We start from the raw sequence: 72,089 nt of genomic DNA on the forward strand, positions 1-72,089 counted from the left end.
CCCCCACACACACACCCTCCAAAACACACCTTTGGGCTGGATCTCAGGATGCTTCCTCTCCTCTACCCAAGACATGTCCTCTGGTCAAGTGGCCAGGGACCCACGTTATAAGCTTTAATAAAACACTGGAGTCTATGCAGGACATATATTCACATTCAAATTACCACAACCATTACTTGCAGAAGATCGGCCTTTTCCAGGATCTGAATTATATGTTCATTTCTGAATAACTGTGGACACTTTTAAACAAAAGTAGACATAATAGATTGAGTTTATTGATTGATTTGCAAGCAGAGAGAGAGAGAGAGAGAGGAGGGGGGGGTGGGGAACAGGCACCTCAGGGCCTCCCAGCTGATGTAAACAAACTGCAGATGCATGCGCTACTTGGCGTATCTGGCTTTCCCTGGATACTGGAGAACTGAATCCCGGTTGTCAGGCTTTCCAGGCAAGCGTCTTAACCGCTGAGCCATCTCTCCAGCTGATGTTTCTTTGTGGTCACCGACTGTTAAATTTTCCAGGCCAACTCGAATCTGGAACCTTCAGCGTGTTAAGGAATCTGTTTTCTTTGTAGCTTGATACTGAAACGCACAGTTCCCTTTTTCTCCTGGCAAACTATTCCCTCCCTTGAAAGGTCTTTGGAAAATCTGCTAAGGGTTTCATACAGCTGCAAGTCCCAGAAAGCCTGCACCAGAGACGAACGCTTGAGGTTTATCTCCCCTGACAGGAAGTCAGGACTGGGCAGAGGGCCTCAGCAAGTAAGGGATGTGGTGAAACTGTCAGGGAATCAGCACTTTTGATTTCTCCTTTGTCATCATTAGCATATAACTCTCCTCGTGATCACAAGATCGTTTATGCATCTCTCACACTTTGGGCAAGAGGAAGGAAGAAGCATGCCATTCAATAATGCAAAGGGCAAGGACTCGAGTGTGCCCTACATTGCATAGGAGCTGAATATGGGTATCACGTTTCAGAATGAATACCCTCACTTGAGAATGTCACCGAGGGGTGGAGAGATCGCTCAGTGGTTAAGGTGCTTGCCTGCAAAGCCTAAGGACTGGAGTTCTATTCTCCAGTTCCCACATAAAGCTGCATGCACATGATGGCACATGTGTCTTGTTTGTTTGCAGTGGCTAGAGGCTCCGGTGCACCCATTCTCTCTCTCTCCTTTTCTCTCTGTCTCAAATAAATAAATAAAAATTAAAAACATTAAAAATAAGAAAATCAATTGCCAAAGATTAAGTAAGGAAAACCAATGTTGATTTGATTGCATTTTAATCAACACATTTCAGGTGAAGACTTTCTGGAGGTGGCCTTCAATCCTAATTAACAAATAAACAAAATTTCAAAGCAGAACTCCATTCTACCTTACAGGGTCAAAGTAAGATAACAGCCACACATATTTAACCACTTTTCTGTGCTTAAAACTTTTAAGTGATTTTTTAAAAATCTTTGTGGCACAACCATGTCTACTTCTAATTTTTAAAAAAATCTACTATATCTCATTCTTTAAAGTTCACCTGTTTTTAAATATCCGTAGTGGATAAATGTCTGGCACATTCTCACAGTCCAGGAACAACCGTTGAAGAAGCACGTCCACCTCTGTGTTGACCAGTGAAACAGACAGTCTGCAGTCCTCTGACTTGCAACTTCAACGCGTCCGGTTTTGCTTTCATTTTCAAAGTCGCGTTCTAACTCTGAAACTTTTCTTGCACACACACACACACACACACACACACACACCAAATACAAGTGCTGCACACACCGAGGCGGGCGTGGGGGGAGAGGTGAGTCCTGTCTCTATTGGGCAAAGCCCTTAAACCCTTGCTCCAGAGCAGTGAGATGTTCAGGCCCCGGGCCCGGGCAGGAGGAGGCTGCTGGCCAAGGCTGGGGCTCCTCCCAGAGTCGCGCCCCTGGCACTGAGTCACCTGCGGGAAGCCTCGCGGACTCGCCGCGTCCACAAAGCTGGAAGAGCACCCGCTGGGGGACATCTTCCAGGTTCGGGGCTGGGTGCGGGATGGGGGGGGGGTCTCCCGACCCTCCGGTGGCCGGGACAGGTGCTGTTGTTTTGGAAGGGGCTAGGATCCGGGGGAAGGCCCAGGGCGGGGCCCCTATGGAGGAAAGGGGCTGAGGGACCGGAGGGAGGCGCGAGGGGACCCAGGGCCATCCCGGCAACTTCCCCTCCCGAGCCCCCGCCCGGGCCCGGAGCTTCCGCGGTGGGAGGTTCGAGTCTCCTCCTTCCGCGCTGACGCCCGCCCGGGGCCGCGGGGCTCGGGAGGGGCTTCGGGGTGCGGGTGGCCGAGGCCGTGGGGGCAGGGGCAGGGCGCGACGTGGGGCGAGCGCAGCCAAGGGTGGCTAAGGGCGCCGGGGCCAGTGGCAGCGTCCTGCCGGGCCCCAGCTGCTCACGGTGGAAAAAACCTGCAGCCCTGGCTGTACAGTTTTTTGCGCGCTTGCTTCTCTCTCTCCTTCCGTCCTTCCCTCTCCTCCTCCCTCCCTCCCTCTCTCCCCTCCTCCTTCCTTCCCTCCTTCCTTCCTTCCTTCCTTCCTTCCTTTCCTTCCTCCCTCCCTTCCTTCTTTCTTCCCTCCCTCCCTTCTTTCCTTCCCTCCCTCCCTTCATCTTTCTCTTCCTCCATCCCGTCTTTTCCTTCCCTCTCCTCCCTTCCCTTTCCCTTCTTCCTCCCTCCCTCCCCCTTTTCCCTCCCCCTCTTTCCCTCCCCCTCTCTTCCTCCCTCCTTCCTCTCCCTTCCATCTCCTCTCTTCCCTCTCTCCCTCGGGCCCCCTTCCTTCCTTCTTTATCTCTGAGGGATCCCATTCGACTTGAAAGGAAAGCTCCTTCCCCACCTCCCACTTGGTTCTGTGGGTACGTCGGTGCTTGCCTTCTCAGCTGGCCTCCAGCCCTCCAGCGCTGGTCCAACTCAGGGCTCCTCGGTCCGCCCCCCCCCCCCCCCCAGCAGGGCTTCCTGGCTGTGCAGAGCCGCTCTGCTGCGCTCTAGCCGGTGGGCCCGGATGCTCCCTTTCTTGGACCCAGCAGACACGCCCTCCCAGGACGCCTAGCAGGTCTCTGATGGTCAAGGCTGCCTATTCCTTTCCTCTTGCTATCTTCCATTTGGACAATTCTCTAGAATTAGTTGTGTCCCCGCCCCCCCCCCACCCCCGACCTGCCTCCACTATGTGAGTAACCTGCTCAATTTCATACAATCGCGTGGACTGTCCTGGAATCCAGATGCTAAGGACACCTCACCTCTTGCTCATGTCTGCTCATCTTTGGCCCTGCCTATATTTCCAAACTGCCTTCACAGAGGCTCAGTTGGCCTGGTATGCTCCACACATCCCAAGTAGAAGGCACTGCCTTCCTCATTCCTAATTGGCTCCTCATAGAAGCTTCCAGTGGTTCATGAGTATGGGTTTAGCTGGAACCTGGGATTGGCCCTTGTCTCCAGCTCCTTCCTCCTTTTGTGCTGGCCATCCTGCTTGGAGATTCCACCTCCTTCTCTCCAGTGCAAGGGGTTCACAATCAACAGCATCCTCATCCCTTTCACACCTAATAGGGAGTCATGCCATTTTTCCAAGACCTGAAATCCTTACGTAACACCTTTGTTTATTAACTATGTAAGGATTTCTAGCCCCTCTCTCATGTTGAGACGTCTAAACCAGGAACAAGAGGCCCATCTTGTCTCAGCCAGGTGTGGAGCAGGCCAGTCAAGGCCCCTCGCCCCTCACAAACCTGCTCTTCATGCCGCGTGTTCCACACCTGCCCACCCTTCAGCCTGAAGTCCCCTTTTTGAAGCACCTTCAGAATTCTTGCCCAAATGTTCAGAGATTGCTTCTTTGTAAAAAGCTTTCTGGGATTCTATAGGAAACATGTTCCCATGTTTTGGTGGGGTTCCTTGGTACTTTGACATTATCCGTTACAAAGCACCTGAGTGGCTTAAAGCCATGTATGTATTTCTACTAGGATATAAGCTCTTGGTTAGGAATTATGCCATTTGTCTTTTATGTCCCCCCCTCCCCAAGTATGAGAAGAAAATGTGACACAATGCTCTTTGATTACATGTACTCTTGGATGCGTGTAAGGGGAGGGGAATTGAAGTATCCAGGTCATAGGTATTGGAGGTTCCTAGCAGGAAAATGATGTCACAAACTCAGACGTGAAAGGCATGCTTCTGAAAGATGGTTAGTTTTTCTGTGAATTGGATATACAGTGTTTAATTTGCTTCTTACTTATTTCTTGTAATAGGAAACTGAGAATGCTAATTCAGCTTATTGCCTGGAAATGTTTTGGGATTGTGTGTGTGTGTGTGTGTGTGTTGACAGTGTGATTGTGAAAAGGCACCTAAAATTATTTATTTTTTTTTCTCAAAACCTTTAATGTACAAATGGGACTGGAATACCAGGGAAAAGAGGAAGGAGTCCTTTGGTCGCCTGAGCTCTGCCTCTCCCTCACCGGCACCAGGAGCCGCAGAGTACCCTGGTGCGCTCATGATATGCAGAGCACACACTGAGCGACTGACCTCCGCCAGGGTGTTCGAAAAGATTGGCTATGAGGAAGGGCGATGGAGGAAATAGAAGCATGAAAGAAAACATAAACAGGAGTTTGCAATTAAGAGCAATTAACATGTAAAGGTGAGATTGATGAGTTCACTCCCCAGGCCTGTTCAGACAGGACGAGGACACACTCACACACACACCAGCCCCAGTGCCTGCCTGCCTCACCCTGAGATCAAAGTGCTTATCCTCAGGTAGGAGCTCATCCAAATTTAGCTGGGCTTCTGCTATTCTCTCCTCGATGTTCTCCTTCTTTGGCTTTCTTTGGTGTCACCTTCTTGAGGATTCAGTTTTATGAAGTGTGGAGTTGATGAGGCTTATTTTTGCATACTGACTGTTATTTTCTAAGATGTCTTCAAGATGAGGCTATGTAGGGCCAGAGGTGACCTGGAGGGAGGATGAACCCATAGCACCAAACGTGACCTTTCAACACCCGGAATTCAAGTTCTGGAGGGGGGGGGATAGGGAAAAGCTACATTTTGTTCTATAAGAAGACATCTATTAGCTGTGGGGTACTGCTGCTCATTTGTTTCCTTAGTTGACACGTTAGCACATCCATGTCAACTTTTCAACAGTGTGCTCCAGTTTCCGCTGTTGTTTTATAAGCAGAGTGTTTCCTTTCCAGTGTATAAACTATAACCGCGCTTAAAAATAAGAGGCATCGCTTCTCGGCCTGGTGGTTAAGATCAAGTGTGAAAATAAGAGATGTTCCCTCTTACAATTTTCTTTGGAGGCAGCTTAAACCAAACCTTCAACCCTTAAATAGCTAAGCTGCTTTACTCCTCGCAGCCCCCCCAACCCCCAGGCCCACCCATTCAGCTCCCCTCTTCTCTGGTGCCTCTAAGGGACCTAGAAGACCCCCTGGTAACTCTCCTGATAGTACAGGATTTCCAAACTGAAATGTGAGGGACTTTGTAGTCCATGAGGGAAATGGAAGAGGAGACAGCATCCCATGGCAACCTGTCTGTGCTTAGAAATGCACAAGGAGGGCTGGAGAGATGGCTTAGCGGTTAAGCGCTTGCCTGTGAAGCCTAAGGACCCCGGTTCCAGGCTCGGTTCCCCAGGTCCCATGTTAGCCAGATGCACAAGGGGGCGCACGCATCTGGAGTTCGTTTGCAGAGGCTGGAAGCCCTGGTGCGCCCATTCTCTCTCTCTCCCTCTATCTGTCTTTCTCTCTATGTGTGTCGCTCTCAAATAAATAAATAAATAAATTAATTAATTAATTAATTAAAAAAAAGAGAAATGCGCAAGGACACGATGATCCTCAGCTCCAGGAAGATGTTCTTGTACTTTTGTTTCACTTATTTGTTATTTTCCAAATTGGTACATTTTAATTTTCTTCTTGGACATAACGCTTTTAGTTAAAAATACACAAAGATACACACACACACACACACACACACACACACATATATATATATGTATCTTTGTGTATTTATACACACACACACACACATACATATGTGTAAAGGATAACATACTAAAACTAGTAGCTTGTGGGGTCATAGGATCGTAGGTAACAATTTGTCCTTTTATTTTCCAGAATGTCCTTCATTGTAAGAATAAAGAGGCCTAGGGACAATAAGGAGATATTTTAACATATTAAGCACCTGTGGTTTCTACAAAATTTAATAGAAATAGGTAATTACTGGAAAGTAAAAACTTGCTAAAATTAAAACAGCTAATAATAGCCTGCAATAACTTCTCATCACTTAGAACATTTTTCCTGTCTAAATTTTCCCTCCTTGCCTTCTTCCCCCTCTTCCTTCTCTTTCATCTTCTCCTCCTCTGTCTTCTCTTTCTCTCTCTCTTGATGGGAAGGAATAGTGTGCCGTCGCAAGAGCCAAGCCCTCTTCGGACTCCTTATTTTCAGACAGGGTCTCGTCTCACTAAATTGCCCAGGCTAGTCTCGAATGGCCTAGAATTTGTGATTTTTTCTGCCTCAATCTCCTGAGTAGCTGGAATTACTGACCTCTGCCTGGAGGCCTGGTCTAAATTCCCCTCTGCCTTTCTCACAAGTAGGTTAATGAGGCTCTCCTAGGATGGCTACATTTCAAAGGCTCGCCTCCACGGGCTCTTGGAGATGTAAATGCGGCAAGAGGGTTCTTAACAAGATTTACATCTCAAGGGGGTAAAGAAGCAGGACTAACAATGAAAAATTTCTAAATGTGGCAGCTTTAAAACCAACAAACAAACAAACAAAAATACAAACAACAACAACAGAAAACCCAAAAAGCCTTAGGCTGTGAGATATCCATTCCCTTTGTTTAGTCAATTTTAGGTTTGATTACTCTTTAGTGAAGTTGAGAGACTGTTAAGGTCATCCTGACCAAGTGAGATTCCAAATGGGAGAGCCTGTATTGTCTGGCTTGATGGTTTGAGATTTGTGTTTTACAGGAAATACACACACACACACACACACACACACACACACAGATAGAGATAGAGATAGAGATAGAGAGAGAGAGAGAGAGAGAGAGAGAGAGAGAGATAGAGAGAGAGAGAGAGAAGAAGGGAGAGGAAGGGAGAGGAAAGGAGCTAATGTATATTTACATGGGGTTTCTTCTTAGTTCCCTTTATCTAGTTTCAGCAACTCATGGGAAATATCACATTCTTTTTTTTTTTTTTTTGTAGTCAATCTGATGCAAAGTAAGGTTCTTCCGTTTCTGGGTCCACATTCTAGGTCAGACTATGGAAACACATCCTCCAAATTTGGTATCATGTATCTGCCCGTTTCCATGTGACATGACAGAAATGCAATTTGTGGTTACAGTAAATTATTATTCTTAGAGCCCTCTTTAAGAGAGACATCAAATGATGAGGAAAGAGCAAAAGTGGGGATTTTGGGGCAGTGGTTTAGGAATAATGAATTGGGGCTGTGGAAGCAAAGTGGGAGTTCTAGTGGGGAGCCTCCTGAGACATCCGCAAGGGGCCGGTGCCCTTGCTCAGAGAAGGGTGTTGTAGACGGGGGTGGAGCTCCCGTTTCACAGAAGTCTGGCAGTCATGGGATAGCATTTGGTGACTTTGGGGGTGTGCGGTTGGGGGTAGTGTTTTGGCCCCCTGTGCGTGCTGTGCTCATCCCCCCACATTGAGCGGCTGTATTGATTGTCTTACTATCTTGCAGGAAAAGACTCACAGTGTTATGGTGGGGTTCCATTTCCTCCCACTCCTGCCAAAGCTCTGGGATGGGGAGGGAGGGGTGGTGGTTAAATCACGCTTCTAGCTTCTAGAGGAGGCCACATTCCTTGGCCACTTGCCAGACATCACTTTCCCTTTCTTCCTCCTCTTGTAGGAATCCCGTGTGTCCATTACACTGACCTGAATACACCAGATTGCTGTTCCCATCCGAAAATCCTTAATTCAATCACATTTGTAACTTCTCTGTGCTAGGTAAGATAAAATGCATGGGGTGGGAATGGGTGTCTTTGGTGGGACAATCATTGGCATCTGCACATCTGGTGTCTGCTGATGGGGACGCTGACAGTTAGGTGGGTAAAGGAAGGTTTCATTGATGTGTCTCTGTCCTGTTCTGTCCGTCCAGATCTTTCATATGGACGATCTCTCTGAGGCCAACGGCGCTTTCGCCATCAGCTTACTAAAACTAGTAGGTGAAGGAGACGCATCTCGCAACCTGTGTTTCTGTCCTCTGAGCATCTCCTCTGCCCTGGCCATGGTCTTCCTGGGAGCGAAAGGAAACACAGCCGCCCAGATGTCCCAGGTACGCCTGCTGGCCCTGTGCGGTCAGTCCTGTGATCGGTCAGCGTGGCCGTGGGTGTGAGGAGGTGCTGACAAGGGCAGATGTGAGGAGGAAGATGAACTATTCAGGGGGAGTCATTCCCTGTAATGTGGAAGGGGAGCACTGAGTGCTTATGTGAGTGTGTCTAGATTTAAAAAATCAAACATTCAGGTGAACTTTCGTATTTGATAAAGAAGGTAACTTGTCATTCTCCCACAGAGGCAAATAGTAAAATGGAACCTTGCTGTATTTTCAACTTTTGCTAGCATTGCGTTTAAAATAGAAGTGCAGCTGTGTAAATGAACTTTTTAAAAAAATTAAAATACTCTTTTAAACATTTATTTATGAGAGAGAGATACAGACACACACACACACACACACACACACACACACACACAGAGAGAGAGAGAGAGAGAGAGAGAGAGAGAGAGAGAGAGAGAGAGAGAGAGGGAGGGAGAGAATGAACACACCACTGCAAATAAACTCCAGATGCATGTGCTACCTGTGCAACTGGCTTATGTGGGTCCTACAGGAATCGTGGGTCCTTTGGCTTTGCAGGCAAGTGCCTTAACCACTAAGCCATCCCTCCAGCCACTGTAAATGCATTTGTTAAATGGGTTATTTTTATGGTATGATTATGCATAAGTAGAATAAAATGCAGCATGCTATGGGCTTTGAGCCTCTGGAGTTATTTAGAGGGAATGTATAATCTGATCTTAAATGCTTACTATTAGCTTTATCTACTAGTGATCTGGCAGATAAACACTTCAGGGACATTTCTTCAACTATGGGTGGAAATTGCCATGTGGGCATCATTTTTTTGTCTGCTATGGCCAGAGTAGAGAGTAGAGAGCTGCCTTGGGTTGTTTCAGCTCTGAACTCACTGGAGGAAGGCTGCTTTAGATGGGGGACGGGGGGTGATTGAGATCCACAGGAAATACCTTAACTCCCACTTTGATTTGCTATGTAAATCATCTGGTCTGAAGAACTATTAAATTGCAGGTGAAACTTTGAAATTTATATTTGGGAGTTTCTTTTGGTTGTATCCCCTAATCTCATATGTATATGTATGTGTGTGTGTATTTATATATATATTATATAATATATATATATATATATAGATAGATAGATAGATAGATAGATAGATAGATAGATACACACACACACACACATATTCCAGTTATCGCATTGTTTTGTTGTGCATCTCTCCTGAGTTATAAATCTGTTAGCTCAGTGGTCCTCACTCAAGAGGACATTTTGCCTCCCTATGGACAGTTGGCAAAGGTCTGGAAACTTCCAGTTCTCATAGCAGAAAAGTGCTAAGGACCTCTAGTGGACAGAGGCCGGAAGTGCAAAGCATCTTATACAAGGTCTGCCTGCCAAAAACAGCTGACTGGCTCCAAATAGCAATTGTGCCAAGGTTGGAAACCCCTGCGCAAGGCAAAGCAATCTGGTTTAAGGAAAAAATATTTACAAGTTTTCAGCCCAGAGGGCTGTTGGAAATGGCTACTTTCCTAGGGTGGCAGGAGGGGGCAATGGAAGGGCATAACCGTCCTATTAAAACAGGCATTTGATATTCTGTCGTCAGGTACTTTGTTTGAACAGAGACGGGGATGTCCACCAAGGCTTCCAGACACTTCTCACCGAAGTCAATAAAGCTGGCACTCAGTACTTGCTTAGAAACGCATGCAGACTCTTTGGAGAAGAGACGTGTGATTTCCTTTCCGTAAGTCCCATCCACCAGCAACAGAATAAAGCTGAGCGTTTCCACTGTGGAAACATGCTTAGAGTTACTCCTATGATTGTAGTTTTGAGCTTAGTGGTTGGCCCTGAGTCAATTCCTTTAAAGAGCTGCGCTTGCTACATACCTCCCTGGTCAGCGTCAACATGGTCATCCTCCTGCACCGAGATGATGTCTTCTCCCTTGATTTTCTGTCCCCGGAGGATCATATCATTCAAAGTATTCATAAGTCCTCCCCAGGGCCACCTCTGCCTTTTGAGAGACGACTGTTGCTGTGACAAGGTCTCTGGGTCTCTTAAATTTTCTCCCTTTCCTGCGGCATCACCAGTGCCATGGGTTGGGTTCAGATGAGCTGTGCCTTCATAATATTTTGAATTGCTCCTAATGGACTTTTCCACGGGTCTTGATGGGTGCCTCATTTGTCTCACAAATGCACACCACTGACCCAGTAGTCTTTCTAAGATGAAAGTGCACTCATGCCTGAGCACATCATCCCCAAATGACCTACTCCCCTCAAAGCATGCTTTCCTGACGCAGCGAGGGAGGTCCAGCAATTATGCAAGGCAATGTGTAGGGCGCTGTTGTAACAATATAATCTCATTCCATTCCTCATGCCATTAGCAGAACAGCTGAAGCGAGGTTGCCTTTGCACTGGCTCAGAGTTCTGATGTAGGCCCAGATCCATGCTGTTGAGTGCTGTACCCCTGAAGTCTTTGGGTTTATCTATCACTGGAGATGAATGTGGGTCCCAGGAATCTTCTGGTGAACCATGTCAAATTTTTTTTAAAAAAAATTATTTATTTATTTGAGAGTGACAGACAGAGAGAAAAAGAGGCAGATAGAGAGAGAGAGAGAATGGGTACGCCAGGACCTCCAGCCACTGCAAACGAACTCCAGATGCGTGCACCCCCTTGTGCATCTGGCTAATGTAGGTCCTGGGGAATCGAGCCTCGAACCAGGGTCCTTAGGCTTCACAGGCAAGCGCTTAACCACTAAGCCATCTCTCCAGCCCCCATGTCAAATTTTTATGTGTGTGTTGTGTGTACATATATGTGCAAATGTGTACATATGTGTGTGCACACATGTGCATGTGGCACATGTGGAGGCCAGAGGGAAACATTGGCTCTCTTCCCTAGTTGCCTTCCATTATTTTTTAATTTAAAGTAAGTCTTCTCATTGAGCTAACCAATTTGGCCAGACCAATTAGCCAGTGAGCTCTAAGAATTCACCTCTCCAGTGCAGGGGTTAGACATGCTGCCATCACACCGGGCATCTGCCAATATGGGTTCTGAGGAACCTAAGCTAAAGTTCTCATGTTTGCACGGTAAACAATTCACATGCCACCCCCCTCCCACCCTGACCACCTCTATTTTCACTTTGTAACCTTGGTCTGATCTTTGAATATTGTCAAAGCAATGAATAACCCTCTACATTTCTCATATGCATGTCCTCTGCAATATTTGCAAATAGAAACTAGGCAGAGGTTTGATACGCAGATACCTTTGCGTGTGCGTGCGCGCGTACACACACACACACACACACCCACATGCACAGGCTCATTTGTGCTTTGGTCCAGACCTGTATCACTCTACATCAGAGGATGTTTCTTGTGCTGTATCCTCCCAACCATTGGTTCCAAACCTAAAATGCCAATGCTGCTTCCGTATTTGTCCACTTGTAGGTCCGAGTTTCTGACAATCTGTTCTCCTAGGGAGATTCTCAACTATTCAACAAGTGTGTTCTAGACGTGGCAGTTTGTGCTGGTAAAAAAAAAAAAAAAAAAAAAAAAAAAAAGAAGGCTGGGTTAGTAATTAAGGATCTTGTCTGAGAAGCCTAAGAACCTAAGAACCCAGGTTTGATTCCCCAGGACCCTCATAAGCCAGATGCACAAGGTGGCACATGCATCTGGAGTTCATTTGCAGTGGCTTAGAGGCCCTGCCCATTCTCTCCCTCCCTCTCTCCCTCTCTGTCATATAAATAAATAAATAATAAAACTTAAAATAAGGAAAAAAATTTAAAAAATGAGTAAAAGAGAGTTAAACCACCTAGTTTAGTGGGAGAAATACAAAATCAAAACCAGTTAATTTCTGAGTGCTTCACAAGGTTACTCCTGGGATGTTTTGTGCCATAATGTCTTGTAATTGTCTGTGTGTATAGGCTGTCTATGTCACCAGACTGTGGGGCCACCTTGTCACATGTCACGTTTTCATCTGATGCCAGCTGTTTGCATGGTGCTGGGCCCAGAGTAGGTGGCCCTCACGTACGTAACTGCATGAGGATGCCCTACAGTGAAACAGGGTCTCAGCAAAGCCTTATGATGGAAACGTGTTCAGAGGAAAAGTGAATGCATATTTTCATTATGGCGGGAAGCTTAGCTGGAAAAGGCCGACCTCAGCCTTTGTGTTGGTTTGTAGAGCTTCAAGGAATCCTGCCGGAAGTTCTACCAGGCAGGGCTGGAGGAGCTGTCCTTTGCCAGAGACACGGAGGGCAGCAGGAGACACATCAACGACTGGGTGATGGAAAAGACTGAAGGTAGGAAGAATTCGTCTAGGTGGACTGGGAGGGAGGATGGTTGGGGAGACTGAGGAGGGCCTGGCCGGGGCCCCCCATGGTGTTGCCCCTGTGACACACTTTCTAGGAGATCTGGTTTGTTTTCTGAGCTTTCAGAACAGCAATGCAATTCTTGAGAATATCAGATCTGAAAGAATTGATTAGATATCAGACCTTTCTTTCTGGAAAATGTGTTCTCTTGGGGCTCTGCCCGTCTTCTGTCTGAGAGACTCCTCATGCTCCGAGATGCAGGACGAGCCTCACGCAGGCTGTAGTTTAGACAGGATTTCAGTCCCGCTGGCCCTCTCCCTCTTTGTTGAAAGCTGAGCAGCTCACCAGTTTGTCTTGTAGCCCCCCGACCCCCCCCCTAGCTTGACTGTGGCTTACTTGTGTTCAGAGCATGAGCTTGTCCAACTCCGCCCCACTATCTGCACGTGTCACTCATGTGGAGACATGCCAGATCATATACCATCCCTCACCCTAGAAATACTTCGGCCCATTTTTGACTTGTGATAGAGAAAAAGGGTACAGTTTCAATCACCCTAAATATCTAACAAAAATTTAGTTGCTTTTATATGTTGGGGAATTAAGTCACTTACTTCTTCAGGGGACAACCAGGCACTCAACATTGCATCCATTCAATTTCTATAGCACACCCACTGCGCTCTCCACAGCAGCAGTGCCCGCGATTAAGCTGAAGGTCACAAATACTAGTATATGGGCAGGGAAGGGCCTTGCGTGTTTTTGTGCCTCCAACTGATGCAGCCGTCCTGAGCCCCCGGCTCTCTCCATGCCTGCGTCCATGCGCCGCCACGTCTGTGTCGGCCACCCGCTCCCTCCCTGTCGACAGTCCTCACACATCCTTCCCCGACATTAGAGCGAGATCTCCTAGCTCTGTCCCACTGGGCAACTCAACTTGGCTCCCTCTATCCACCCGCTAATTATTCCTCCTCCAGTTCACTCCTTTGTCCCGTCCCTTCCTCCCTTCCTTCCTCCCTTCCTTCCTTCCTTCCTTCCTTCCTTCCTTCCTTCCTTCCTTCCTTCCTTCCTTCCTCCTCTTCCTCTCTCCACCCTCCCTCCTTCCCTTCTTTCCTTCCTTCTTCATTCCTTACCTCCCTCCCTCCTTCCTTCTTTCCTTCCTTCCTTCCTTCCTTCCTTCCTTCCTTCCTTCCTTCCTTCCTTCCTTCCTTCCCTCCCTCCCTCCCTCCCTCCCTCCCTCCCTCCCTCCCTTCTTCCCTCTCTCCTCCATCCTCTCACTCCTGGTCTATATTCCTGACCCTTTGTCAGCTTCTCCATATATGAATGAGATTTGAAGATTGACACAGAACAGTTGTTCTCAGCCAGGAGTGGTTTTCCTTCCAGGTGACATTTGACAATGGCTGAGGCTGTTTTTGGCTTCATAATTGTATAAGCATGCTATATTTCACAGAAGAGGCTCCCCAACAAAGAGTTACTCCACACTAAAATGTCCGTAGTATTGCAGTTGAGACATTTTAGGGCCAGGGCCAAGAACCCATAGTCAGAATCAAGACTACTGGGTTATTTTCTCAGTCCAGCCAATTTCTACCTATGTGAACTTGATAAAACCAACAGCACAACAGAGGTGAAGGCTTTGATCCTGAATCTCTACATACAAATCTAGGGATAAGCCACAGACGCTCACTCTACTTCAAGAGCGGTTCAGAAACCGGACGTGGCGACAGCTGCCTTTAATACAAGTGCTCTGAGGGCCTAAGGCAGGAGGGAGGTGAGCTCTCCAGCAGCATGGCTACATAGCAATTCTGGGGAGGGCCTGAGCTACTTAATGGAAACTTGTCTCAAAAAGAAACAAAGCGATGGCTGTTTAAGCACAAATGATGCTGGGCTGGAGAGATGGCTTAGCGGTTAAGCGCTTGCCTGTGAAGCCTAAGGACCCCGGTTCGAGGCTCTGTTCCCCAGGTCCCACGTTAGCCAGATGCACAAGGGGGCGCACGTGTCTGGAGTTCGTTTGCAGAGGCTGGAAGCCCTGGCACGTCCATTCTCTCTCTCTCCCTCTATTTGTCTTTCTCTCTGTGTCTGACGCTCTCAAATAAATAATAAATAAATAAAAAATTTAAAAAAAAGAACAAATGATTGTACCTTGGGTGGAAACAGGGCTGCAGCCTGGCTCTCAGTCAAGTCTGTGCTTTATCTGTCAAGGGGACAGTAAAAATGTCAGTGCTCCCCGAATTGCTATAGGTGTCTCTCCTATTCCATACAGGTAAGATTTCGGAGTTATTGGGTCCTGGGACAGTCCATCCATTGACTAAACTAGTCCTTGTGAACGCCATGTATTTCAAAGGGAAGTGGAATGAGCAGTTTGACCGAAAATACACAAGGGGCATGACCTTTAGAACGAACCAGGTAGGCATTTTCTCCTGATATGCCATTGCTTTCTTAAAGGTAGAAAAGTTGATGAGTATAACATGAAAAATCTATTCCATGCGACTAATGTTTTGTCTATCTTGAAATCCTTTTCTATATATTTAACTAGAGGCAGGAGGAGAGAAACTAGAGGAATCTCTGCGTCGACAGTTCCTTTGTCCCATTCTTGGTCAAACCTATCTTGTTCATGTGATCGGTGCTTGGACTGTAGGAAAGCTCCTCCTAAGTGGTGGAGTCACGTTGGTGTTAGGCTGCCCCTGTGTTCGCTTAGCTAGGTTTCTGCAATGGCCGTGGCATGTAAAGCTATTTGTTGCCTTGGAATTCAAGGCTCTTCAGTACTGAACAAAAGTGCTAGCAGATGTTAATGCTAACTTTAAAAACCATTTTCTGCATTCCCCCTTTAAATATGATAATGGCTGGGGTCAATAGTTGTGAGTTTGGCATTTGACTTTCATCAGTCTGAAAATAGCACGTTATATAAAGATAGGAAAGTTAAACTATATCTGACACAACTTGAATACTGGCTGACCTTGTACATCTTCTCATTGCCCCCTCCCCCTGAAAATCAAAGCCATAATACCAATCACGCAACTAAACAAGGTTTTTCAGAGTAAAAGCATAAATCTCTTTTCAGACCCAGAGATGAAAAGCTGATGTTCCTGTTAACTCGGAGAAATAAATTTTAAATAGGAGGTCCTTGGTAAAGATTCTCTAGGAATCCTTCTCGAGAGTAAACATGGCCTCCTCAACAATAATGTCAAGCTTTATGTTCTGCCGGGAACACACTAGTCTTTCTTAAAGAGCAACACCTCATTTGAAGAACAATACATATTGAACTCAATATTACAATATCCTAACAAAGAATTTACATCTAACAGAATAAATGTACAGACTAATTCATCTCATGCTTGTCTCAGAGTTCTGCTATATGTGTGTGTATGAGCATATATATATACATATATATATATATACATATATATGTAAATATATATATAGTGTGTATGTATAGATTTTTTAGTAAATTGCATTACTTTTTAGGAATCTAATTTTAATTTCATTTTTAGCAGGAGAATAAAACAGTGCAGATGATGTTTAAGCACGCTAAATTTAAGATGGGGCACATAGACGAGGTGCCCATGCAGGTCTTGGAGTTACCCTATGCAGAGAAAGAGTTGAGCATGGTCATTCTGCTTCCCGATGAACACACTGATCTCTCTGACGTGAGTCCTGGGCCGTGCATCTGAGTGTCTTTGGGGGTCAACCCTGCTCATTTCTCTCCGTCCATCCACCTGATAGCATTTGCAGATTTTCCAGCTAGGGGTAATTTCAAATAATGCTGGATAAAATAATGTAAGCTCATGTGTATGTGCTGATCTTAAGTGTCTCTCTAGGAGGGGACAAGTTTTTAATGATGCTAAAAACAGAGACTTTCAAAAGTATCATGCCATTTTTTTTAAAATTCAGCCAAGTAGAGCTACTTGATGGCCTAAATAATCCTGGACCTAAGTGTTTGAGGTAGGGCAGGGGCTGCCTCTAAAATACTAATGTGGGACTGGAGAGATGGCTTAGCAGTGAAGGCGCTTGCCTGCGAAACCTAAGAACTCATGTTCGAATCTCCAGGTCCCACATAAGCCAGAAGCACAGTGACACAAGCTCACAATGTCACACATGTGCCCCAAGGGGCGGTGCACGTGCCTGGAGTTCGTTCACAGCGGCTAACGGTCCTGGCATACCCATTCTCTCTCTGTCCCTCTTTCTCTCTCTCTTTCTTACAAATATATATATATATCCCATAACAAAAAAAACCATGGACCACACTTTGAATAGAAGGAAGGGTCTAAAGCACAGGTGGGGGATTCACCTTTTCCAGGAGAGAAAAGTCTCCTCATGACAAAAAAGGAACCAAGTTTTGGAAAGGAGCTTTATATGAGTTGGAAGGTGCAGGACCCAAAGTGTACCCATCAATTGGCCGTTAGAGAGTGGAGGAGGTCCTCGTTTAAAGCTTGTGGAGTGTGATGGAACCAGTACTCCCTCCCTCCGTGGCTGAGTTCAGGCTGTCAGTGACGTCACAGTTGACGGGTTGCAGCCCACCCGTGCACAGGGCCCTACTGGCGAGGGCGCTGCATTTCTTTGCTTTTTCGATGGAATCAAGAAACTATTGGAGCCAGGCGTGGTGGCGCACGCCTTTAATCCCAGCACTCAGGAGGCAGAGGTAGGAGGATCACCGTGAGTTCGAGGCCACCCTGAGACTACATAGTGCATTCCAGGTCAGCCTGAGCCAGAGTGAGACTCTACCTTGAAAAACCAAAAAAAAAAAAAAAAAAAAACTATTGGAAAAGTCAAGAATGAGCTGTGTCATGGCCACCTAAAAAAGATTTGTTTTCCTTTTTGTTTTTTTGAGGTAGGGTCTCCATTCTAGCCCTGACCTGGAATTCACTATGGAGTCTCCAGGTGGCCTCGAACTCATGGAGATCCTCCTAACTCTGTCTCCTGAGTGCTGGGATTAAAGGCGTGTGCCACCACACCCAGCTAGAAAAGAGTATTTAAAACATCTTAAAAATAAATAAAATTAAATTAAAAAGTCTAGGAATAGAGCCCAAGTCAAAACAGCTGTCCCTTCATGTACCAACAAGTGGGATTTCCCTCTTTCAGCCGAGTTACCCTTGACTCACTCCTGAGTGGCTCTGAGGTGCTCAGCCCTGCCCGTTGCGCCTTCCATCGGCCAGGCGGCAGCTGCAGCCCCTCAGAGGAGGTGTGTTGCGTGAGGATCATCAACCCGTTGTGTTTCTCTGAACTACCAAACCATTTTTTAATATGTGGCATGAGTTTGGTTACTTTTTATTTAAACTTTTTGCATGCTTCCCAGTTTTCCTAGCTCTTTCCATAAAATACAGATCAGATGAGAATTTGGGGAGAATCATGGCATGTTTTTATTTTATGTTTTTTAAAAATATTTTTAAATCTTTATTTATTTATTTGAGAGTGACAGAGAAAAAGGGAGAGAGAGGAGAGAGAGAGAGAGAGAGAGAGAGAGAGAGAGAGAGAGAGAGAGAGAGAATGGGTGCGCCAGGGCCTCCAGCCACTGCAAACAAACTCCAGATGTGTGTGCCCCCTTGTGCATCTGGCTAATGTGGGTCCTGGGGAATCAAGCTTCGAACCGGGGTCCTTAGGCTTCACAGGCAAGAGCTTAACCCCTGAGCCATCTCTCCAGCCCTACTTTATGTTTATTTATTTATTTATTTGAGAGTGACAGATAGAGAGAGAAAGAGGATAGAGAGAGTAAGAGGAGAGTGGGCGCGCCATGGCTTCTAGCCACTGCAAACGAACTCCAGACGTGTGTGTCCCCTTGTGCATCTGGCTAATGTGGGTCCTGGGGAATCAAGCCTTGAACAGAGAGGTCCTTAGGCTTCACAGGCAAGTGCTTAACCGCTAAGCCATCTCTCCAGCCCTACTTTATGTTTTAATACTATTCATTAAACTATTTATTTTTGTGTGTGTGTGTGTGTGTGTGTGTGTGTGTGAGAGAGAGAGAGAGAGAGAGAGAGAGAGAGAGAGAGAGAGAGAGAGAAAGAGAGAGGAAGAGACAGACAGACAGACAGACAGATAGAGAGAAAGAATGGGAGCACCAGGGCCTCTAGCTACTGCAAATGACTGCCAGTGTATGTTCCACCTTATGCATCTGGCTCTATGTGGGTACTGGGGAATTAAACTTTGGTCCTTAGGCTTTGCAGGCAAGCACCTTAACCACTGAGCAATCTCTCAAGCTCCCTATTGGCATGTTTATAACAAGAAATATATCTGTGAATTGTCTTGGGTGAGAACTCACCATCGAGTTCCATGACACGTGATAAAGAAAGGATTAATAAGTGGGTAGGGATACCATCCTACTGTCTTCCAGATTTTAAGGTTGACCATTTGTCACTCTAGGTGGAAAAAGCACTTACATATGAGAAGTTCAGAGCCTGGACGGACCCAGATACTATGACGGAAAGCAAGGTTCAAGTTTTCCTCCCCAGACTGAAGCTGGAGGAGAGTTATGACCTGGAGCCTTTCCTTCAACGTTTAGGAATGACAGATGCGTTTGAGGAAAGCAAGGCCAACTTCTCAGGAATGTCAACTATGAAGCATGTGCCTGTGTCCAAGGTGGCCCACAAGTGCTTTGTGGAGGTGAATGAGGAGGGCACGGAAGCAGCAGCAGCCACCGCAGTGGTCAGGAACGCTCGGTGCTGTAGAGTAGAACCAAGGTTTTGTGCCGACCACCCTTTCCTTTTCTTTATCTGGCACCATAAAACCAGCAGCATCTTGTTCTGTGGCCGGTTCTCCTCTCCATAGAGGGTGTGGTTGTTCCCCACACCATCCTTTCCCACGCAGCTACCTTGCCTAGTTAAACTTCCACGCGGCCAAGTAGGCAAGATGGCTTCCATGCCAGAATCAAGGGCGTGCTCTTGGGTGATTTGTAGATGTCTTTGCTGATGAAGGAGGCTACCCTTGGTTTAGTGGTTGGGTTCCTCTCCTTGTCTCCACTCTTATTATTATTATTTTTTTTTTTTGAGGTAGGGTCTCACTAGCTCAGGCTGATCTGGAATTCACTATGTAGTCTCAGGGTGGCTTCAGACTCATGGCGATCCTCCTACCTCTGCCTCCTCAGTGCTGGGATTAAAGGCGTGCACCGGCACTCCCTTCTTTCCACTCTAATTCTTGACCCAGCTCGTGAGTGGTCTGTTATCCTGTCCTGCTCTCTAAGCTGCATCTCCTGCCATTGTCAGGCTCACCAGGCAGTGCCCGTGCAAGTCCCTGTGTACGTGAAGCCGGGGCTGAATGCTGTGGCATAAAGCAATATAGGCTCCCCGTGTCTCACAGGTAGTCGAGATAGTACGTTTCCCTCCCTTGGCATCACACAGTCTCTCCGCATCTCCCTTGGTTCTGATAGTTCCTTGAGCATCAGAGATAAATTCTGGGGCTTGACAGTGAGCTCAGGATGGAGCTGGGAGACAGAGGTCCAACGTATGCCATGTCATCGTGTTCCGTCCCCTTCTTTCTGAACTATACAAAGCCCCAAAGGGCATTTCTCACTAAACAATTCTTATAACCATCCCTCTAATTAATCACTCGCTCTGACATGGATTAAAATTGCTTTTGGCTTAAGAAGGGATCACTCTACATTGTATTTTTCTGACTCAAATAATTTGTACCATAGCAGCAATTTAGAAATTATAGAAAAGGTATATAAAGAAAATTGAAATCATCATAAATTGTACTACCTGAAAATCATAGTTCATGTGAGCCAATATTCCATAGTTCACATACATTATTCTACAGTCTATGAATGTCAGTGGAAGTTAGTAAGTGTTTTTAGCACAAGTTAATTGCAACTTGTTTAGCTTATTTCCCCTGTGCCAGTTAAATTCTATTAGCCAGATTAGATCAGAAAACAAGTAAGAGACATGCCTCTCGGGCAGGTCTCTGTGGGTGTTTCCGAGAAGTACTGATGGAGGGAGGAAGATCCCCCCCCCCCCCCCAGGGCGGACTGCCCTTCTGTTGGTGGACTGTGCATAGAGAAACCCCAGGAGAACACAGTGCATCCTGAGCGTTGTCCTTGTTACCTACTTGTACGCACACCTATTCTGTTGCTGCTGTCCTTGGCAGACATTGGAACCAGCTTTATCAGCCTTCCAATACGGACTGAAGCTCAGCAGCCCTCCAACAACCCTCCAGGCCCTCAGGGCCACGTGGGGACTTCCGAGGCATCCTTGTGGGGTGAGCAGTTACCAGGTTCTCTCTCCCTCCAGCCTGAAGACAGCTACTACTGGACTGCCCAGCCTCCGTGTCCTGTGAGCTAATCTAGTACATCCCGTTATGATATACATTCAGTCTGTGGATTCTGCTCCTTTCGAGAACCCTGACTAACACACCAGCCTTTCTTCTTCTCTTGCTATGTTACCCATTGCTGCACATAGTGTTCTAGAGTGCGGTTGCGTTTCTATTAACTGAACCCACTTAGACCACTGTGGCAATTAAGATTATATGTATTTCATATATATTATAATAGGGCCTCAGTATTTGTTCATATCCTTAATTTTTGAACAAATATTATTAAAATTATACCGTCAGTGTAAAATGTGGGTGCATTATGAGACTTCCAAATTGGTCTCTGAAACTAATTTACACACTCATTTATGTTTCCACTTACAGCTCCAGTAGCTCACTGGCTTTATGGTCTATTTTCAATGCGTTGAACTGAACAGTGGAGACTCCTGACTCTGTTTTTGATTTTACTGCTCAAAGTTGCACACACTTTTCACAATATCATTGTTTTCTTAATTTTTACCAAAAGAGAATATGGTTTTGGGGCCATCTACTATCCAGGGACTATACTTTCCAAGATAAGTTTAGCCATAACCCAATCTACCAGAATAGAAAATGTGCACCCATGAATTTTAGACACACTTCTACCTCTATTTCTAAAATCTACCTTCCACGAGGTATAAAAGGCATGAAATAAAGCGTACACATTCTCACGGGTACATTCTGAGAAGTCCCGACACGTGTGCATGCACTCGTGAGACTGTCCGAGCTCTCGAGCTGTAGAGCGCCCCCCCTCACACCCCAGTCTTGCTCCCTCTCCTTCCCCTCCATGCCCCGTCCCCCCACGTCTTACATCTGCTACTTAGATAGCTACTGATCTGTTCTCCAGGTCATAGATTAGTTTGCATTTTCTAGGATCTCATTTACCTGCAATCCTGTATCATCTAGTCCTTTGGCTTATTGTTCCCAACATTCAGGGTAACGACTTTTAGATTCACTCCCATTGTATCAGTTTGTCAATCATTAGCTTCTGTTGTTGCTAAGTTACATGTTATTGCACAGATATACCATAATTTGTTTATCTATTCATGGTCTGATGGACATTTAGAACAACATAAAGGTTTTGGCTGTTGGAGATGAAGTTGTTCCGGGCAATCATGTTCACATCTTTCAGTGGAATTATACCTTCCGTTCTGTTGGGAAGCTGCGTAGGAGTGCGGTGTCTGGGTTGTTTGGGAGGTATGGGTCTAACTTTCTAAGCAACTGACAAATTGCTTCTGCGAGCTGTGTCATTTCACAGTTGTTTTATATCCTCATCAAAACCTGCTACAATTAATGATGCTATTTAAGTAAGCAAGAGCACATTATTTTGGGTTTAATATATGTTTTCTTAATGAATAATTATCTTTGGTCTTTTTGTGTGATCAGTTGTTATTCATATGTGCACTTCGGTTCAAAAAATCTTTTTAAATTTCTAACACATATTTTACAACTTTTAGTTTTGTAATTGTTGTTTGGGAAATATTACCTTGTGAGAAAATGCTGGGAATAGAGCATTTGAACACATGAGACTATGGGAACATTTTACACTGAAGCCATAAGGACCATTTTTTGTAAATGTGTTATCTGTTAATAAAGAAAACTCTACTTTTACTTTATTTTTCTTACCTTGCTGGATTGATTGTTGGTTGATTAGAAGCAGTGAAACACAAATCTTTGTTTTGTTTTTGATTTTAGGGAGAAACATGACGTTTTTCAACATTAAGTGTGATAATACATGTATGTTTTCCAAACAAGTCCTTTATAAGGTTGAAGACATCTCCAATTTCTAGTTTACTCAAAGGTTTTGTTTCTGTGGTCAGTTTTTGAGTGTTAAAGTTTATATTACTAAAATATGTTGCATGACTTTACATTAATAAACCCAACTTGATTATTATGTATCTAGCATTTTATGTTGTTGGATTTAATTTTCAACTACTTTAAGGATTTTTCATTTGATTCATATGCGACATTGGTTGCTGTTTCCTCCCCCCGCCCATGTGTTACATTTGGACTGGTTTTAGTTTTGGGGTAACTTTCTGCTCACAGTGTGAGCTGAAAAGTATACTCATGCTTTCAATCTTAGGGGACCCATTTTGATAACTGGTATATTTTTAAAATACTTTTTATTTATTTAAGAGAGAGAATGAATATGGGTGAGTCGGGGCCTCTTGTCACTGCATACGAATTCTACTGAGACTTGGTGCATCTGGTTTTAGGTGAACTACTGGGGAAATGAGCCCAGAGCAACGTGCTTTGCATGCAGCAGCTGCCTTTAGCCACTGAGCCATCTCCCCAGCTCTATATATCCCCTCTCCCTGGCTGCTGTTACACCGAGAGCCCTCCTCAGTGGGGTTACGGTATTCACTGAGGGGACATGAGGGCCTTGGACTGTCTCTATGGAGGAGTGGGAGCGGTATGGACCAGCCTCAGGGTATGCCTATCCACTCGTGGCTCTTACAATCTGTTCTCCCCGTCTTCCTCATAGTTCCCTGAGCCATGGTGGGCTTGTTAGCTGTCTGACATAGTGTTCAGTTCTTTGTAGTCTGGATTTCTGCTTTGATAGGTTTTCTTTTTTAATATTTTATTTATATTTATTTATGAGAGAGAGAATGGGTGCTCCAGGGCCTCCAGCCACTGCAAACAAACTTCAGATGCATGCATCTGGCTAACATGGATGCTGGGGAATCAAACCTGGGTCCTTTGCCTTAACAGGCAAATGCTTTAACTGCTAATCCGTCCCTCCAGCCCCTTTCACAAATTATTTATTTATTTACAAGCAGAGAAGGAAGAAAGACAGTGAGAATGGGCATGACAGGGCCTCTAGCCACTGCAAACGAACTCCAGACGCATGTGCCCCTTGTGTGTCTGGCTTACGTGGGTCCTGGAGAATCGAACCTTGGTCCTTTGGCTTCGCAGGCAAGACCCTTAACCACCAAGCCATCTCTCCAGCGGCCCCCCCACTTTGACAGGTTTTAATTGGTCACTGTGTCTGTTACTATTGCCCTGGAGCTGGTTGTAAGGCTGCAATTTCTCCTAGGCTCTGGCAGACATGGTAAAGGTGGCAAGTCTTGTGGTGGGCAAGTGGGCCATCTGTTTATCTTATGGATGGATCTTGGCTCTCCATTTTCTCTGCTATCTTTACAACAAAACAGATCCTCCAGCCAGGAGTGAGAGCAGCTTGGGTAACGTAGGTACGCAAAGTTATTTGAGAGACTTTATTGTGCAGGCCCACTCTTCTCCAGAGAACAGTGGTGCTTATCTCTGAAGTATGAGTTTCCTGACCATGGGATTTTAATTTTTTTTATTTATTCAATTAATTTATTTATTTTAATTAATTTATTTTTCTTGATAACTTCCATAATTGTAAACAATATCCCATGGTAATTCCCTCCCCCCACCTCTTTCCCCTTTTAAACTCCATTCTCCATCATATCACCCCCTCTCAATCAGTCTCTTTTTTATTTTGATGCCATCATCTTTTTTTCCCTATTATGATGGTCTTGTGTAGGTAGTGTCAGGCGCTGTGAGGTCATGGATATCCAAGCCACTTGGTGTCTGGAGGAGCATGTTGTAAGGAGTCCTACCTTTCCTTTGGCTCTTACATTCTTTCTGCCACCTCTTCCGCAATGGACCCTGAGCCTTGGAAGGTGGAATAGAGATATTTCAGTGCTAAGCACTCCTCTGTCACTTCTTCTCAGCACTATGGTGCCTTCTGAGTCATCCCAAGGTCACCACCATCTGAAAAGAGAAGCTTCTCTAACCAAAAGTGAGTAGCATTAATATATGGGTGTGAACATTAGGAGAAGGGCTTACTGGGCAGTTTGGTGAGTATACTATATACATTTAGCCAGACACCTGCAGACATTACACTCCTAGAGCTCATGACTACCTCTGTTGTAGGTTTTCAGTATCAGTGATGTATTCCTTCCCATGTAGTGGGCCTCCAGTCAAATTAGAGGGCAGTTGGTTTCCCCCATAACACACATGCCACTATTGCACCTGTTGGCTCCTTTGGCTTGCCTGGCCAAATCTAAGGCTTGCAGTGTCCACTGTTGAGTATTTTCACTGGTGATTTCTCTCTCTCCCATGGAACTGCATGCAGCATGGCTTTTTATAGCTTTCTGGCAGCTTGACCATGGGATTTTTGTCTTGCTTTTCAGTGCCAGATGTGAGTTCTCTCCCACGGAGTGGAGAGTGCCCAATCAGAGAACACCTGGTTACTACCAGCGGCCGTGTGCCTCTATGGTACAAGCACGTGTTTCCATTGGGGCTGGTGGATTTCACAGTCTGCAGGGCTCCCGGCTTTTTCACGCTGTTGGTGACTCTAGACCTCTGGTGGCTCCCTCAGGGCTTTCTGGCTCTATAAGAGCTAGCCGGCAAGGAGCTAGTTTCCCTTTTGGTTACAGCATGGTATTACCATGCCCAGTGATCACAGGCTGTGGTGTCTTCAGCAACAGAGCCTGACATTTTTAGTTCTGGCAATTTGCCAGTTGTTTTGGCAATGGCTTATGTTGCCAAAATAGGGACTTTATGGATCTCCCTGGCCAACGCTCACTGTAGGGGGTGACTGTATAATTAGTAATTTTTATGTTTGTGTTTGAAATGCTCCTCCCAGAATCACTCTTCTGAGTATCTATCTTGTGTTGTTTTGAAAATATGTTATTTCTATTTATTTATTTCATAGAGAAAGAGGGAGAGGGAGCCACTGCAAACAAACTCCCGACGTGTGCGCCCCCTTGTGCATCTGGCTAATGTGGGTCCTGGGGAACCAAACCTGGGTCCTTTGGCTTTGCAGGCAAATGCCTTAACCATTAAGCCATCCCTGCAGCCCTTACTTGTTTTTATTGATAACTGACGATATCCTTCACAGTGCCTTGGAAACTCAGTTGCCCATCCATAGATAGAAATGATAATGCAAATTACTGATGCAGGTCGGCGGCTTATCCTACCTCTGCTGTTGCGTAAGGGCCTCGACTTTCTCAGCTGATCTCTCGGAACATGAGTCCATTTGAGCGACTTGTTTTTTTATGGACAAATTCATTGACTTGCAGGTTCCTTACTGTGGAAGATCTTTATGGAAGAAACAGAAGGAGTGACCCGGAGAGAGGAGAGGCATGAGCCAGAGAGGAAGCGGTAGGCAGGAAGCCGGGGAGAAAGGTAGACTTGGATGGCAAAATCGGGTGAAGCCATGGAAGATATATATGTTTATTAATTCCAGTGACATCTTTTAAAGAAACACTTAAATTTACACCTTTGAAATATAATTTGCCTGCTACATGAGTGGATAAAATAAAAAATATATATATATATATATATATATTTAAGAAAACAGAAACTAATGGGGGTGGTGAGCCACTTTTCTTGTTTACCATTACCTCAGTTTTTCACAATAGACTCTCCCCACTTCAGTGACTGGGTTTCTTAAATAACGCATCCCATTATGTTCTCTTGCATATGCCAGTCTTTCCCCCTGGCCCCATGAGTGTTGGATCACTCACTGGATGCCTGTCTAAAAGGCTTGCAGTCAACTTCATTCCTTTTGCTATGAAATTGTTTAGATGCCATTTTAGGAGTTATTATTATTATTATTATTATTGAAAAGAATGGTTATGTGCAGATCTGGAGGGCAGATGGGGCTACAGCTTCTGCTACTTTGTAAAATGGTCAATGTCTCCCCTATCGACCCGACTTAACCTCTGGTTCCATGTAAACTTTGAAAACACATTATCTTTGGACTTTTCTCTATTCTCCCTTACCTATTATGTTTAATTCCGTGGGTTTCAAGTTCCAGGATGGACCAGTTATTAATTTTTTATTTATTTATTTTTTGCCAGCCATCCAGTGTTTCTGTTCATTATATCTGGAGATTACAGTTTTTATTCTTGACTCTGTAACATGTCACAAGACCTGACTGCAGAGGGCATCTATCTGCACAGTGGTAATGAAGTGGGTCTGTGTACGCCTATGGCTCAGTGAACACAGCCTGGCTGGGAGACAGAAAGACAAAGAGTAGCCCACAGCATCTGGTGAACTTAATTTTCAGTGTCCAGCGGGACTGCATCAGCGCCCTGACGAGGGTGGACTTGCAGATAGATGTCAGAGTCTGGCTCCAGGGAGGCCGAGGAGGCAGTCTCTAGCAATTCCAAAGTCACTAGCGAGGTCCATGACCTTGAGCAAGTGAGGGAGAGTGCTTTGCACTCTGGTCTTTCTCTCTCTCTTTTGTTTTTCCTTTGAAACATCAAAGGGCTTGCCCAGATGATCCCTAAGTGGTTTCTGCCTCCGACATTCTCTGTTAAATGTTCAGCACAAGACTGGGAACCATACACTCTGCTTTCTGCATGCGGTGTTTTGCATTGCTTTGCAAGCTGTTGTTATTTCAACCTTTGCTGTTGGGAAGCCAGGCCGGCGCTCCAGGGCGCTGTTGCGCCTTTTCATTTCAGTTTAGGGCCTTGGTGGCCGCTTCCAGAAAGAGCTGGGCAAAAACAAAACCAGGCCTTCAGCTCTAACCACCCCCCCCCCCCTTTAATCTTCATCTTTTGTCAGCGGAAACATTGCGATTCGTCATTTCAGCATTTTCCTCGTTCTTCATTTGGGGCCTTTGAAGTTTCTCTGCGCGGAAAGAAGGCTTTCGCCGCGCAGTTCTCCAGGGCCGCGCCTCGTGTCCAGCAGCCGGGGTGAGGCAGGGCCCCTCCTTGGCGCTGAGCGTGGTCCCTGGACGATTTCTCCCACCTCCTAATTAGAAGAGTGGCATTCAGCTAGAGGAGAGACTAACGCTTGGAGGAGATAACTGTGCCAGGGGCTAGCTTGGCTCATGCTGCTCCGCGGATGTGGGGCACGTGTGTCCATGACGCGGGTCCTACTTGCCTCTGACCCGGGCGGACTTGCCCTGAAGCCCTTCATCTGCGAGAGATCTCGCTTATCTGCCGAGTCCCAAAGCTTTTCTGAAAAAATGCATAAAGGAAAGCTCCCAAGTGGCCTCTGTTGACAGCATTCCCTACTCGTAAATCCCGAGTCAGAACATGGTGCAAGAGCATTGGGAGAGGGCAGGTTTGAGGTCCCAGCTGGGCTGAAGTCAGCTGGGTTGCTGTATCTTTATCTGGTGATGAGGGTAGGCATACAAAAAACGGTGTATTGCAGACAATAATATTATTAACAGAAAGTTTGTTGCACAACACTGGGAATTCAGTATTTGTATAGAAAAGTATTTTAGGAACAATCAAAGTGCCACCCTCACATTCTGGAGTCTAAGACCCAGTGTGTGGCCTGACTGGCACCTCAGCACAAGTCCCCTTTGCTGTAGCAGTTGGTGACGTGGGCGTAGGACGTGTCCCGCAGCATGAATCTTGTGGGTGGCAGTCTTTTCGCTGCAGGTTTTGCGTGGGAGGCATTATGCCTGCACTGAACAGTTGCTGAGGTGGTGATTGATATCATGTATCTGTGATCTCAGCAGTTTGGGCACTCCACCAGGAGGGGCATGAACTCAAGGTCAGCATGGGTTACCTAACAAGTCTGATGCTTGCCTGGGCTACATAGTCTCAAAACAAAACAAAACAAAAATTAAAACAACAAAATAATAAACCACAAAAGCCTTCCAGAAATGTTGACGTTTAAACTGGGCGTCGTGGCGCACGTGGTTAATCCCAGCACTCGGGAGGCAGAGGTAGGAGGATCACTGTGAGTTCGAGGCCAGCCTGAGAATACACAGTGAATTCCAGGTCAGCCTAGACTAGAGTGAAACCCTGCCTCGAAAATCCCCCCTCCCCAAATAATAAATAAATAAATAAATAAAAAATTAAATAAATAAAAGTTGAAATTTAAAATTCTATCATTTCCAAGGCCCATCCTACCTTTGTCCTTAAGCCAGGAGGTTCCCACCGTGGGATGTAAAAACAAAGTTGTCTTTGCAGTCCCTTGTGTACTTGGTACATATTCATCTCCCAGAGGACAAAGTGAGGGCTTCCTGCACAATTCCTATACCTTTCTGGCATCTGCAAAGCAATCTATTAAAACCCTGCCTCGCCTAACTGTATCAATTTTCCTCCCAGCCCCTGACAAGTTCCGTTCCAGTCTTAATGCCACAGTTCTCTCTTTGGCATCTAACCTTCAAACTTTTATTAGGTTTATAATTTTAAAAAGAACAAGGTAATCATACCAGTCTCCAGCTCCTAATTCCTTTGTGAAAAATCCAAACTTGCTAGAATGACATGGCTTTTCATGATTGTCTTTTCTCCCCTCACTTCCTATTTCACTCCTGCCCATTTATATAAAATGTTCACTCGTATCAAAAATGTTGGGCTGCAGAGATTGCTCAGCAGTTAAGGTGCTTGCCTACAAAACCTAACAACCTGAGTTCGATCCCACTGTACCCATATAAAGCCAGATACACAAAGTGGAGCAAGTATCTGGAGTTCATTTGCAATGGCTGGAGGCCCTGGTATGCCCATTCTCGCTCTCCCTCCACCCCCTCTCTGCTTGCAAATAAATAAAACTAAAACGTGTGGGTTGTAGTAATACCTAATGTCCCACGTTCTTTAATATCTCCGTGGGTATTGGTAAAGTCATGTGAGTGTCCTCTGTGCTTCTTGGCATCACACCCTTGCACACTGGTACACCTTGAAACTTCTCAGGTAGACCACAGGTAAAGACAAGGAAAAAGAAGTCTGTCAGAGTCTGGTGATAGCAGATCCATTGACTAGGTATGGACTCTTCTGTAACCAGCCTGTCCTCATCCCTGACTTCTCTTCTGGCGTCTGTCACATCTCCTAACCCAATTAAGCCTATAGGTAAAGAGGAAAAATCTTTTCATAGACCAAGAGTGAAATGAACTAGACTTCTGTACTGCATCTGCTGGTGTCAGAAATATTATTCTCAGAACTTCTCAGTCATTAGCACCATCGGATCAGAGAAGCCTCTGATCTGATAATTGGTATTGATTACAATACTGTACAACATTACTTCAATTTAATCTCTCTCTCTCTCTCTCCCTGCTTTTTCCTCATGAAAGAAAAGCCTAGGGCATTTCATTTCTGTGGCTGAAATCTCAAAGGACCCATGCTGGCTCGCATCATCAGAATGGGGTATATAATGAAACGAAGGCTTTTCACTCCCTCTCTGCTGTGCCTCGCCAGAGTTCTTACCTGTCCAGAGTTAATCCCCCATGAGCCTCCAAACTCCATCAGGCAGCTTCTGAGATTCTAACTGCAACGAGGACACTAGCTTTCAACCTTCCTCGGGTTTCTATTGTCCCCACTCCCCAGCCAATCTCACATTGAGGATTAGGGATTGTCTGAGTCAAATCCCTTCCTAGGGATCAAAAAATAATCATTGATCTATTCTCAAATATTCTGATGTTTTCTAAGATCTTACTTTAGCCCTGGGAAAGCATGTCTTAAGTTATGAATCTTATTTTGCCTTCTTGATGGCATCAGTTTCTAGTAGCTAAAAGTCTGCCTTGGAAGATTTGAGAAACAATGACAATGAAAAGGCATGATGGGACTCCAAGGCTGATCCAGGACATTTTTTGTGTGTGTGTGGGGGGGAGGAAGTGCTGTATGGGGGACATCATGTGTTCTCCTTCTATCTTGGGGCCATCTTCCTCTGCCTGCATGATGGCCTTATTGGCATGTCTGAAGGGCTCCAGGAGGAAAAATAAAATCAAAAATTTAAGGCTAAGCAGCCCTATTCAAAAATGCATACCCTTGGTGTGACTCAAACACCAAAATAATTATTAAAGCCTCCATCACAGTGTGTGGGTACTACCATTCAAATAGGAGCAACTGCCGATTCAAGGAGTTTGTGGTTCCTTGAACGCATGACTTAGACTTGTGTCCTTGGAATCCTTTCAAGCTGGGACACACCCTATTTTTCTGAGAAGAGATGGCTGTCAGAAGCCTTATGGATTTGACTTTCGACTTTTAGTCCTGTGTTACAGACCTGGGCACAGAATCAAGCAGCAGGGAATCTCTGCTTCTCTGTTAAATAGAATTAACCTGGAAATGCTTTACAATTGAGGTTCTTACCTTAGTCCAAGATCATAAGAAGACTCTGACCAGGTTTCATGGCATACTACCCCCATAAAGTTACACTAAGAATTTCATGTATACACACTCACACACACACGTTGTCTGAGAAGATGGGATATTGTACTTGACAACGAGGCCTGCGTATCTCCAGGTTTAAGATTCACTGATGAGCAGACAATGTATCCACAGGAGTCACTTAAGTCCACATGGAATTACCTCTCCTATATTCCAGAAAGGTAAACCCACCTTGCAAAATGGAATTTGAGCTTTGAAATTCTTGGAAAATAAAAGAGGCACCCTCCACTATTATTTCACATTCTAAATTATCATTCCTAGTCACCTAAATTCTATAGCCTCTTTGTTTCAGTGGAGAAGCTACTTTCTAATTCCATAAATACATTTTAAGGAGAACAAGAGACAGGGACTTGTTTGTTAGAGAGTGGGCATTGGGAGCTCCGGCATGAGCAGGTGTGAGCCAAACATCGCAAACCAGAAAACGACCTTAGTGAAGCAGATTCCTGCTCTGTCACACGCCCTGCATCCTGGATGATCCAGGAGACCTCAGCTTGGTACCTTCCTGAGTGTTAGGACTGTGGGCAAAGGTTTTCTGCCTCCCTCTTACACTCTTGAACTTGCTCAGAAGTCCAGGATTTGCTCAGAATCAGAATTTGGCCAAGGACAATTTCTCTCCACAGAAGTCCTTGTTTGGTGTGTACAATGCTTTACAAAAAGTATGGCACTTTTTTTTTTTTTTTCTGAGGTAGGGTCTCACTCTATCCCAGGCTGACCCGGAATTCACTATGGAGTCTCAGGGTGGCTTCGAACTCATGGCGATCCACCTACCTATGTCTCCCAAATGTTGGGATTAAAGGCGTGTGCCACCATTCCCGGCAACATTTTCTTTATTTTAGAAGAACAAGCACCATTCTGGAGCCACCTTTTCATAAGAGAGGTGGAATTAGGGATCATTTTATTCAGCTATGTCCTTTTTATTTCCTATTTTTTTTTTTAAATCATGACACATAATAGTTGCATGTAGTTGTAGGGTTTGGGATATTTTGACACACACTACAATAATGAAATCAGGGCAATTAGCATATTTATTACTTCAACACAGCATGCACACTGAAAAGCTTCCCACAGTAGTTGAAAACATTATCAGTGATATCTACTTTAGCTTATTTTCAGTACATGAATGGAGAAGGCTCATATCTGTCTGTCTGTCTGTCTATCTGCACAGGTCGACCTCACTGGGTTGAGGATGATGAGGAAGGTAACAACCTCTCCTGGTACTTGAGTTTTTCTTTGCTTTTTGAGTACCAGGCGTTTCACCAATACTTTCTGTAACAAGGAATCACCGAAGCCTTGCAAAACCCCGAAGAATTTTATGGATTGGGGAAAATTTTACTGAGAATTTAAATAGCAAGACTCACGGGAGCAAAGACAAGCTTCAGTGGCTACAGTCACTTACAAACCTGTGGCCCAGAGCTCCGCTTAAAGCTTGATGCACCGTGGCGCATGAATCTGTGACCTGAAGTGAGGCAGCTGCAGCCAGGGGCGTTGGGGTGGGGTAAGGAGGCGCTGGCCACTGTGGGCACAGGCAGCTGCAATGCAAGAGAGACCCCCCCCTTTTTAAAATTGTTATTTATTTATTTGAGAGCGACAGACAGAGAGAGAAAGAGGCAGGTAGATAGATAGCGAATGGGCGTGCCAGGGCCTCTAGCCACTGCAGTGGAACTCCAGAAGCGCGCGCCGCTTGTGCATCTGGCTAACGTGGGACCTGGGGAATCGAGCAAGAGAGGCCCTTTTGCAAAGAAGATAAGAGGACACGAGGAGTTGTCCTCTGACCCCCGAAAGTGTGCGTCCTCACTTGCACACATGCGTACGCATGCATTCAAAACCAAGTAAATAAAAACCCAGAAGTAATAGGCTCCAAATAGCGCACCTAGTTAGGAGCAAGGATTCGCTCTCCGCCGGCAGAGCTCTCCCACGGGTCGCTCTGATTACGAAGGGCAGAGGGTTTTTCTGTAGCTTGCTGAGGTCACGTAACCTTCCATATCTTTCAAAAAAGAAAAACAAGCAAAATTAACTGTCAGGACTGTTTTTTATTTACATGCTCATTTACATACTCATTACAAATGTCCATATGAATTTCTTATTTGACTTTGGTTTGTGATGTGAAAAACACTTTTACTAATTAAACACTACTTGTAATTATAATTTAAGAATTCTACCCGATTTCAAGGTAACTAGAGGACATGATGATCACAATTATAACTTTGTCACATTGTAATTAAAAAAAAAACCTCACATAATCATTCCCACATCAAACCACTTGGTGGCGCACTTGGACCGCATGTAGTTGGCTGGGCCTTTCCCTGTACGCTAGACAAGTGACAACTTTTTCGTTTCTAAGAAATACTTCTGGAAACAACTCCGAATAGATCTATCAGGATTCAATGAACACTTTAGATTTTTTTTCTTTATAAACATAACATGGAATCAACTTTGAGTTTATTTCAGAAGACAAGATATTCCTGAACTGATAAATGTTCTCTAATTAAAATAAATAAATAAATAAATAAATAAACCCTTAGCTTCAGCTACCTCCAAGCGTGTTGGCAGAAGAAAAGAAGGACAGACGAGAAGGAAAGCTGTAACCTCTGGGAAATCTTGTCAAGGTTAAGCCAATGCAAAGGTTTGTTTATAATTGATTTATTATGGCTAGTAATTTGATTATGATTATTATTAATAATATATATTATCAGCTAGTTGTACTCTTTAGAAAACACTGTGAGTACTAATATCTATTAAAGCAGTAAGGAAATAATGTCAAACAGCTATAGTGCAAAGTCATTTGTTATGTTACTTACATGTATCTGGCCTCTCCAGTCTTTGTCTTTTTTGATCATTTTAAATATATTATTTATTTAATTATTTAAGAGAGAGAGAGACACAGAGAGAGAGAGAGAGAGAGAGAGAGAGAGAGAGAGAGAGAGAGAGAGAGAGAATGAGTGCGCCAGGGCATCCAGCCACTGCAAATGAACTCCAGATGCGTGCGCCCCCTTGTGCATCTGGCTAACAAGGGTCCTGGGGAATCAAACATGGGTCCTTTGGCTTTGCAGGCAAACGCTTTAACTGCTATGCCATCTCTCCAGCACGCCCCCCTCTCCCCGTTTTTGATTATTTTCCGTCTACTTATCTTTGATATTTCACACCTTACATTTTCTTCCCGGCTTCCACAGGGGAGAGGGCAAATGTTATAGCTCCTCAAGGAAACCGTCGGGAGCAAATGAAAGACAGGAGGAGGGTCTACAAGGCGCCTTCACAGTTGGCTGCCCACATCTAGATTTTTATTTAATGTGGGTCCTGGGGAATCAAACTTTGGTTCTTAGGCTTTGCAGGCAAGCACCTTAACTGATAAGCCATCTTTCCAGCCCAGACTTTAAAAATTGTTTTGTAAAATAACAACATCCATGATTATAAAAAACACCCCATGGTAATGCCCTCCCTCCCCCCACTTTCCCCTTTGAAACTCCACTCTCCATCATAACCCCTCCCCATCTCAATCAGTCTTTTGATGTCTTGATCCTTTCCTCCTCTTATGATGGTCTTATGCAGGTAGTGTCAGGCACTGTGAGGCCATGGATATCCAGGCCATTTTGTGTCTGGAGGGAGCATGTTGTTTTCTAGCCCAGATTTTTAGCTGCTTGTTTCATTAAAAACAGGTGATGTCCGTTAGCCAGATGCACAAGGGGGCGCACGCGTCTGGAGTTCGTTTGCAGAGGCTGGAAGCCCTGGTACGCCCATTCTCTCTCTCCCTCTATCTGTCTTTCTCTCTGTGTCTGTCGCTCTCAAATAAATAAATAAATAAATTAAAAAAAAGAAACAGGTGATGTCAAAGAGAAAATGAATGACTGTTTCTAGTTTTTTTTTTTTTTTTTTTTTTTTTTGTCTCTCTAAAGAATGTAATCTCCATTTGAGGTCACACAGTAGCAGGATGAAGAATCATGACCAGCCATGAGGCATGCACATCAACCACATCCTGACCTTCACATCCATACGTTGGTATAGACTTTTTCTTTTTCTTTTCCTCTTTTTTTTTTTTTCTTAATAACCTGTGGGCTAGTCCTGTGTGGAAAACCATCCAAGTCAAGTCACCTTCCAGAAGCCCTCAGGTATTTCAAGCTCAAAATAAAGACATTTTCCAGCTCTGAATCTGAGGCACTCCGCTCAGCTCTCCCCTGATCTACACCCTGCGATTGCAGTCTCGCTGAAAGGCAGTATTTCCCAGACAGCCCTGTTGTCTAAGGCGAACGGACTTGGCCATCATCTCATTCTTCCTCTTTCTCGAGGTTCCACCATCTACTCACTTTTGGATCCTCGGCTATATGTCCCCCAAGGACCGACCTCTCATCATTGCTCATGGTCAGTGAGCTAGTTCAAGTCCCCATCTCCCTCTCTCTTGTAAAAGAGAAACCATTCCTTACCTGTTTGTTTGCTCATGTTTGGAGACCAGGTCTCACTAGGTAGCTCAGGGTGGACGTGAACTCATGACCCTCCATTCTCAGCACCCTGACTGCTGGGATTCTAGGCGTGCATCGGCCTGACAGGCTCCTTTTCTAATTCTTGCTCTGGCTCCTCCGCTCTCTCCTAGAGTGGTGCCAGAGGCAGTCATGAAAATACGATTTGAGCCACTAGTCTGCTCAGAATTTTCTATTAGTTGCCCATTAGCTACAGTATGGCACTCTTTCATGTTATGCAAGGAAAACCTTCACTGTGTGCCCCAAGCGTAACATTATATTACTCTGCTGAGATCTGTGCTGTGGAAACACAGCTGACAGGCAAGGGTTCCATACGTATTGGTTAAATTAATAAAGTAACAGAAGACAGTGGGCTTTGAAGGCTAATGAACTTCAACACCAATCCCACCCCAGCCATTGTCACTTTGCCTTTAACCCTTTCTTTCTTGAGTGTAAGTCATTTTATTTTATTTTTTATTTTTTGATTTGAGTTCTTGATTTTTACAAATGAATGAGCGAATGCCCATGAAAAGCTTTGGGAGTGTTACAGTCTACTAGTTAATACATACATTTTTTTTTTTTTCTTCAGGTAACCACTTAATTAGCTGAGCCATGCAGAGAATCTGAGGTGATGCCCTTGACTTTTACTTTTATAGGGTGGCTTAGGGCCATTTCTGGGAAGAACTCAGCTTGTGTAAGTGCCTGCCACAGACCACTGGCTAACCTTGGATCAGTTACTGCACTTCAGATTCTCCTCAGCCAAGTTAAAATAGCAACATTAACCTACCCCCCACAGGCATGTTAATAAGTACATTTTCCCCCAAAGTGCAATGCATGAGTTTTCATTAGTCATAGGGCTACAATAATAGTTAATTGTCCCTGGTTTTCCTTGTTATTTACTGCTTACTGAAGCAAACAATGTCACTGAGGGGAAAAAGGGGAGAAAGTTGGGAAATATGCTGATATACCAACTAAGTTGCCAAGACAATAATAATAAAAAAAAAAAGCAATTAGGATTGCAGGAGACCTTCTGATTTCCATCCCATCTAATCATTAGAGATTCTATTGCAAACTAATTTCTTATCTCTTATCTCAAAGTCAGCTCCTTGGCCAAGGCTTAAGGACTCCATTTATCATCTCCTCTAACAGGTGCCTTGGCTGCCAGTGCGCCTTGGCTTTGGATCTCCCCAACTGATTTAAAGCAAAATTGATCCTGACTCACAATATTTGGGCTCTGAGTTTTAAATGCTAATGCTTAAATGCTGAACTATCACACCATTCAACACTTGCACTACATGAATGCAACTTTCTCCCTCCCCATCTCTTCTGCTGACCGATTAATGTTATCTTCAGCATCGATCAAATGTATTACAGCACAAAACATCCTGTCTTTCACTCTCCTCCAGGATAAGTGAGGAAAAAGACGGGATAACGGGAACTTTAAAAGACAGTTTCTAATCCCTGGCTTCTTACACCTTTTCACTCCTTTTTTACCTAAGGACTTTTTATGTGACCACCGTAAAACTATACCGTCCCAGAAAATCAAGATACAAATCAAGCATTGAGGGAAAATTAAAAGAAAATTATTTTAAAAGAATTCTTTGATCTCTTTACCCTTTATTAAATACAAAAGCAAATTTGCCTGCTAATTGACAGACATGCTTGTACATTTTTACATATAGAATTAAATCTTGGCTGAACATTTGATACTGCAGGATGTAGCACATCTTCAATGTTTTTTTTTTATCTTTTGGAGATGACTGATTTTTTTTGACACTGTTTGTCAATGGTAAACTGAGGCTACACATAGATATGTACAAAATAGCAGAGATATGTTTATGGCATTTCAGACAAGATTGGAAATTCCTAATCCCAATCTGAAATTCTTTGAATGATTATTTTTTGAGGTAGGGTCTCACTGTAGCCCAGGCTGACCTAGAATTCTCTACGTAGTCTCAGGCTGGCCTCAACTCAGCATCTCAAACAACAAACCAAACTTTGTAACATGACACCATTCAAGGATATACTAATTTAACATTTCCATGCTGTGGAGTTGTTGCAGTCAGGTTCACATTGCTGGCAGGAATCACCTGACCAAAAGCAGCTTGTGGGAGAAAAGGATTTATTTTGCCTTACAGGCTCAAGGGGAGGCTCCACGATGGCAGGGGAAACGATGGCATGAGCAGAGGGTGACACCACCCCCTGGCCAACATCGGGTGGACAACAGCAACAGGAGAGTGTGCCAAACACTGGCAAGGGGAGACTGGCTATGACCAAATTTCCATCAGCTGGGAACCTAGCATTCAAAACACCTAAGTTTATGGGGGACACCTGAATCAAATGACTCCATTCTGCCCCGGGCCCCCATAAACTGATAAAGCATTCATGATATAAAATGCAATTCATGATGTGGAATACATTCAGCCCAACTTTACAAGTCCCCATAGTTTCATCAGTACCAATGATGTTCAAACATCTCTGTAAACCAAGGTCTTTTAACTGAGCCTTAATACTCCCCCCAAAAAACAACCCCAAAAACCCCATAATGGCACAGAATAAACCATTCACAATGCAAAAGAAGGCATTGGGCATAGCAAGGAAATATTCAACCAATACAAGAGTTAAACAGGTCAAATAAGTCCAACAAATCTAGTCAATGACAAGTCTCCAAGTCTGAGAATTCTAACCACTACCAGTCTCTGGAGTTCCAATTCTGCCCCTCCAACTAAGCTACTCACAGTCCTGGAAAACTTAATCCGGGCTGGCAGCTCTCCTTAGCAGCCATCTCGTGGTCCAGGCATCTCCACTGGGTCTCCACTGCAACCCACGGCCCATCCTTAATGCTCCATCAGGTCTTCATGCAGGCATCCAGCAAACCTGTTTCACACTGCCCATGGCTGTTTCTAAAACACAAGACCGTGTTGCAAATTTGATGCCCCTCTTATTCCTGCATTTCTCGTACTCTATAATACCAGGTGAGGTGCCAACTTGTTAATGCAGAAGGGAATAAAGCAGACTTTGAAGAACAGGACACTCCTTGAGCATTCAGTCCCCTTCAAAAGACTGCATTCTTTCTGTTGTTCCAATGCAGGTCAGCTGGCCCAATCTCAATGGTTGTAATCTCTTATACAATTGCAGCTGAACAGGCAACAGTTTCTGCTCAAATATTTCACTTTTTCTGTGCCATATCCCTCTCTCACACCAGTCCATTTCTGTGCACAAGTTCTCAGGACATGGGCATAAGAACAAGCTTCTCACACAAACTGTCCCAGCCCAGTTTAAGCAAAGCTCTAAGCCAGACCTCACAGTCTGTAGTTCTTCTGCATTCAAGTCTTTCAACTCTGACCAGAATGGTCCATCAAGCTGTACTTATAGCACCGCGAGGCGTCTCTTAGGCCAAGGTTTCAAAAATCCTTCCGCATTCCTCTTGAAAATCAGCTCCAAAAGGCCAAAGCCACAAAGTCAGGTTTCAACCAGCAATGACGCCACTCTCGATGCCAACTTTACTGCTGCAGTCAGGTTCATGTTGCTGGCAGAAATCACCCGAACAAGAGCAGATTGTGGGGGGGGGGAAGGGCCTATTTGGGTTTACAGGCTCAAGGGGAAGCTCCATGATGGCAGGAGAAAATGATGGCATGAGCAGAGGGCGGACATCACTTCCTGACCAACATCGGATGGACAACAGCAACAGGAAGAGCGTGCCAAATGCTGGCAAGGGGACACTGGCTATTACACCCATAAGCCCACCCCCAACAATACACTGCCTCCAGGAGGCGTTAGTTTCCAAATCTCCATCAGGTGGGAACCTAGCATTCAGAACACCTAAGTTTATGGGGGACACCTGAATCCAACCCCCACAGGCATGATGGCAGAAAGATATAAGTCTTTGTTTGCTATAATTGAACCACTGTTCGTCGATACATAGATACAGCCCTGACTGTGAGCCGAGGTGTTTGAAAGTAGCACCTTCTGGAGTCGCATTACGAGAGCACCGCAGGGCCCAGCGGCCATGGAAATGTTCGGGACCAAGGTTTGAGATGCAGCATGGATGAGCTCTTCCAGAAACACGTTGGATTCGTTACATGCTTTGGTTTGAATTAATTTTTGTTTGTTGTATGTTCAGAATCTGTTGACTATTGCCATTTTTTTTTTTTTGTGAGCCCTCCACATTTAGTGTTATGACCCCATATTATTGCGTTGTGATCCATACTTGAAGCTGGGCTACAGTGCTCCAAAAATCAGCTGACTAAGGCATCTATTTCAGTTGACCTGTGCTCATCATTGCCATGACTATAGTTAGTTACTGGTCATCAACTAGTTCTATGCATGGAGAAAGAAGGATAGATCAGTGATTCAAAAACATGTATATATATATATTTTTTTGGTGTGGGGTTGGGGTGGTGCCAGGAATTAGGGCCTTAAGCTAGATAAACACTCCACCAGTGAGCTACATGATCTTTTTAAATGAAAATCAAGTCAGATCCCCTTTTGTTTTTCATTTTTTTAAAAATTTTTAATTTGAGAGTGACAGACAGAGAGAGAAAGAGGGAGAAAGAAAGAGAGAAAGAATGAGAATGGGAGCACCAGGATCTTAAGCCACTGCAAACGAACTCCAGACGCGTGCGCCCCCTTGTGCATCTGGCTAACGTGGGACCTGGGGAACCGAGCCTCGAACCGGGGTCCTTAGGCTTCATAGGCAAGTGCTTAACTGCTAAGCCATCTCTCCAGCCCTGTTTTTAATTTTTTTATTTTGAGACATATGCTTCTGGGGTTTGTTGGTAGTTGTAGGAAGCTGTGGTATGTCCATTCTCATTCTCTCCTTCTCAAATAAATATGCTTTTCTTAGTTTTATTCATGTTTGTGTTTTCATCTTAGATTTTCTTTCTTCTGGATGTTTCCCTGACCCCAATCTGAAATAATTTTGTCTCCCACATTTTAAAACTCAGAGCTATTCTAGCATCATGTTGTGATGTCACTCTCTCTCTTAAAATATAAATTCTAAGCCGGGTGTGGTGGTGCACACCTTTAATCCCAGCACTCGGGAGGCAGAGGTAGGAGGACCACTGTGAGTTCGAGGCCACCCTGAATCTACATAGTGAGTTCCAGGTCATCCTGAGCCAGAGTGAGACCCTACCTCAAAACACACCCCCAACCCATATCTATCTATCTATCTGTCTATCTGTCTGTCTGTCTGTCTGTCTATCTATAGATATAAATTCTAGAGGGTAGAGAACTATCTTATGTAATACTGTATTCCTGGACCAGTTACAGTGGGACAGGGCAAAGGAATACAGGAAATATTCTCAAATGCCCAGGCGTATGTCAACACTTGTATTTATGGGGGCACAAATATGATATAGCCAGAATGATGGGAATAAGAAACTGTGCATATAACATGTCAGGATTTATAAACATGGGATAGCTTGGGAAATTAATTTTTTAAAATATTTTTAATTATTTGCAAGCAGAGAGAAATAGAAGAGAGACAGAGAGAATGCGTGTACCATGGCCTCCAGCCACTGCAAATGAATTCCAGATGCGTACACCACTCTGGCTTTATGTGGATACTGGAGAATGGAACCTGGGTTGTTAGGCTTTGCAGGCAAGTGCCTCAACTGCTGAGCCATCTCCTTAGCTGGGACATTTAATTTTCACACATTCTTTGATAGACAAGGCTTTAAAAATCATCACACTTGAAAAACAAATCAGAATCCTAATAATACTATAGTGTTTGTCCAAGTTTAATGTGGGGGTAAGTTGGCATCAATAACATTTAGTTTTTTTTTTTTTTTCTTTAATCGTTTTGGTAGAGGGATCATTTTATTCCTCTACTTGTTTGGACGGGAAATAAAAGCTACTGCTAGTTTTGGACCTGAAAATGATCTACACAGCATGAAAACATGATTTTAAATATTACATAATGTGGGGCGGTCTGAATCCCTTTATACCCCCGTTTCCCCCGTGCTTGCTTCTGCTCATGAATGAGGACACAGTCATTGTCTCTTTCCAACATTAGGGAGGTAGTTGACCAAATCTGCTACCACCTGACCCCCACTCCATGGCAAAGCAATATTTTCCAGTCTGTCTCCAGTAACTACAGAATGAAGACAGGACAGCTCCCCCTGTCCCCGGAGCCCTGGTGCATAATTCCTGTGAATAATTCATCAGGATACCATTGGCTCAAGAACATCCTCCTACTGATTACTTGCTTTTATCCATCCATTTATCTTCATTAATGATTTTGTTTCTTTTCAGATAGTTGTCTCAGATGTTTCCATTTACAACTCTGTTTTCCCCAGGCTTTGAGGTTTTAGATATCGTCTTTTTTCTACCCATATGAATGCTAACCACATATTCCCACTGCAATGAAAGTTTAAGTTCCAAATTTGCTCTCACTCTTGACACATAACCAAGCGTCACATACTTGGTCTTGACACCAGGAGGAGGATGTGTGACTCAACAGAAATTACTCTCCACGGGCTGGAGAGCTTTCTTAGTGGTTAAGACACTTGCCTGCGAAGCTGAAGGACTCAAGTTTGATTCCCCAGTACGTATGTAAGCCAGATGCACAAGGTGGTGCATGTATATGGAGTTCATTTGCAGTGGCTAGAGGCCCTGGCACATCTATTCTCTCTCTCTATTTACCTCTGTCATAAATAAATAAATAAAAATAAATTACCCTACAGTTTACTATCACAATGCTTGACTAGAAACTCAATTTATATAACAATAATCACCAGCCTTCCTTTGCTAAGGATGTATAATTAGACTTCTAAAGTGGGTTAAGGTGATGAGCATATGTTCGAGTACTCACATTTTAAAATGATAACACACACACACACACACACACACACACACACACACACACACACGAATGCACACACACACGCGCGCACACACGCTCTACAGCCACAGTGTGAATTTTGTCTTTCTTCATTTTGATTATATATGATGTTGAGAGCCAGCTAATGTAATGTTGTGTTATCTTTTCTGTGTGTGTGTGTGGGGGGGGTGAATGTGTGGCATGTGTTCTGGGGTATGTGTGGTGTACACACACGTGTGTACAGATGCCCATGCCCTGTATGCACGCATACAGAAACCAGAGAGGAGACCGTCAGGTGTCGTCTTCCCTTGCTCGTCAATGTGTTTCCTTCTGAAGCTGTCTGTCACTGAACTCAGAACCATTTTTCTTTATTTTTTTTGGTCAGATTGGCTGACCATTGAGCCCCAGCAATTCTGCAATGTCCACCTCCCACAGGACTGCGGATGAAGATATGGATGGCAATGCCCTGTGGTTTCTGTGGGTGCTAGGCGTCACGCTTGGGGGTCAATCAGGTCTTTTGAGGCTCCCGTTCTTGACAAGCAAGGGCTCTTGCTGACAGAGTTATCACCTCAGCCCCAAGTGTTATTTTAACTTTGTATTGACAAATTCAATAAATAAAGACAATATACTATGATAATGATCCCCTCTACCACATTCCCTGCCCCCTTTTCCAAATTCGCCCTCCACTAAATCCTTCTTTTTTCCAACTATTTTGATGCCATTTTTTTTTACCTCCTATTTTGCAGGTCTTATGTAGGAAGCATCAGCCTCTGAGAGACCATGAAGACAAGTCCAGTTTATGTGTGGCAGACAGTATTGTAAGCACTCCTCACCTTCCTTTGGCTTTTACATTCTTTCTGCCACTTCTTACGTGATGGTCCCTGAGCCTTGGAAGGTGTGATGGAGATGTGCCACTTACTACTGAACGCTACATAGTCCCTTCTTCTCAGCACTTTAGTGAGTTCTGGGTCACCCCTGTAGTCACCATCTTCTAAAAAGAGAGGTTTCTCTAATCAAAAAGTGAGAGTAGGGCTGGAGAGATGGCTTAGCGGTTAAGCGCTTGCCTGTGAAGCCTAAGGACCCTGGTTCGAGGCTCAGTTCCCCAGGTCCCACGTTAGCCAGATGCACAAGGGGGCGCATGCGTCTGGAGTTCGTTTGCAGAGGCTGGAAGCCCTGGCGCGCCCATTTTCTCTCTCCCTCTATCTGTCTTTCTCTCTGTGTCTGTCGCTCTCAAATAAAAATAAAAATAAAAAAATTTAAAAAAAAGTGAGAGTACCATTAATATATGGGCATAACCATGAGTGTTTGGAGGCTAGTTTGGTGGACACAACTTATGCATTTAGTCAGACAACAGTGGTAGCTCCTCCCCTAGGGTGCCCCAGTCATAGGCTTTAACAAGGTTTTCAGTACCAGGCATGAATTCTTTCCTGTGGTGTGAGCCTCGACTGCAATTGGTTCCCCCCACAGAGACACGCCATCCTTGCACCAGTTGGTACATTTGGCCTGGGTGGCCAGTGTCTAGCTTGCAAGGTCCACTGGAGGAAAAGACTGTTGATGTCTTTTCTCTGCTCAAAGGCTGAGTGATGCACAGCTCTTCCCGGCATCCTGACAGCTAGGCAACATCTTCCAACTCAGCTCCAGCTTGATTTCGCTTGACCTGCAGCCCAAGTGTGAGAAGGCTTCGGCAATGGGGTCTTACCACGTGGTTCCAATAGCCTTATTTGTAAAATTTTTCAGACAGCAGGGTCCCCCTGACCAACAACTCACTGGAAGCTATCCCACTCTTGGCACTGCAATTTTTCTAACAACAATCTTTGACTTCTGGCCTCAGTCTTATCCTACACAGGAAACTTCTGGCCAAGCTCTGTCTCTCTCTTTTAAATATGCATATTATTAGGAAGAAGTAGGTTTTCGTATGGCTTCTTCATAGCATCTTAAAACATGATTCTCCCTCTTCCCATCCCTTCTCTCTCGCATCCCTGCCCCGACCCCACTCACAGCGTCTCTAGCCGTCTGCCCTCTATTACACTCCTCCCATGCCCCCCTTTAGACCTCCCTCTCCTTCCTCCCTACCTCATCCTTGTTTGTTAAACACGCACATGATCAATTCAGTTGTTCCATCACTCTTTTTGCCAGGGCTGATACTCAACCCTTATACAGTTATAAATGGTTAATATGATCAGTGGGAAAATTACCAAATGGTAGTATCTGAGTTCATTCTCCCCTTTCTGAAGATGAGTACCACTTTCCAATCTGTTATGAGTTCCAAAAAAAAAAAAAAAAAATCATGATACAATAACCAGGTTTCTTGACCAATTTCCTTAATTGCCTTGTGGTATCTATCATTTGGAACTATTTTTAGATGCCCAGCATCTCTCATGCATTTCATCATCTATTCTTTGTAAATGGCAATTTTTACAAAAAAAATCTCCATTAGTTCCTAATTGTTCAAATTGATCTTATTCATTATACCTGCTAAAGACCAATTTAAAAAATGAGTTCATTTTCTCTGCTATACGAGAGCTGTTATTATATCCCATCTCCTCTGTTTATTGTGAGATTTAAATTATCCCAGTATATTTTGCCTTTGGTTTTGGGAACAGCTAAAATATTCTTTGTGATATCTGTTTAGCGAAATCCATGCTAAGTAAAATTAAGCATGTTGAGAATGTAGGTTCCCCCCTTTTCATTCCTTAGGCATATTCTGCAGCAACAGTTCACCTACAAGTTGTTAAATAACACCTTGAATGAGTTTGGCTGAAGGCCTGACTCATGAAGCTTTCATGGTAAACAGCTCCTGCTGCTAGGGAAGGCACCTGGGCGTCTTTCTCACTTCCCTGCTGAGAAACTCCAGTCCTCACCTCCTCCACTGCTCTCCCACTGCTCCTCCTTGAGAGAGTTTCTGGCCGAACTGGGAGCGCACAGTGTGTCTGTTAGGCTGTCTGGCCGGTGAGATTAAGTGATTCTCTTGTCTCTGCCCCTCACCTTGGAGATTACAGGCACAAGCAGGATATTTCAGTTCTTTAAGTTACCTAGACATCATTTATTTTGACAGAAATGTTTTGGTCCTTGGTAGTTTAGGGTTTTTATTTTTTTGTTCTTTGTAATGAATTTTCGTTCTTTTTCTGACACATTAAGTTGTACATATTGCTGGGAAGATGGGATGGTGGTTAAAGGTGCTTGCTTGTAAATTGTCTATATTATGGCTACCATGTGATATTTCAATCCATGTGTACATTAGGTAATATTGAAATCAAGGTAAGCACATGTATCTCTTTGAACATTTTTTATTTATTTGTAGTGAAATCATTCAAAATCCTTCTAAATTCTGAAATATATAGTATGTTTGTTATCCGTGGTTACTGCACTGGGCAAGGACACACAAGAACTTATTTCTCTTGCCTGTATTTAATTTTAATATCTGAATCCATATAAATTCTAACACAAAACATTAAAATTAAAATACATTAGATGTAGTATGTACCTGAAAAAACTGCTTGTACATTCTCTTCTCACATGACCTTGGCATTGTAGAGGGCAAGATCACATGTGAGGTAAAGTTTTCAGAGGATCCTTTTGAGTCTTGGTGCCCCAGCAAGAAGCTCAGAGTAGCTCTGCAATGCCACCAGAATGGACCCAGCTAGGCCACAGGCTGAGGCAGGAGGACTGCAAACTCCATGCCAGCCTGGGCATATTAGTGAGCCCATGTTTGTACGTAAAAAGTAAAACGAGGAATGGCGATGAGGTTCGGTGGGCTTGACTGGCACGCAGGTTAGCCTGGCATCATCCCCCCATTAACTGAGGGAAAAACAAACACACACACGTTTGGGGAGAAGGCTCGGTGGCTAAGAGCACGCGCTGCACAAGCATGAGGACCGAGTTCAGTCCCCTGCACACAAGTGAAAGGCGGGGTGCAGCTGCTCAGCCCATCATCCCTGAGCCGAGGGGGCAGAGGCAGGAGGATCGCCAGTCTAACGACTCCGCCGGGAGCTGCAGGTTCCGCGAGAGACTGCTTCAAGGAAGGAAGACAGAAGAGCAATAGAGGTGGACACTCGACCCCTGCTCTGGGCTTCACATACGTGCCTGGAGTGTGCACCTTTGCACACACACATGCATACACCAACACACGCGTGCATCTAAAAAATGTATTGCAATCCTTGGAGCATCGAACTCCTAAGCGTTTGCATGGGATCACTAAACAGAGAGCGTCTTAACCCGGTGCATGGGGGGGGGGGCATAAGGAGTGTGGGGTCCCCCATTCTTCCCATCTCAAGCCTCCTGGCAGTGCTCGCATCTCTGGACAGAGCGTCTTTCCCCCTCGGGTGGCAGCGGCACCTCCTCCCCGGCCGCACGTGAGTCCGGAGCGGTGGAAGCGGGGTGCCCCGGCGCGCATGCCCTCTCCGCTCCTTCCGCAGCACCCCCTTCCCTCGCCCACGGCCCGCTGGCAGGCACAGTCCACCCAGCTTCCATCTGGCGAGCAGATTCCGCTTCCCTCGCAGCTTCCCTCAGAATTGACAGTTTCCCTGAAAACAAACCCCGAAGCTCCGCGCTACCAACACAACAAACAAACACGCAAACAAGCGCTGTGCCCGCGGGCGGTGGGCACCAGCCGCGTCTAGCGCGCTCGCTCCGCGCCCGCCGGGCACGGGCAGCGCGGCCGCCCCTTCCCCGCTTTTCAGTGGGTCGCCCCTTCCTCTGGCCCAGCCCTCCATCCTTGCTCCAGGGGGTGGCACAGTCCCCAGCGCGCTGGCAGTCCTGGGCCTCTGACCGGCCGCTGGATGGGAGCGACACGTTCTGATTTGGGGGTTCTGTCCCGACCTGGGCCTCTTACCATTCTCTCACTTTGGGGGAGCAGCCCCAGCCGTGGGTCCAGAGCCGTCCTCGCTGGTTTTCTGGTGAAATGACTTCCTTCCTTTAAACAAAAAAATGATATATATATATATATATATATATATATATATATATATATATATATATATATAAATTATCTTATCTCTCGCTATATATATGTTAATTTATATAATTATATATATGTTTTCACAATATATATATGCATGTATATGTATTTATATATACTTATGTATATATGTATATACATATACACACACATAAATATACACACACACACATATATATATAGCTGGAGAGATAACTTAGCGGTGAAGGTGCTTGTTGGCAAAGCCCTAGGACCCGGGTTCGATTCCCCAGTACCCATGTAAAGCCAGATGCACAAGGTGGCACATGAAATGTATCTGGACTTCGTTTGCAGTGGGTAGATGGCTCTGGAGCACCCATTTTCTCTCTCTCTCTGCCTCTCTTTCTCTATCTCTCTCTCAAATAAATCACAAATATTAAAAGAAGTGTACACATTTATGAGACGGGGAGAGAGAGAGAGAGAGAGACAGAGACAAGTGGGTGCCCCAGGACCTCTTGTCACTGCAAAGGAGCTCCACAGGTACCTGTCCTCATGTATCTGCGGAGTCCAACCTGGCCCGCAGGCTTTGCAAGCAAGCGCCGTTAACCACCGTGCCACCTCTGCAGCCTGGCTTTGGGCCTTTCTTGGGCGTGTGCCCAGCCTGCAGTGTGTTCCTCCCATCGCCACCCACTCTCCAGCGGTCACAACTCTCCCCTCACAGCACGCGGTCTGTGATGGTCAGGCTGCCACTGCAGTCGCTCACGCCTGGGTCGCCTGTCTGTGTTGTCCCTTTGCCCCCTGTATGCGGAGTCAGGAATTCTGAGTAATTTTTTTGTGGTCCTTATGCCACCTCAGAGGCGGTCACTAAGAAGCCCCTTCCTGTGGGGAGGGTGACTCTCACTGACTCATTGCGGACGGGCCGGCTGCACTACCCGGGTCAAGGTGGACTGTCCACGGAGCCCAGGGATGTGGGCCTCGCTGCTTCTCCTGCAGCATCCGCGACCTTCCTGCTAAGGGCCAATCCTTCCCTGGGAGAGGGAAGCGCCGGGCAGCCCGTGATATCCGGAATGCCTGTTTTAACAGCAAATAGCAAGGCTGGAGGGGCAGACAGGGATATTTTGAGAACTATTAATATCGTAGAAAGGTTGCTACATGTGTTATTTCCACAAATACCACAGGACAGAAAGTGGGTTAAGTGCTCTTCTATGTACACACTGGATGTTAAGGTAACTCTAAAGCAGGAAAATCACTGCGGGTGATGGAGGGTAAAATAGTCCTGAAGGCAGAATGGAGTAGAAGGAAGGTTCTCCATAGAACATATATCCTGATTTCTATGTCGTAAGAAAAGCAACTTAGGTCTAACACATACTGCTTAGAATGAGGATGAGGTTGTGAGGGTGTGTGGCTGGCTTTTGGGGGATGCCAGGAAGGGGTGGCTTTAACCACTGCCCCCTCTGCACCTTCCTTCAGCAACACGCCCAGGTTGGTATGGCTTGAGAGCCCTGGTATTGTGACTTGTCAGTGACAGAAGCCGGAGCTGGTCTTGAATCAACTCTTCCTCCTTCTCTGTCTCTCATGCTAGGGAAGGCTTGGTTCTAAACACAGTCTGGCACATGATCAAACTCCTTCCAGTCCACTTTTGTTAGTTTTGGCATGCCTCAATAAATGCCTGTGTGTTTATAAACCAAGTGCTTTGAGTTTCTAGAATGTTCTGGCATAGGAAGCCCTTAGTCATGTGGAGATGCAGTGACAATATTTGAACATGTCACTAAGGAAGAAATGGTACACTTTTCCTCCTGGGCCTAGAGAAACGATCCCCAGCCTAGAAATTCAGTGAGTCGGGTAGTTACTGTAACCGCTTACGTACCAGCCAGACCTGTGAGTGAAAGACTCTGCTACTGAGCACTCGTTTCCCCGAGGGACACAAAACCAGCCTGACTATGTGGGGGTGAGGGGAGTGTTGCAGTCAGTTCACATTGCTGGCAGAAGTCACCCGACTAAGAGCAGCTTTCGGGAAAATAGGGGTTTATTTTGATTTACGGACTTGAGGCGAAGCTCCATGATGGCAGGGAAAGTCATGGCACGAGCAGAGAGTGGACATGACCCCCTGGCCAACATGAGGTGGACAACAGCAGTAGGAGAGTGTGGAGAAACTGGCTGTAACACCCATAAGCTGGCCCCCAACAATACACCACCTCCAGGTGGCATTAATTTCCTAATTACCATCAGCTGGGAACCTGCCATTCAGAACACCTGAGTTTATGGGGGACACCTGAATCAAACCATCACATGGAGCTAGAGAAGGTGTTTGTTTTCTGGTGAAGAAAGGAAGACAAATTCACACAGAAGGACCTGGGCTTCAGAGAAAACTTTATCTGTGTGGTAAAAGGAGTTGGTACGTGATTGCATTCTTCATAATGTATCAATGGAAATATCACCAAAATAATTGTTCCTGACACTTTTCTTCTCGTGTGCTGTTGGTCCCAGCAGCCAAATTGATGTCATCAACAACCCACGCAATTTTCACTTCGGTATTTGATACTAACGAATTCACACATCACTGTGAATACTAACTAATTCATGTTGAGGGCTATCAATTTTCAAAAATGAACTCAAGTCCAAGGATATAGAAATGTGCTGAGAGCTCAACATGAGTGGTGATTTATAACATGCCCACCAAGGTTCAGGGAAGATGGTGGAAGAGGGGAGAAGGAAAAATAAAAAGTAAGAGTCATAGGGTGGGAAAGCTTAGCTGTGAGGCGTTGTCCTCCGCACACAGCAGAGCGATGCGCCCCTGACTGTGCAGCGACGACCCACACACCGCCGCTGTGCACGGGCATCAGTGGAGGTGGACCGGGACAGTGCACAGAAGAGGGTACCTCATGGGAATATGACTGATTTGCTCATATATTGCCGTTTCAGAAATTATAGACAAAAACCCAAACAATGCAGAGTCCCTTATTTATGGCTTATATGGGCATTTAAGACACCAAAATTAAATCTTTTGAGTAAATTCCATGATTTTTGTCAGAAAGAACTTGAAAAGCAATCTGGTCAGAGTACCTCATGTTTTCAGAGATGAGAACACTCAGACCTGGAAAGGCGAGGAGATCTGCGTCCCGTGGAAGGCCGTTTCGGGTTAGGGTTGAGATCTGGATTCTGATGGAAATTTAACTATTTGTCTCATGGTCTTGGGAACAAAAACTTTTTGGAAACCCTTTTCCAGTCTTGGTCCTTTCTGAATAATAATTCAGCTGAGAAGGGTCACGTTTACCTAGCCTTGGATTTGGCTTCATTTTTGAAAGCTGACAGTCAGCAATATGATTTACTCCTTCCTCTGTTTTTCTCCTCTCACTCTGAGTTCAAGTGTGAGATAATTCAAACAAGCAGTATAACGGCTAACCTGAACCAGAGCCTTTACTGCCCAGTGTTTCCAGGCTTGCCGGCGAGATGCTGGGCTTTCTCTTGACACAGGTGTATCATCTTCCACTTCCCTCCTTGCACTGTTTATCTCTTTGTTAACAGCAAATAATTGCACTCCCCTGATGTTCTTATGAACTATATAATGAGATAGAGATGGAAGGACATTAAAAGTGATAAAAGAATTCAACCGGGTCAAATTTGTGCTGTGTGAACAGAAAAGAGGGCTCTTCTCAAATACTTGGACAGTTCCAGGGACCAATTCTTTTGAAATGGCAGCAATCTGTGAATGAAGATTTGTGAAAAACCATCCTCTCTGAAATTACATCACTTTTCTTCCCCCTATATTGCCCTCCACTTCTGCAGGAAGAGAGGAGAACCGAAAATTTCTTCCACCCATCACGGCTGTCGAGACTGGGGAAACTGGAGACTATCGTGAGGACAAGTGGACAGTCTAAGGAGGACGTATCCAGCATTCCTGCCCCTTCCCTGACAATTCTAGGCTTTCTTCACTCATCGCTGATTAGACAGTCACCTATCAGTTTGCTTGTCTTCTTCTACTGGGTGTGAGAGGGAAGATTCCAGAAGACTAAGCTTTACATATGTACTAACATGAAAAATAACGAAAGTATCACCTGAACGAACAGTAGCAGGGAAGGGCAAGAAAATGTCGTTTTATCTAGTCACATAAAATATGAGTACATTAAGTGAAAATAGAAGTGAAACTGTCTATGGGAACAAAGGTGCATAACAGGAGGGGAGAAGGGCGGGAAAAAGGAAGGTAGAGGAAATGGGGTGCTGGAGGATTTTCTCAATATGAGGTGTCTACCCATATGCACATATAAACAAACAGATAAACACAAATCCATAGTTGGGGGTTCAGCTCCGTAGGACAAAGTTTTCGACCTGCTTGCTCTGCCAGGAGCAGAGTGAGGAAGGCATGTGAGACTTTCCCTTCCCACTCAGCCCGTCTGCCTGCCCGCGAGGCCGTGTCCTGGGGAAGCAGCTCTGACAGCCTCCACTTGTCCTCCTCTCTAATGGAAGGGGACATGTTACTGCCTCGGGAGGAGTCCTGTCATGGCGGCGGGGCCCCGCGAGGCTGCTTTGATGAGCCGTGTCTGACTGTTCATTTGAAATTGAAATGCATCAGGACCAGGGGCTTTCATGTGCAGGCAGGTGAGTGTCGGAGTCGATGCCCCTCCCCCATGAAGATCTATTTTTCATGTGACTGTACTAAGTAATTATGTGTGAGGGGAACCCCACAAGAAGAGCGTGGAGAGGGAGGAGGAGGAGGAGGAGGAGAAAGAGAGAGAGAGAAAGAGAGAGAGAGGGAAAGGCCCTGTTTGCTTTTCCCCAATAACGCAGGCTCGCGATGGAGAGAGCCCAAGCCAAGGGATTGGATGCTAATTTCTGCCCAGACTTGTGTGTGTGTGTGGGGAAAGCAACAAACTAGATTTGGGGATTCTGTGTGGAATGCTGCATACAGACATGGCCTAGCGAGTGGGTACCATAAGACTGACTTGCTCTGTGGTCTTGACTAAAACCTGTGTTCCCTCAGGATCTCATGTCAGTGTTCCTGTGTGTGTGTGTGTGTGTGTGTGTGTGTGTGTGTGTGTGCACATGCAATAAGATTTGGTCATGCAATTGGTAAATCTCCTTTCAAAAATTATAGCAATGGTAGTTTTAAAATTTAATTCAATTTATTTATTCATTTGACAGGGAGAAAGAGGGAGGGAGAGAGAGAATGGGCATGCCAGGGCCTCCAGCCACAGCAAATGAACTCCAGACGTGTGCACCCCCTTGTGCATCTGGCTAAACTGTGTCCTGGGGAATCGAGCCTCAAACTGGGGTCCTTAGTCTTCACAGGCAAGTGCTTAACTGCTAAGCCATCTCTCCAGTCCCAGCAATGATATTTTTAATGTGTGTGTGCCATGGCACATGTGTGCTGATCAGCGGGCATCTTTGAGTTGGTTCATGTCCTGTACCTCATTTAAGGCAGTGTATCTTGTGCTTCATTGTTCTCTCTGAGAGTTTACGGGAAATAATCCACCTGTCTCCACCTCCCTCTGGCCACAGGCACACAGGGATTCCAGAAGCTCACCTCTGCTCCCAGCTTTTACATAGCGTCAGAAGACATGAGCTCAGGTACTCAGCATTGTGCAGCAAGTACTTTACCTGCTGTGCTCCCTTCGTGCCCACCTCCAGCAGTGATGTCAATGTGTCCTTTACTTGGACCCCAGTGTAAATCGCATCAGCATCGCTGTTGTCATATTCGGGGCACTGTTCCCAACTTTACATCCATCGTGATCACCTCATTGCGAGGATTCTGGATCGCAGAGAAGTCACACGCTGTGCCGTGGATTCCCTCACCAGAAAACAGAGTCAAGGTTCCTTTGACCCCAAATTCCAAGAAGGAGGCAACCCCACTGCTATTGATGGGTTCTTTCTTTTAAAAATAATTTTATTTATTTGAGAGAGGAGAAGACAGAAAGAAAGGAGAGAGAGAATGGGTGCATCAAGGCCTCCTGCCATTGTAAATGAACTCCAGACACATGCATCACTTTGTACATCTGGCTTTACATGGGTACTGGAGGATTGAAGCCAGGCCAGCAGGTTTGCAAGCAATTGCTTTTAGCCACTGAGCCATCTGTCCAGCCTGATGATGGACTCTTTATGTTCATGCACTGATTACTGACAGCCCTTCAACAACGAGGAACGGTTCAAGTAGGCTTCCTGGGACCGTCTCTAAGGTTCTGCAGACAAGAAGACTCTTGTTAACTATGTTACCCCATGATTTAAAGAGAGGAAGTCTGTTTTATGGGGCAAAGGGATTTATCTCAAGCTTAAATATCGAGGGGGAATGGCAGAGGTGTTTGGCTCCCTTTCACAAATCCAAGCAGAGAGCAAAACCACCACCAGCTAGGAAATAGCAAAAAGCAACAAGCAGAGACTCTTCAGAGGTCAGAACTCTCTGCATACCTTTGGGCTGAATTCTACTCCAACTGATCTTAGGGCTTGACTCCAGGCCCTGCCACCAGTGACACCACCTCCAGTCACGGGGCTGGAGGTAATAACCTTAAGGGCTGAGTCAATGGGGAACATACATTCCAACTATCACAGTACTCAACAACTAAAAATGATGTTCTTCTCCTTCTCCTTTCCCCTTCTTTTCAGTGCTGGGGGCAGGAGTTGGGGTTTCAACCCAGTGATTATATTTATTTATTTATTTATGAGAGAGAGGGAGAGAACGGGCATGCCAGGGCCCCTAGCAAATGATCTCCAGATGCCTGCTCCACTGTGTGCTTACATTGGTTCTGGGGAGTTGAACTCAGGTCCTAAGCTCTCTCAGGCAAGCACCTTAACCACTAAGCAATCTCTTCAGCTGTCCCCCCCCCCCCACACCACTTTAAATTATTTTGTTGCTTGCTAAATTGCCCAGGCTGGCTTTAAACTCTTGATCTTTATGTCTTAGCATGCCAAGTAGTTTGCATCACACATGTGAGCCTCTGGCCAGGTTTTTTCACTCTTGACTAATCAAGGACAGGGCCCTGAGAATGAAGCTATCACTTTCATGTTGCTATGCTGAGCAATTTCAATTGGGTTTCCAGTCATATGTTATTAGAGTTTGTGAATGGAAAGACTTAAGACTGGTAACAAGTTCAGTCCCCAAACAAGTATGAAATAGACAGGCTTTAATCAATGACAATCTTTTAGGTATTTATTCACAGAAAGCTCTTAGAGCACATCTAAATGATGTGGGAGGAAGCCTGAGATGCCAGCTCAATATAATAGCTTTCTAATTTAAGCTGCTCAAAGATGAACAAGTGAACTCAGAAGACAGAGAATCTTTGACCACTCTGTCTTCAGTGTCACCGGGAGGAGAGAGGGTCTGTTCTCCTACAGGCCTTTAATAACCCAATGAGTACTAAGAGTCTCACTGAGAGATTCTGTCCATTTACCCTGACTTTCATGGATGCTATGTAGGAAGCCAGTAACTTATATTTCATTCTTATTTTTTTATGCATCCACTTCATTTTTCCTTTTTGCAACATGTATTTTGTTTATTATATAAATAGATTGGAGAGAGAGAGAGCATGAGCTCGGGTCCTCTTACCATTGTAAGGAGCATATATGACTTTGTGTATCTGGCTTTAGGAGGAAACTGGGGAATAAAACCTTGGGATGTCAGGCTTTGCAAGCAAGCACATTTAACCTCTGAGTGTTCTCCCCTGTCCTCACTTCAATTTTCTAGTGATTAATTTGTGAACCAGGTTTAAGCATTATAGATAGAAGATAAATGAGTTATGCCCCTTCTTCATCATGAACTAAGACAACAGGAGAGAAAACACATGTAAAATAGGAGATGTGATGAAGCCTAGCTGGTGCTTATTATAAGACTATATAGGCATAACAGAATGCATAAAGTACAAGCTATCAGTGCTTTCTGCATTGGGTTTAATACCTTATTTCTAATTTGCTAATTTGGCCTAATTTCCTGAATTTGAAAACTTTGATTTTAGACCCAGGGACATAGCTTAGTGACCGAGTACTTGCCTATTCTACGCCAAGGTCTTGAATTTCATCTGTAGCATCACCAACCAGCAAATACACAACAAACAAAATTTCTTCGCACTTTCCTCTAGGTAAGGTATTCCTCAGTAGCCAACAAATAGAAATTGTCCTGTGGGGTGCTGCGGACAGTACTCTGTGACTTAGAGGTACAGGTAATAGTTCCAACAATGAGAAAAAGCGAGCTTAGCATGAGGCAGACAACGGAAAGGGGACAACAGTAAGCAAAGGTGGCTTTTCACTGGTCCTTGGACATCCTTGGTATTGTTCTCACATATGAAATTCAGACATGTGCTGCCTGTAAAATGATACAACTTTAGGGCTGGGGAAGTGGCTTAGCAGTTAAGGCATTGGCCTGCTAAGCCCAAGGACCCCAGTTTGATGCCCCAGGACTGACCTAATCCAGATACACAAGGTGACACCTGCATCTGGAGTTTGTTTGCAGTAGCTGGAGGCCCTGGCTTGCCCATTATCACTCCATCTCTTTCAAATAAATAAATAAATAAATAAAATTAAAAAAAATATGTATCCTAAAAAGTGATACGGCTTGGAGATGCAAGTTAAAATCTCACATGACCATTCTCCATGCCGTGGCATTATTGGAAAGGATTTTGGGTGCTGTCATCACATATTCTGAGCAAGCGACTATCACAGCCTTCATTCAGTGTTACCAGAGAGGAGTCTTCACTGATGCATCTATTCCTCAACCTTAGTAGCTTTTGGGAAATACTTTAGACCTTTTCTAATATTCTGGGAACATCCAAAGAGAGGAACTCTGGAACCATTGACCATTGAATTCGTTGACCTCAGGGTAAGGTCACAGTCTATAGCTCAGGTAGGTGAAGCTGTAATGCATTCCATCCGCCTTCATTCTTACGTGTGCATACCTCCCAACTGCTATCAGACCAAATTCAGAACACATGAGGTTTGGGGACAAAAATCACTATAATACATGGCTTATGGGAACTTGTGTATTTCACCTCTGGGTCTAACCACTTTGTATCTCTTTCCCCTTAGTATTAACAGACATTCAGTGATAAACTCAGCCTCATGATGGGATGACAGGCCAGCGTCACCCTATCTGGCCCCTGCTGTATCATTTTCACGCAGGAGTCCACCTCCAGATTTGCTGAGGGACATTTCCCTTGTTGCTCTGCTGGTCTAGTGGCCATCGTTTGATGCTAGTGGTAGAACTTCAGACTTTGCATCATTATTTTCGTAAGGAATGTGACACATAGGCAAGATTAATAACTGAAGCATAAAAGGAAGATGGCAATCAGGGCTGTAATCTTCAAAGTGGATGTAAAATGTAAATATACAAAACCACAGATTTTGTAGTTATTAGATTTTTTTTTTTTTTAACCAGGGAATAGAACTTTGTGTTAGAATGTTTCAGAGATGAATGAGGAGAAATAACTGTCTAATGCATTTCACTCATGAAGATCTATCTGCGGGTAGATAAATAAATAGTAATTAACTGTTTTATTTTAATTTATGTCTTTAGACAGTGTCTCACTATGTAGGTTATGCTGGCCTTGAACTGACAATCCTTAGCCTTGACGTGTTAGGATTCCAATTCTCTAATGGCTTCCATTTTCAATTTAGAATAAAATACCCATTCATTTCATGGCTAAGTAACTTTACAGTTCCTTTTAAATTAATGGGTGATGAAAAGGTAAGAAGAGTGCCTGTTTAGGTAATTGTGATAGCTCATCTGACCTGTATCATCTCTGCCATTAAAAATTTCTGCTGTGTATTTAAGATTACGTCAAAATTATTTCATGCTTTCATTGCATAAATTAATCAGTAAAAATTTACAAAGTAAGCAAAAAGGATAGGAAAAATTCACACTGCCAGAGGTCAGTACTGTAAACATTTTTCATGATTTAAACTCAAAGCCTCACACTGCATTAAGATCTGAACTCCACCATGGTATGAGATGCACACAATATGCCTCTGATATCAGAAAATCATGAATACTGTCCATTTGTATAGATGGCATAGAGTGCTGTCTCTTTATATTGGAGGAATTAGAGTATCAACCTTTATGATAAGAAAATGAACATTGGTCAGATGAGGGTGATTGCAAGCCCAACATGCTTTTTCTCATGCAGGATTAGTGTGATATGTAAAGGTCTTCTTTTAAAGAGCCACTCACATCATAGATGGGTTGAGGATGAATATGCCAGAAGGTGGCGACAGGAATAGGAGTGCTTTCCTAAGGGATTGAAAGATAAATCTCTCTTCCACAAAACCTATGTGCTTTGTAAATGATTATCGTAATTACGTAATGCTAACAATTGGATATTTATACTAATGACATCACGTCGAATGGGTGTGTTCTAAGTCTTACTCATTGGTTGGATGATATCTTGAGGATTAGAAGAAGATGAAAACTTTGATACTTGTCTTTGTAAAAGATTAGGATTAAAACTGTTGGTCTCTGTAACTTCTTGAATTAGAGTTCATTCTGGGTTTTGTTGAAGTGAGTGCAGGTCTTATAGCATTGATTATCCTTGTGTAGAACCGATGGTCAAAGGAGACATTTTCAAAGGTTATTTTTCAGAATGTCTGACAATTTGGAGTCTGAGTTCATTGCCTTTCATACCTGAAGTCATCCTCTTGGTCACCTACGGAAGTTACAGCTGTCGTTGAACTACTAGCGTGGCAACCCTCTGCAGTGCTCTAGAAAACACTAGAGTCATGCTGTATCTGCATAACACAAAGCTATGTGCTAAATTTGGGTTTATAGTCTTTTTAATTCAGTGTCTGAACACCACTTATTCTTCATCCATAGATCTTGAATATTTTTAACTCCAGAAGAATTCAGAAATAAAATATATGGTACAAATCTTAGACTGTACATAATACATGACATTTTCAAGAGTTTTGAAACAGATAATAAAGTTTGAATATATTAAACTCACTTATTTAAAAAAGCTCACACTTTAATTTCTTATGGAAAGTCTCTTAAATAGTAAAAATAAGATTTAGATGAATTCAAAAATAGACTCCAAAAATTTATTATGTACATAAAACTGTGAATGCCAGTCATGCTGAAAGCCCATATATATGAGAAATAATTATTTTTCACTTTCCCCAGGAAGTGAAAAATCACCAAGAAACACAGTCAATAAACCTTTAATAATAAATATCTATTTGGAAATATCACTTCAGAAGATATTGAAAAAAATAAGTAACAGAAACATTGTCAAAACATGAGTCACATAGAATAATGATGTATCTGTGTATATGTGCAGTAACTGTAAATTATCCATTCAAGAAAATTTCTTGAGTGCCTTATCGGTTCTCAACAGATGGAGAAACACATGGGGGATACTGTAAACAGTGGCAGCAGTGCTAGTAATAACATCTACTGTTGCATCTAGCCTGGTCCTATATTAATTATTCTTCATTGTATATCCCAACTTTAGGTCAAGGAAAAGATGAATAGGTTAAAAACCCCATAAGTTTCTAATGCAAAATTCCCCATATTTTTCAGAGTATGTGCTCAAAATCTGACTTGCACTGTTCAAAGGATGTTCTACTCTATTACACTACTCAAACAAAGGCATTAAAAGTGAATGTGCTTTCCTTCAAGACCACAGATAATAAAGAGGACAACAGTCACAAATCAATACAAACGAATATGATATCCACAACAATGCAGGGACATTTGTTACAATCATATCTATTACAGAAAAGCAGCTTGTAACTGCCTCATGTGGTCCATCCATAAAAGAGATGATGGTGTTCATTCTGAGTTGTAAAATGAGTGTGAGTTCACTATATACTCGCAGGCTGGGGGGTGCTGAAGAAAAGAGAACAGAAAAGGCTGTGGCCATTACACCAAGAAGTTCACTGGCTCAGCCAGCTTTTGTATGGATTGAACTTTTGGATGGACAGGGAGCTGTGGTAGGGAACAGGGAAGATGAGGGTATGACTTCAGGTAGAGCTGATTTTACAAGTAATGAGGAAAAGTTAGGGCTGAGTATTGACTCCAACTAAGTTTATCTTGACAAATGGTCACCTTATAAACTCTGTGGAGAGTGGGCAAGATGAAAGCAATCACAGAATTCTAGGCAAGAGAGAATGAGAGAATTAACTAAGCTAGTCACAGATTGTATAAGCAGAATAAGCTGGGGGAATATCCAGTAGATGACTTTAATGGAACTACTAAAAACACATGCATGGAGGTATGTTCCTATGATTATATGTTGCGTGTCAGTTTGGCAGAACCAGAAAGAGATGAAATTATAGAGGTGGGAAGATTCAGGTTCAATTTAGAATATCCTGAATTTCAGGTGTCTCTGTGTATGGAGATTGATAAGTTTAATAGTAATCAGTAGTCTATGGATGCTAACAAAAGACAAAAAAGGCCTATTGGTGTTGGAAGCCATATAGGTGGTGAGTTTCTCTCTTCAGAGTAAGTGAAAGTTTGCAGAAATAGAGTTCAATGGTAGATTCCAACTCACACTTTGGAGGCAAAGTGTTGTATGATGTTGAAGCAAAATGAAAAGTACTTAATGTGAACCAATTTGAGCCTAGGATGGGTCTAGTGGATCTATTTCTATTTGTGTATTATGTATGTATGTATATGTGTATGTATGTATGTATATGTGTATGTATGTATGTATGTATGCATATGTGTTCGGGTGTGTGTGTTTTCTGGGTGCAACAGGGTCTCTTGTAACTGCAAACAAATGCACATTTAGCTTCAGGTGAGTAGCTTGGGAACTGAACCCTGGCCATCAGGCTTTGTAACCAAGTGCCTTAAACCACTTAGCCATCTCTCCAGCCCCTAGATGATCTTTTACTCTTAAGTTGGAGGTTGATTGGCTTTCAGAACATTCTGAAAGTCTGTAAGATCTTTGAGGATTTAAAGTAATCATTTGAACAGGGAAAAGATCTGATCAAGAATAGTAAATGGCTTGGAGGGTTCAAAAGATCTTGGAGATAGTTAAGTTGAGATGCCATCTCTCTGTGCTACTGCAGACATTGCCTCTCTGTATTGTGTAATTTTATCTGTGGAAGAATGAACAGGAAAGTTGCTAGGTAACCCATGCTGACCGCTGGTCACGTATGTGTGATAGGACTAGTGTAGGGTAAACGGAAGATTCGGATGAGACAAGTCTTGACATGATGAACTGAAGGATCTGGGTGAGATGTGGATGTAGGTACAAAGGTGACCCTCATGAGTGGTTATTTCTACATACTTTTTTTTTCTCAGCAATAGGTTCTGATGGCTTTATTCAAAGATAATTGGACATTAGCCATCCTTGGGAGTATACAGATAGTCATTGCTTTTAGAAAGATGCTGAGCCTCCTATGCCTGATGTTAGCTCAGAGTATAAAGCTACAGATGTCTCCTCCTTGCCATAGCATTCTTGCCAATAATACCACCCCTCCCCAGTGTTTTAGGGGCTGATTTCTTTATTTTGGTGTCCTTCAGCTTGGACATACACACATGTATTTGTGGTACCTGGGCCCATTTCTGTATAATTTTCATGACACTTGGATGACTGGCTGAGGGAACCACCACAGTATGAGGAAGAAATGGTCTAAACTGGTTTAGATGCATTGTAACCTTCTTGGCTGAGCTTATCAAAAGCATAGAGTAACATACCTTCCATCAGCAATTGTTGCTTTTGATCAAAGAATGCAGGATGGAAAGATGGCTTAGTGGTTTTAAGACACTTGCCTGCAAAGCCAAAAGACCCAGGTTTGATTCCTCAGGACCCATGTAAGCCAGATGCGCAAAGCGGTGCATGTGTTTGAATTTTGTATACAGTGGCCAAGGGCTGTGGTGCACCCATTCTCTCTTGCAAATAAATAAATAAAAATTAAAAAAAGACTTGCTGAAATGAGTCTTGATTTAAAAATAAAAGAATGTTGAACAACTTAATCAGTCATGAGAGGAGAGGTGGATTATAGAGTGGGTTTGCAGTGGAGAGGGGATCTTCATGGGTGCAAAGTTCAAGAAAGGACATGGCAAACGCCTATAGTTATTTAATAGCTGACAAGTATAGTGTGGTTTGGAAGGCTTTGTTGATTACATGATAATTGCGCTGTGTTAACTGACACATGTTATGATGCTCAAGAACCAACACGATGAAGGCTACTTCAGCATGAGCTGGTGAAAGGTAGATGTGGCTGTGGAAAATGGACTGTGAGAGAGAAGGCTGCACATTGGAGGAGCCTGGGGGAAGAGTCAGGAGGGGTGAACTGCCCCGTGGAACCAGTGTGGGGCACAATCATAATAGCAGAAATAGCCTCAGTGATGTCGGCACCCTTAGAGCAGTGGGTGAGGCCCCAGCGTAGTAAGCACGGGCTCAAGGCACCAAAGTTAACTTCAACCATGGATTCTTTTTTTTCTCCAGCTGAACAAAGAACTAGGAGTCTTGGGTTGGAGATATGGTTCAGTAGTTAAGTTGTTTGCCTACAAAGCCTAAGGGCCCAGGTTCAATTCTCACTATCCACATAAAGCCAGATGCACAAGGTAGGGGCTAGAGGTTCTGGCATGCCCATCCTCTTTCTCTCCTCTGCTTATCTCTCTCAAACAAATAAAAACCCTAGGAGCCTTTGGGAGAGTATGAAACACATTTTTTTTGTAGGGGGGGCGGGGATTTTACTTATATTGCAAATGCTTTTAAGATTCCTTCAGTACACATGTTTCAAAATTACACAGAACTAGGAAGAGATATATATAAAACCAAGGCTCTTCTATATGGTAGAGTGCTGCCTCTGAGCTGGGTCTGTTCAAGGAAAGTAAACACAGGTGAACCCTGGGGTTAAACAGTTTTTTGGGAGCTGGAATTTCACGACGATGGAGGCATAGTGAGGGATACAGGTTTACAAAAATGCACTGAGGCCAAAAAACTTCAAATGACTTAGAAAGCTGGTTTAATGATAGAAAAAGTTTTCTCTGGTAATTTTGGCTTAGCATTAACCACACGGAGCTTTCATTCACTGTTTTCTGCTTTATTTATTTATTTAGAAGTAGTATAGATATTCCATTTTAAATTAGAGTGTTCTGTTTACCTTTCTTAATCAGAGAAGCCAAACAAGGGCTTTGAGAATTTTCTTATTGTTTATGTAAATAGCAATTAAATCTACTAGAAATATTTTATTTTCAAGTAGGACTCATGCTTTCACAATAGATGTGTGTGTGTGTGTGTGTGTGTGTGTGTGTGTGTATTATTACATTTACAAGTTTAGTACTGTTCAATTCTTTTCTTCATTTTATTCATCTCCTGGAAATGCCACTAGCAGAAAAGAAAAAAAAAAAACTGAAAAGGCAGATAAAGGTGGCTAGGGAAGCACACTGTCCTCAGATCTGAAACACTGAGTACATCCAAAAGTAAGGTTACTCTCCCAGATAGTTAATGTCTTGGGAGGTAACCAGTCACTCTCTAAACAAAAGCACATTTGAATTTTAAAATGTTCCTTCTGTAAAGTGGGATGCTTTGCCCACTGGTGTTTGGTCTAAGGATGAAACATACTGGGGCACTCAGGTTGTGGAAAGCACACTTAGGTCTTTGTGGGCGGAAGACTTTTGAAATGGTGCCTAGCACAGGTCCAAGCAGTGTGCACAGTTGCATCAAGCCTTTTAAAATATTTTCTTTGATAATTTTTGCTGATTCATTATTTGATTTTTTTCTCTATTATTCTTCTATGTGCTTGATGGCAATAATAATTCCATGAGTTCAGATCTTTGAGTAGGGGCAAGTTTTAAGGAGAGAATCTTAGAAGTCTTCATTCTTGGTTCGGATGAAGAACATACTGTATTTGTGGGACTGGAAATTCCTAAATTGATGAACATCTAACTTTTTATGAAGGTTATATGCCATTTTCTGTGGGCATTTGATTAAACAAAAATGAATTTCTAAAGAGCTTAGCAGCTAAGGGCTAAATATAACAATGCATGTCTGAGTGTGAAGGGCTGTTTATTTTCAATCTAAACCCAAGTTATTAACATGGGGCATAACTGTTTTATTCAAAAACTTTTCTCCAGCTACAATTGTCCCTCTACTAAGCATATTAAAATGTGTTATATATTTTCAAAATGACTTTTACTTTAATGTCATTTCTGGAAATGTTCACATTTTTAGCTATATAAATCACAGTCTTTATTTAGTTTGACACTATTGACTTCAGAATATGGAATACTGTATTATTTTTTTAGAAGAACGTGTTGACTTCACTATGAAATAAGGTTTTCCTGGTATCAGCCTGCAGAAATATATTGGCTACAGCTAAAATGTATGGCTATGCTTACGCTAAAACATACAGACATTATAAAACTGCATATTGGTTTTGGTAACAATGCATTCTTTCCAATGGATTCATGTGGCTCTCAGCAAGAATGTATTGATTTCATTAAAATGTGCTCCTTGAGATAAACAAAAATTCAGTTAAAATGCATTGGTTTCTGTTAAAGTTCATTGACTGAAGTGAAGAGCATTATACTGTTATTGGGTAGCCTCGGGGTTTGGTAAGTATTGAACAGGGAAGTATACACAAGTAATAATAAAGGCTGGGGAAACAAAGACATTATAAACCATATAAAGATATAAATATTCAGCAAGCATTATTAGATTGCATTTTCTCACAGGCACTAAGAGTTGGCTCAGATATTTCCCACAAAGTCACTCTTACCTCAGCTATCCTGAACTCACTGGAACTCAAGCAACCTCATGCTTTCTCCTTTGGGTTGAATATTCAATGTCCCCTATGGGGCCCATGAGTTGAGTGTTTGGTTACAAGTTGGTCACATGAGCTTTGTTGCAACTTTTAGGAGGCAGGGTCTAATGTACAGAAAATAAATGCCTGTGGGGACGTGTCTCTCCAGGTCCCCAGTCTGCGGTCAGCATGATGTGAGCTGTGCTGTCCTATCATGCCTGCCCTGAATGGATGGGATGGGACCTCGGAAAATGTGAGTGAAAATAAGCTTCCTTCCTTACATTTCACTTGTTCAGATACTTTGTCACAGTGATGAAATGTCCAACATAGAAAATGGGCACAAGAGAAATGGGGCTGGAACTGTGACATTATCTAATAGTGTGGTCCACAAGCCTTCATGATTGGTTTGTAGGAAGAATTTGGAGAGAGTAGGAGAATCTGACTGGGTGAATCGTAGACCATAGTAGGTAGCGCTTAGTGGGTGATTCTGGTGGGAACTTGGAAGCCTAGAATTCCGACATGGAAGGTCTGCTCATGAGGTTCAAGTGCAAACAAACACTACTGGCATTTGGACTAGAGGCTATGCATGTCACATGCTGGTAAAAAGCTTACTACGTTGCATCAAGGCCCTCGATTTTGTGGGAATTTGAGTTTGTCATAGATAACAGACTAGCGAAGAAAAATCTCAAAGCAGCACAGCATTCAGGTGGTGCACGGTGATTCCTAGCTGTTTTTAGCCAGTTTACAATAAGCATTAGGGCCAAAAGTAGAGTAAAGAGATTTTAAAAGTTTGCAGTTTGGTCAATAATGCCCACCTAAATTGGGACCGAAGAAAGTGTGGTTGCTGAGGAGATCGGACCCTGTGAATTGCAGCTCCAGAGTGAAAGCTATAAAGTAGTGGGAATGCTTTGTCTTTGAGAAAGAGTGCCTTCAGGACAGCCTGCAAGCATGGGCCATTTGTGGACCAAAGCCTGGGTGGACAGATATGCGTGGTAAAGGAAAATCTTAGCAGGCAGTCCCTGTGGGGATAAAGTATGAAGTGGTAAAGACAGAATGAAGACCCCAGAAAGTTAGAGAGGACAGGAATATGGAGTATTTGTCACAGGAATGGGCAGATAGCAAATACACCCAGCCCCAGGGAAAGCCTATGAGGATTACATGTAGCAATCTTGTGGATTACATATAGAATCCTTCAGAGCTCACATCATGACAGCTCGTGCCTCAAGCGCCTGGAACTCACGTGTAGGATTTAAGGTTTGCTGTGCTGGGGTTTATTCTAGCTTTCGTCACATTTCTCCTTTTTATGACTCCATATTTACTATTTTTTTTTGCATGACAATGCCCACTCTGCCATTGTACCTTGACAGCATGTAAGTTTCTCTTTGTTTTTTTTTTTAAAAATTTTTTTTTGTTCATTATTTATTTATTTATTTGAGAGCGACAGACACAGAGAGAAAGACAGATAGAGGGAGAGAGAGAGAATGGGCGCGCCAGGGCTTCCAGCCTCTGCAAACGAACTCCAGACGCGTGCGCCCCCTTGTGCATCTGGCTAACGTGGGACCTGGGGAACCGAGCCTCGAACCGGGGTCCTTAGGCTTCACAGGCAAGTGCTTAACCACTAAGCCATCTCTCCAGCCCGTAAGTTTCTCTTTGATTTCACAGCAGATTACATGCAAATGTTTACCCTGAGACTCAGAGGACTCTTGACTTAGGTTTCTGGACAATGCTGGAACCGAGACCTTGGGAACTTTTGCTGTTAAACTAGATGCACTCTGTGCTGTGAGATGGCTATGAGCCCCAGGGCGTTGAGGGTCGAGTGTTAGGGTTTAAATATGAAATATCTTCCATAGGCTCATACACGGAACACTTCCTTTCCAGCTGGTGCTGTTCTGAGATATAGTGGAGAGTTCAGGGGAAGGGCCTAGCTGGCAGAATTAGGTCACTAGTGGACGTGACTTTGGAGATGCTTGAAGATCACACCTTGTCCAGGCCCCTCTCTGCACCTCTCTCTCTCTCTCTCTCTCTCCTTTCTGGCCATCAGGATCTGTGCCACTCTATTGTGACTGCCTCGCTCAAAAACAAATCTCTCCTCTGTTAAGGTGTTTTTCTAAGGTACTCTGTCACAGCAGTAAAAGTGTGCAAAATACATTCTTGTTCTTCTTCTGTTCAAATTTCTCCTTGGCAGGACATGAAGCCCCTGAGACTATTCTTCAAGTCACATATAGTCTGAAAATACCACTTGAACAACAGAGAATTGTGCTTCAAAAAATCAGATTGGCATGCAGTATTACATATTAAAGATTGCACAGATGGGCTCCATCTATTTAAGAATTCTTTTATTTTTCTTAGTAACAATTCATACCTTCATATGTGATGCATGGCACATATTTTATCAGATTTATTCCTTGATATTTTAGGCTGTAATTTTTTTCTTTTACAAAATGGTGTATCTGTAACTTTATTTTATTTCTTGCTGATATATATAAGATGTCTCAATATTATAAATAAACTAACTTAGTAACTATGATAGTTGAGATTATTTTAGATTTCTTTATAATTGTAACAGTCATAAGTAAAACAAGTGCTATTCCTCTCTTTTAAATCTTTATAACTTTGTTTTTATGTAGAGGTTCTTTTGTAGACAGATTTGTTTTTCCATCTGGGGCCTTATTGCATTTCTTAGCTCCAATATTTTTACCAGTAAGACGTAAATTTTTCATATTGCCAGTAATGGAGAAAAAATTTTCATCATCTTTAAGGATGTCATTTATCTCATTAAGATATTCTCTTTCTATTGTTAGTTTATGTAGTGATAACTTTTTATTTTAAATTTAATTTGGTATGAGAGAGAGAAAGAGAGAAGAGAATGGGTGTGCCAGGCTCTCTAGTCACTGGAAACAAATTCCAAACTAATGCATTACTGTCAGCATCTGGCTTGAGTACTAGAGAATTGAACCTGGGCTTTTAGGCTTCATAGGCAAGGACCTTCACTGCTAAGCCATCTCTCCAGCCTGACATAATTGTAAAAAAATATTTTATTTTATTTATTTGAGGGGAAGAAAGAGGCAGATAGAAAAAGAAAGAAAGAGATACAGAGAGAGAATGGGCATGCTAGGGTCTTCAGCCTCTGCAGATGAACTCCAGATGCATGCACCACCCTGTGCATCTGGCTTATGTGGTCCTGGAGATCTGAACCTGGGTTCTTTGGCTTTGCAGGCAAACGCCTTAGCCACTAAGCCATTTCTCCAGTCCTGAGATAATTTTTTAAACTATAAATGATGGTGGACTTTATCAAATTATTTTAATATATTATAATCATATGTAATTCTAACTTTTACTCTGTCAATGTATCCAACTAAAATATTTCATTTTCATATGCACTTCCTACATAAACACACTGATATACCTCACACATACCTGCACACACACACACGTACTTCCCAAATCCCCACACATACACATATACCCCGGCAGGTATACATGCCTATACATGCACATGCAGCAAACTTTAAATTCAAATTTTTCTTTACTTTGTTAACATTTTATTTAATTTATTTATTTGAGAGAGGGAGAAATAAGCAGATAGAGACAGAGAGGAAGAGGGAGAGAATGGGCATGCCAGGGCCTCCTGCCACTGCAAACAGACTCCAGATGCATGTGCCACCATGTGCATCTGGCTTACATGGGTTCTGGGGAATCCATCCTGGGTCCTTTGGCTTTGTAGGCAAGTGCCTTGACTCTAGTCCTATTTTCTCACTGCTAATAGCATTATTATTTTGATTTTATGTGTTTTATGGATGTGTCAATTTTACTTAAAATTTTGAATTTATTGTCATAAAACTTTGTAATAGGATCAGTGACTATTTTCAATATGTATAATATGCAGACGTCTATCAATTATGATCAGAACTTACCTGTAAGAAACGAGTTTCTCTTCACACACATTCTAGAAGTGAAATCTTACATGCTATTTTGTTGGTATAGTATATAAAACATTTTTCACCTTGACTGCCCTTTGCATTTCTTTAAAGTAGAGTCTCACTCCACCCCAGGCTGACCTGCAACTCACTCTGTAATTCCATGTTGGCCTCAAACTCACAGTGATACTCCTACCTCAGCCTTCGGAGTGCTGGAATTAAATGCCTGCACTACCACACCTGGCTTGACTGCACTTTAGAGATAACATTTTAAAGGTTCCATACAGGACCAGTTCAGTTGGTGGAAAAAATCTCTGGTGTCGTGTTGTGTGTGCACATTTGCTCACATGCATGTGTGTGTGTGCATGTGTGCATGTGTGGAGTGGTGTATTATGTCTGGTATATGTACATGAGTGTGTACAGGTGTACCCTCACTGTTTGTGTAGCTACAGAAGCTAGAGAGAGCTTTGAGAGCTCTTCTCCACTTCTTCTACCTTAATATTTGATCAAGACAAAGGAAAGCCTATTTTAATATAAGCATTTACATGTGATTTAATTTGTAACATGCGAAAAGAGCATCAAACTAGATATCTGTCTACCCATGAATGAATAAACAACTGTAATGTATTTGTATCATGACATTCCTCTCAGTAGTAAAAAAGAATGAATTATTAATATTTGCCACAACATAGCTGATTCTTAAGATAATTTTGCTTAGAAAATAAAGATAGAACAAAGAGCAATATGTATTTGCATAAATTCTAGAAAATGCAAGCTTAAAACACTGGTGTTCCTGTGTATGGAGTAAGAACGGACAATGGATGAATGAAAATGAAGATTTTCATAGGGGCCAATTATGTTTCTTTTATTGATAGAAATAATAATTCCATGATGCACAAATACGAACCCATTTCTAAAACTGAGATTTATGTGTGTGCAATTTGTCAATTATTTCCAAATAAAACTGATAGGAGATTTTAGAAAAAGAAAGAAACAGTGTGTATTGCCATGATAGATCTGAAATTAACACTTTTTTATGGTCTCTAAACCCTTCTCAAGTTTTGGTGTATGTTAGCAGTTAATGCAGAATGATTTTAACATTAATTATTTTATTTTTTGTAGTGCTGAGAAAGGGAAATACAGGGTTTCTCACAGGCTAGGCATGCTCTCTTATGACTGAGCTATGTCCCCAGGACTTCTATTTTTTTAAAGAAGAAAATACCAAATTATACCTGATGTAGTGAGTACATTGGTTTTGTGTGAAGATTGTTTTTAAGATTAAGTTAACAAACATTAATTATTACTCATTTTTTCGATAGATCCACTTCATCCAGTAGGTGGATTAGTGTCTGCATTTTTTAGTTACCTGTGGACAGCATTGTTGTTTCTGGGAATTTTTATTGTTTAGAAAACAAATGATCACGCCAATGTATAATCCTCCAGTTAAACACCAAACACTAGATTGTATTTTGTGTCCTACATGACAATATATTAAGATGAGAAAGCTGGTTGATACAAGATGTCAGTCAGTCATGAAATTAAATAATAAATTGTCATCATCCATTAATAGAATGCAGCCTTTATGACTACTCAGAGTACAAAGTTATATGCATATATATGCATATATATATATAATTTGGCAGTAAAAGCTATCCTCCAGTTATTTAAAATAAAATTGAAAATACATTTTGCACCAACTGATTTTTTGATCATATAATAATTTTATAATTGTTTCAGATTTTATTTACTGCTGGTGTGTGCAAAACAAATTAATGCTACTCTCACTTTTGGTTAAAGAAGCTTCTCTTTTCAGATAGCAGTGACCTCTGGGATGACTCCATAAAGGCACCATAGTGCTGAGAAGAAATGACAGACGAGTGCTCAGCACTGAAATATCTCTATCACACCTTCCAAGGCTCAGGGTCCATTGCAGAAGAGGTGGTGAAAAGAATGTAAGAGCCAAAGGAAGGATAGGACTCCTTACAACACATTCCTCCAGACACATGACCTGGATATCCATGACCTCTCAGAGCCTAACACTACCTACACATGAACATCATAATAGGAGGAAAAGATGATGACATAAAAATAAAAGAGAGACTGATTGAGAGGGGGAGGGGATATGAAGGAGAGTGGAGTTGTGAAGGGAAATGTGGGGGATGGGAGGGAATTAGCATGGTTTATTGTCTATAATTATGGAAGTTGTCAATGAAGAAGAAATTAAAAGTCCTGGTTCCCTGGCTCATATGAACAATTTAGAGACTTGCAGTGAAATTAATGTTCCAGACAGATAAGCCACTATGCTGTGCTTTGTCACTGTAAATATCAGGCAAACAGGTCTCTGCTCATTCCAACTCCTGGACATAGTAGGCTGGAAAGCTTTCTGTCGTCATGGAAATTTTTGAGTGAAAGAAAGAGCACTTCTGTTTTGCTTGAATTATGTAAGTTATCTACATGAAGTTGATCCCTCTATTCACCTGCTCAGCTATGAACACTCTGTGAAGGCTGCGTGTACTTTGTGGTGAAATTCAGCAATTTAGTGTGTGTGTGTGTGTGTGTGTGTGTGTGTGTGTGTGTGTCTAGCAGTAAGATTCTCTGCACACAGTAACCATAGGAGAGTTCATTGTCAACCCCCAACATCAACAGCTTCAAAGACCCTCTATCTTTGTGCTCCACGACACCAGCAGAAAGTTCATCAGAGACAAGAGTACCAGAATCCCCATGAATGCTCCTAATGCTGGGGGATCTTTGCTAACCAGAAAGGGCGCAGGAGCCTAATGGGAAGTCCAGCTGTGTTTTTATAGCCACCTGCACTGGCTGCTGTTTATGTGCTGAACTATTGACTGAATGAATGTTTCCATGAAAGGCCATTCTTGTTGCCAAATCTCATCAGAATTTAAACCCTTTTGAGGCTGACCCACTCGCATTCCTCCGCTTTGTGCAAGACTCTTATTTGACAGTTAATTACAGAAAGCCTGAACCGCTGACCTCCCTCACAGACCAGTTCAAATTTTCCAACAAAATAAATTTAGCCTTGCTTCGTCTGAATTAGAAGGGTGAAGCTCTCTCATCAAGACACTGGACTCTGCCCCCTGCTTTGGAAAATGAAACATGTTTTCAGACATCATTTTGTTTCTTTGAGGGACCCAATCCCGCAGTAGTGACAGGGGAGCAGAAAAGACGTGCGTGAAGAGAAAAATCAGGCACTAATTACCCCATGTCCCGTTCTGAAGCTTGGCCAGTATTCCTAATGGGAAATGAACTGACTTTGAGACTGGCCAGGCTTCTGCATCTGTAATATGATCTGGGTGCGTTTGATATTTCAGGTCTGGGGAGATGAAAAGTGGCTGAGACAATAGGCAGGTGCTGGAGTCTTTCACAGGCACTCGCCTCTCCCCAGAACCCTAATTACAGCTTTTACGTGAAGGGTTTCTTTTGAAGGTAATGAGCATGAGCGGGGTGGAAGGTAACGAGAATGTAGGTGTCCAGAGGGTGTTAATGAAAAAGAGCTGGGAAATCTCTGTTGAGGATGTCTTAATTATGAGGTTTGTCTTCAGAGGGAAAGAGAACAAACATTTATTATTGAAGACCTACTATATGCCAGACTTTGTGCTTTATGTTTTACACGTGAGACCGAAACTCTGCCAGCTCTTCATGGCCAGCACACATGTTAGCAAGGCTACCTTCCCACTGAGATTGGACGGCCTTGTCTATCTTATGAACCCATGAGCCCCGGGCCCATTTTCAAAGTTTCTCTTCCTGTTGTTACTTATGAGAAGTTTTGAGGGGCTGTGTGTAGGAGACGAATATTTATTATCCTTTAAGATAATATTCATTTTTAAGTGAAGTTTCTTTTTGGAAGAATACCTTCTATGTGTAGGGACTTACAATGTTTGGTTTTTATAGTCTAGAGAGCATGAATTTTGTTTCAGTGGGGGAAGAGCTGGTGAGTAGGGACCAAGAATGCAGAAGAGGAAGAAGAGAGTAGCGAGAAAGAATGGGAATGAAAACCATTGAATACCATGGTCAAATGTTGAGGTTGAATGTAATGAAAGAATCACCTTTGGGCTGGAGAGATGGCTTAGTGGTTAAATGCTTGCTTGTGAGGCCTAAGGATCCTGGTTAGAGGCTCAATTCCTCAGTACCCACGTGAGCCAGATGCACAAGATGGCATGTGCATCTGGAATACGTTTGCAGTGGCTGGAGGCTGTGGTGTGCCCATTCTCTCTATCTCTGTCTCTCCCTGCCTTTTTCTCTGTTGTCACTCTCAAATAAATAGAGAAAATAAAAGAAAAAGAGAAACTTAAAAAAAGAGAATCACCTTTACCCATTGGTGTAATTATAAGTTGTGTCTCTTTTTCATCTTCCCTGTGACAGGATTTTCTGTATCAGTTTTCTT

The 72,089-nt window shown here is 43.6% G+C and overlaps 1 protein-coding gene across 5 annotated transcripts; it reads left to right on the forward strand.

Annotated features, from left to right (window-relative positions):
* The first annotated feature begins 1,671 nt into the window (after positions 1 to 1,671).
* Serpinb8 (serpin family B member 8) lies at positions 1,672 to 22,713 on the forward strand. 5 transcript variants are annotated; one of them, XM_045135217.1, is made up of 8 exons: positions 1,672 to 1,784; positions 7,835 to 7,932; positions 8,084 to 8,260; positions 9,867 to 10,004; positions 12,434 to 12,551; positions 14,809 to 14,951; positions 16,037 to 16,192; positions 18,900 to 22,713. In XM_045135217.1, exons 3-8 carry the CDS (start codon positions 8,093 to 8,095, stop codon positions 19,302 to 19,304), a joined length of 1,128 nt encoding a protein of 375 aa, XP_044991152.1. In that variant the 5' UTR covers positions 1,672 to 1,784; positions 7,835 to 7,932; positions 8,084 to 8,092; the 3' UTR covers positions 19,305 to 22,713. The 5 variants fall into 5 exon arrangements, with proteins under 5 accessions (XP_044991152.1, XP_044991151.1, XP_004654862.1 ...); XM_045135216.1 differs by lacking the exon at positions 1,672 to 1,784 and adding an exon at positions 1,839 to 1,995; XM_004654805.2 differs by lacking the exon at positions 1,672 to 1,784 and adding an exon at positions 1,839 to 1,995 and having other exon boundaries at positions 16,040 to 16,192.
* Positions 22,714 to 72,089: the final 49,376 nt, after the last annotated feature.

This window comes from Jaculus jaculus, chromosome 15, assembly GCF_020740685.1.
Source record: "Jaculus jaculus isolate mJacJac1 chromosome 15, mJacJac1.mat.Y.cur, whole genome shotgun sequence".
Taxonomy (NCBI): Eukaryota; Metazoa; Chordata; class Mammalia; order Rodentia; family Dipodidae; genus Jaculus; species Jaculus jaculus.

Bases quoted from the DNA above. Each gene is read 5' to 3' on its own strand.
- Serpinb8 (XM_045135217.1), top strand. From the start codon at position 8,093: ATGGACGATCTCTCTGAGGCCAACGGCGCTTTCGCCATCAGCTTACTA. The intron at 8,261-9,866 runs GTACGCCTGCTG...TTCTGTCGTCAG, and splicing joins CAGCCGCCCAGATGTCCCAG to GTACTTTGTTTGAACAGAGA. The intron at 12,552-14,808 runs GTAGGAAGAATT...TATTCCATACAG, and splicing joins GGTGATGGAAAAGACTGAAG to GTAAGATTTCGGAGTTATTG.